Source organism: Melospiza melodia, chromosome 1, assembly GCF_035770615.1.
Source record: "Melospiza melodia melodia isolate bMelMel2 chromosome 1, bMelMel2.pri, whole genome shotgun sequence".
Classification (NCBI taxonomy): domain Eukaryota; kingdom Metazoa; phylum Chordata; class Aves; order Passeriformes; family Passerellidae; genus Melospiza; species Melospiza melodia.
Window position 1 is genome coordinate 68,258,589 of NC_086194.1, and position 71,596 is coordinate 68,330,184.

Below are 71,596 nucleotides of genomic sequence, written 5' to 3' on the forward strand. Positions count from 1 at the left end.
CTTTGCACCATCAAACCACCCCGACTTGGCACTGGTGCCATCTTGGATCTGGGAACCATCCTGCGTAACGTGGATTCTAAGCAGCCACCCGGCCTCTCTGAGCCACAGGCCCCCAAACACAAACAACGGCGCTTTTCCCTGGAAAACAAAACTCGCCTGCCAACTTTTTGATGGCAGATTGCAGGAGCCACTTGGTACTATCAAACCAGCCCAACTTGGCACTGGTGCCACCTCTGGTCTGGGAACCATCCTGCCTATCGTAGCTTTTCAGGAGCCAGCCGGTCACTCCCAGCCATAGACCCCCAGACACAAACCTCGGCCCGTTTCCCTGGAAAACAAAAGTAAGTTACCCCGATTCTGGATGGCAGATTGCAGGAGCCACTTGGTACTATCAAATCAGCCCAACTTGGCACTGGTGCCACCATGGGACTGGTAAACATCCTGCCTATCGTAGCTTTTCAGGAGCCAGCCGGTCACTCCCTGCCATAGGCCCCCGGACACAAACCTCTGCCCGTTTCCCTGGCAAACAAAAGTAAGCTGCCCCGCTTCTGGATGGCAGATTGCAGTACGCACTTGGTACTTACAAACCAGCCCGACTTGGCCCTGGTGCCACCTTGGCTCTGGGAACCATGCTGGGTAACGTAGATTCTACGAGGACAGGCGGCCACTCCCAGCCACAGGCCTCTAAATAAAAACAACGGCGCTTTTCCCTGGAAAACAAAACTCGCCTGCCAACTTCTTGATGGCTGATTGCAGGAGCCACTTGGTACTATCAAACCAGCCCAACTTGGCACTGGTGCCACCATGGGTCTGGTCACCATCCTACCTATCGTAGCTTTTCAGGAGCCAGCCGCTCACTCCCAGCCATCGGCCCCCAGACAAATACCTCGGCACGTTTCCCTGGCAAACAAAAGTAGGCTGCCCCGCTTCTGGATGGCAAATTGCAGGACGCACTTGGTACTACGAAAACAGCCCGACTTGGCACTGATGCCACCTTGGGTCAGGGAACAATCCTGCGTATAGAGCTTTTTAAGGAGCCAGCCGGCCACGTCCAGTCATATACCCCCAAAAAAAAACCACGGAACTTTTCTCCAGCAAACAAAAATCCGCTGCCCCGCGTCTGGATGGCAGATTGCAGGAGCTATTTAGTATTATCAAACCAGCCCGACTTGGCACTGGTGGCACCATGAGTCTGGTAACCATCCTGCCTATCGTAGCTTTTCAGTAGTCAGCCGGTCACTCCCAGCCATAGGCCCCCAGACAAATACCTCGGCCCGTTTCCCTGGGAAACAAAAGTAAGCTGTCCCGCTTCTGGATGGCAGATTGCAGGAGCCACTTGGTACTATCAAACCAGCCCAACTTGTTCCCAGACCCAAGGTGGCACCAGTGCCAAGTGGGGCTGGTTTGATGGTGCAACGTGGCTCCTGCAATCTGCCATCCAAAAGCGGGGCAGCTTACTTTTGTTTGCCAGGGAAACGGGCCGAGGTTTGTGTCTGGGGGTCTATGGCTGGGAGTGACCGGCTGGCTCCTGAAAAGCTACGATAGGCAGGATGGTTCCCAGACAAGAGGTGCCACCAGTGCCAAGTTGGGCTGGTTTGATAGTACCAAGTGGCTCCTGCAATCTGCCATCAAAAAGTTGGCAGGCGAGTTTTGTTTTCCAGGGAAAAGCGCCGTAGTTTTTGTTTGGGGGCCTGTGGCTCAGAGTGGCCGGGTGGCTTCTTAGAATCCACGATACGCAGGATGGTTCCTAGACCCAAGGTGGCACCAGTGCCAAGTCGGGCTGGTTTGACACAACCAAGTGGCTCCTGCAATCTGCCATCCAGAATCGGGGCAGCTTAATTTTGTTTGCCAGGGAAACGGTCCGAGGTTTGTGTCTGGGAGCCTATGGCTGGGAGTGACCGGCTGGCTCCTGAAATGCTACAATAGGCAGGATGGTTCCCAGACCCATAGTGGCACCAGTGCCAAGTTGGGATGATTTGATAGTACCAAGTGGCTCCTGCAATCTGCCATCAAAAAGTTGGCAGGCGAATTTTGTTTTCCAGGGAAAAGCGCCGTTGTTTGTGTTTGGGGGCCTGTGGCTGGGAGTGGCCGGCTGGCTCCTTAGAATCCACGATATGCAGGATTGTTCCCAGACCCAAGGTGGCACCAGTGCCAAGTCGGGCTGGTTTGATGGTGCAAAGTGGCTCCGGCAATCTGCCATCCAGACGCGGGGCAGCGGATTTTTGTTTCCAAGAGAAATGGTCCGTGGTTTGTTTTTGGGGGTTTATGGCTGGGCGTGGCCGGCTGGCTCCTTAAAAAGCTCGATATGCAGGATGGTTCCCTGACACAAGGTGGCACCAGTGCCACGTCGGGCGGTTTTCGTAGTACAAAGTGCGTCCTAAAATTTGCCATCCAGAAGAGGGGCAGTTGAGTTTTGTTTGCCAGAGAAAAGGGCCGTGGTTTGTTTTTGGGGGCATATGGCTGAGAGTGGCCGGCTGGCTCCTGAAAAGCTACGATAGGCAGGATGTTTACCAGACCCATGGTGGCACCAGTGCCAAGTTGGGCTGATTTGATAGTACCAAGTGGCTCCTGCAATCTGCCATCCAGAATCGGAGTAGCTTACTTTTGTTTTCCAGGGAAACGGGCCGAGGTTTGTGTCTGGGGGTCTATGGTTGGGAGTGGCCGGCTGGCTCCTTATAAACCACGATACGCAGCATGGTTCCCAGACAAGAGGTGCCACCAGTGCCAAGTTGGGCTGGTTTGATACTACCAAGTGGCTGCTGCAATCTGCCATCCAGAAGCGGGGCAGCTTACTTTTGTTTGCCAGGGAAACGGACCGTTGTTTGTGTTTGGGGGCCTATGGCTGGGAATGACCGGCTGGCTCCATAAAATCCACGATACGCAGGATGGTTCCCAGACCAGAGGTGGCACCAGTGCCAAGTCGGGCTGGTTTGATAGTACCAAGTGGCTCCTGCAATCTGCCATCAAAATGTTGGCAGGCGAGTTTTGTTTGCCAGAGAAAAGGGCCGTGGTTTGTTTTTGGGGGCATATGGCTGGGAGTGGCCGGCTGGCTCCTGAAAAGCTACGATAGGCAGGATGTTTACCAGACCCATGGTGGCACCAGTGCCAAGTTGGGCTGGTTTGATAGTAACAAGTGGTTCCTGCAATCTGCCATCAAAATGTTGGCAGGCGAGTTTTGTTTTCCAGGGAAAAGCGCCGTTGTTTTTGTTTGGGGGCCTGTGGCTGGGAGTGGCCGGCTGGCTGCTTGGAATCCACGATACGCAGGATGGTTCCCAGACCAGAGGTCGCACCACTGCCAAGTCGGGCTGGTTTGATACTACGTAGTGGATCCTGCAATCTGCCATCCAGAAGCGGGACAGCTTACTTTTTTTTGTCAGGGAAACCGGCTGAGCTTTGTGTCACGGGGCCTATTGCTGGGAGTGACCGTCTAGATCCTGAAAAGCTACGATAGGCAGGATGGTGACCAGACCCATGGTGGCACCAGTGCCAAGTTGGGCTGGTTTGATAGTACCAAGTGGCTCCTGCAATCTGCCATCAAAAAGTTGGCAGGCGAGTTTGTTATCCAGGGAAAAGCGCCGTTGTTTGTGTTTGGGGGCCTGTGGCTGGGAGTGGCCGGCTGGCTCCTTAGAATCCACGATCGGGAGGATGGTTCCCAGACCTGAGGTGGCACCAGTGCCAAGTCGGGCTAGTTTGATGGTGCAAAGTGGCTCCTGCAATCTGCCATCCAGAAGCGGGGCAGCTTACTTTTGTTTGCCAGGGAAACGGGCCGAGGTTTGTGTCTGGGGGCCTATGGCTGGGAGTGACCGGCTGGCTCCTGAAAAGCTACGATAGGCAGGATGGTGACCAGACCCATGGTGGCACCAGTGCCAAGTTGGGCTGGTTTGATAGTACCAAGTGGCTCCTGCAATCTGCCATCAAAAAGTTGGCAGGCGAGTTTTGTTTTCCAGGGAAAACGCCGTTGTTTTTGTTTGGGGGCCTGTGGCTGGGAGTGGCCGGCTGGCTCCTTAGAATCCACGATACGCAGGATGGTTCCCAGACCAGAGGTGGCACCAGTGCCAAGTCGGGCTGGTTTGATAGTACCAAGTGCGTACTGCAATCTGCCATCCAGAAGCGGGGCAGCTTACTTTTGTTTGCCAGGGAAACGGGCCGAGCTTTGTGTCTGGGGGCCTATGGCTGGGAGTGACCGGCTGGCTCCTGAAAAGCTACGATAGGCAGGATGGTGACCAGACCCATGGTGGCACCAGTGCCAAGTTGGGCTGGTTTGATAGTACCAAGTGGCTCCTGCAATCTGCCATCAAAAATTTGGCAGGCGAGTTTTGTTTTCCAGTGAATAGCGACCTTGTTTTTGTTTGGGGGCCTATGGCAGGGAGTGACCGGCTGGCTAATTAGAATCCATGATACGCAGCATCGTTCCCAAACCTGAGGTGGCACCAGTGCCAAGTCGGGCTAGTTTGATGGTGCAAAGTGGCTCCTGCAATCTGCCATCCAGAAGCGGGGCAGCTTACTTTTGTTTGCCAGGGAAACGGGCCGAGGTTTGGGTCTGGGGGCCTATGGCTGGGAGTGACCGGCTGGCTCCTGAAAAGCTACGATAGGCAGGATGGTGACCAGACCCATGGCGGCACCAGTGCCAAGTTGGGCTGGTTTGATAGTACCAAGTGGCTCCTGCAATCTGCCATCAAAAAGTTGGCAGGCGAGTTTTGTTTTCCAGGGAAAAGCGCCGTTGTTTTTGTTTGGGGGCCTGTGGCTGGGAGTGGCCGGCTGGCTCCTTAGAATCCACGATACGCAGGATGGTTCCCAGACCAGAGGTGGCACCAGTGCCAAGTCGGGCTGGTTTGATAGTACCAAGTGCGTACTGCAATCTGCCATCCAGAAGCGGGGCAGCTTACTTTTGTTTGCCAGGGAAACGGGCCGAGGTTTGTGTCTGGGGGCCTATGGCTGGGAGTGACCGGCTGGCTCCTGAAAAGCTACGATAGGCAGGATGGTGACCAGACCCATGGTGGCACCAGTGCCAAGTTGGGCTGGTTTGATAGTACCAAGTGGCTCCGGCAATCTGCCATCAAAATGTTGGCAGGCGAGTTTTGTTTTCCAGCGAATAGCGCCCTTGTTTGTGTTTGGGGGGCCTATGGCAGGGAGTGACCGGCTGGCTAATTAGAATCCACGATACGCAGCATGGTTCCCAGACCTGAGGTGGCACCAGTGCCAAGTCGGGCTAGTTTGATGGTGCAAAGTGGCTCCTGCAATCTGCCATCCAGAAGCGGGGCAGCTTACTTTTGTTTGCCAGGGAAACGGGCCGAGGTTTGTGTCTGGGGGCCTATGGCTGGGAGTGACCGGCTGGCTCCTGAAAAGCTACGATAGGCAGGATGGTGACCAGACCCATGGTGGCACCAGTGCCAAGTTGGGCTGGTTTGATAGTACCAAGTGGCTCCTGCAATCTGCCATCAAAAAGTTGGCAGGCGAGTTTTGTTTTCCAGGGAAAAGCGCCGTTGTTTGTGTTTGGGGGCCTGTGGCTGGGAGTGGCCGGCTGGCTGCTTAGAATCCACGATACGCAGGATGGTTCCCAGACCAGAGGTGGCACCAGTGCCAAGTCGGGCTGGTTTGATACTACCAAGTGGATCCTGCAATCTGCCATCCAGAAGCGGGACAGCTTACTTTTGTTTGCCAGGGAAACGGGCAGAGCTTTGTGTCTGGGGGCCTATGACTGGGAGTGACCGTCTAGGTCCTGAAAAGCTACGATAGGCAGGATGGTGACCAGACCCATGGTGGCACCAGTGCCAAGTTGGGCTGGTTTGATAGTACCAAGTGGCTCCTGCAATCTGCCATCAAAAAGTTGGCAGGCGAGTTTTGTTTTCCAGGGAAAAGCGCCGTTGTTTTTGTTTGGGGGCCTGTGGCTGGGAGTGGCCGGCTGGCTCCTTAGAATCCACGATACGCAGGATGGTTCCCAGACCAGACGTTGCACCAGTGCCAAGTCGGGCTGGTTTGATAGTACCAAGTGCGTACTGCAATCTGCCATCCAGAAGCGGGGCAGCTTACTTTTGTTTGCCAGGGAAACGGGCCGAGGTTTGTGTCTGGGGGCCTATGGCTGGGAGTGACCGGCTGGCTCCTGAAAAGCTACGATAGGCAGGATGGTGACCAGACCCATGGTGGCACCAGTGCCAAGTTGGGCTGGTTTGATAGTACCAAGTGGCTCCGGCAATCTGCCATCAAAATGTTGGCAGGCGAGTTTTGTTTTCTAGCGAATAGCGCCCTTGTTTGTGTTTGGGGGCCTATGGCAGGGAGTGACCGGCTGGCTAATTAGAATCCACGATACGCAGCATGGTTCCCAGACATGAGGTGGCACCAGTGCCAAGTCGGGCTAGTTTGATGGTGCAAAGTGGCTCCTGCAATCTGCCATCCAGAAGCGGGGCAGCTTACTTTTGTTTGCCAGGGAAACGGGCCGAGGTTTGTGTCTGGGGGCCTATGGCTGGGAGTGACCGGCTGGCTCCTGAAAAGCTACGATAGGCAGGATGGTGACCAGACCCATGGTGGCACCAGTGCCAAGTTGGGCTGGTTTGATAGTACCAAGTGGCTCCTGCAATCTGCCATCAAAAATTTGACAGGCGAGTTTTGTTTTCCAGGGAAAAGCGCCGTTGTTTGTGTTTGGGGGCCTGTGGCTGGGAGTGGCCGGCTGGCTCCTTAGAATCCACGATACGCAGGATGGTTCCCAGACCAGAGGTGGCACCAGTGCCAAGTCGGGCTGGTTTGATAGTACCAAGTGCGTACTGCAATCTGCCATCCAGAAGCGGGGCAGCTTACTTTTGTTTGCCAGGGAAACGGGCAGAGCTTTGTGTCTGGGGGCCTATGGCTGGGAGTGACCGTCTAGGTCCTGAAAAGCTACGATAGGCAGGATGGTGACCAGACCCATGGTGGCACCAGTGCCAAGTTGGGCTGGTTTGATAGTACCAAGTGGCTCCTGCAATCTGCCATCAAAATGTTGGCAGGCGAGTTTTGTTTTCCAGGGAAAAGCGCCGTTGTTTGTGTTTGGGTGCCTGTGGCTGCGAGTGGCCAGCTTCTAATTGGAATCCACGATACGCCGGATGGTTCCCAGACCTGAGGTGGCACCAGTGACAAGTCGGGCCAGTTTGATGGTGCAAAGTGGCTCCTGCAATCTGCCATCCAGAAGCGGGGCAGCTTACTTTTGTTTTCCAGGGAAAAGGGCCGAGGTTTTTCTCTGGGGGCCTATGGTTGGGAGTGACCGGCTGGCGCCTGAACAGCTACGATAGGCAGGATGGTTCCAAGACCCATGGTGGCACCAGTGCCATGTTGGGCTGATTTGATAGTACCAAGTGGCTCCTGCAATCTGCCATAAAAATGTTGGCAGGCAAGTTTTGTTTTCCAGGGAAAAGCGCCGTTGTTTGTGTTTGGGGGCCTGTGGCTGGGAGTGGCCAGCTTGCTAATTGGAGTCCACGATACGCAGGATGGTTCCCAGACCAGAGGTGGCACCAGTGCCAAGTCGGGCTGGTTTGATAGTACCAAGTGCGTCCTGCAATCTGCCATCCACAAGCGGCGCCGCTTAGTTTTGTTTGCCACGGAAACGGGCCGAGGTTTGTGTCTGGGGGCCTATGGCTGGGAGTGACCGGCTAGGTCCTGAAAATCTACGATAGGCAGGATGGTGACCAGACCCATGGTGGCACCAGTGCCAAGTTGGGCTGGTTTGATAGTACCAAGTTGCTCCGGCAATCTGCCATCAAAATTTGGCAGGCGAGTTTTGTTTTCCAGGGAAAAGCGCCGCTGTTTGTGTTTGAGGGCCTGTGGCTGGGAGTGTCCGGCTGGCTCCTTAGAATCCACGATACGCAGGATGGTTCCCAGACCTGCGGTGGCACCAGTGCCAAGTCGGGCTAGTTTGATGGTGCAAAGTGGCTCCTGCAATCTGCCATCCAGAAGCGGGGCAGCTTACTTTTTTTTGCCAGGGAAACGGGCCGAGGTTTGTGTCTGGGGTCTATGGCTGGGAGTGACCGGCTGGCTCCTGAAAAGCTACGATAGGCAGGATGGTGACCAGACCCATGGTGGCACCAGTGCCAAGTTGGGCTGGTTTGATAGTACCAAGTGGCTCCGGCAATCTGCCATCAAAAAGTTGGCAGGCGAGTTTTGTTTTCCAGGGAAAAGCGCCGATGTTTGTGTTTGGGGGCCTGTGGCTGGGAGTGGCCGGCTGGCTCCTTAGAATCCACGATACGCAGGATGGTTCCCAGACCTGAGGTAGCACCAGTGCCAAGTCGGGCTGGTTTGATAGTACCAAGTGCGTCCTGCAATCTGCCATCCAGAAGCGGGGCAGATTACTTTTGTTTGCCAGGGAAACGGGCCGAGGTTTGTGTCTGGGGGCCTATGGCTGGGAGTGACCGGCTGGCTCCTGAAAAGCTACGATAGGCAGGATGGTGACCAGACCCATGGTGGCACCAGTGCCAAGTTGGGCTGGTTTGATAGTACCAAGTGGCTCCTGCAATCTGCCATCAAAAGTTGGCAGGCGAGTTTTGTTTTCCAGGGAAAAGCGCCGTTGTTTGTGTCTGCGGGCCTGTGGCTGGAGTGGCCGGCTGGCTCCTTTAAACACACGATACGCCGGATGGTTCCCAGACCCAAGTTGGCACCAGTGCCAAGTTGGGCTGGTTTGATAGTACCAAGTGGTTCCTGCAATCTGCAATCAAAATGTTGGCAGGGGAGTTTTGTTTTCCAGGGAAAAGCGCCGATGTTTTTTTTTGGGGGCCTGTGGCTGGGAGTGGCCGGCTGGCTCCTTAGAATCCAAGATACGCAGGATGGTTCCCAGACCAGAGGTGGCACCAGTACCAAGTCGGGCTGGTTTGATAATAACAAGTGGATCCTGAAATCTGCCATCCAGAAGCGGGGCAGCTTACTTTTGTTTGCCAGGGAAACGGGCCGAGCTTTGTGTCTGGGGGCCTATGGCTGGGAGTGACCGGCTGGCTCCTGAAAAGCTACGATAGGCAGGATGGTGACCAGACCCATGGTGTCAGCAGTGCCAAGTTGGGCTGGTTTGATAGTACCAAGTGGCTCCTGCAATCTGCCATCAAAAAGTTGGCAGGCGAGTTTTGTTTTCCAGGGAAAAGCGCCGTTGTTTGTGTTTGGGGGCCTGTGGCTGGGAGTGGCCGTCTTGCTAATTGGAATCCACGATACGCAGGAGGGTTCCCAGACCTGAGGTGGCACCAGTGACAAGTCGGGCCAGTTTGATGGTGCAAAGTGGCTCCTGCAATCTGCCATCCAGAAGCGGGGCAGCTTACTTTTGTTTGCCAGGGAAACGGGCCGAGGTTTGTGTCTGGGTTCCTATGGCTGGGAGTGACCGGCTGGCTCCTGAAAAGCTACGATAGGCAGGATGGTGACCAGATCCATGGTGGCACCAGTGCCAAGTTGGGCTGATTTGATAGTACCAAGTGGCTCCTGCAATCTGCCATCAAAAATTTGGCAGGCGAGTTTTGTTTTCCAGGGAAAAGCGCTGTTGTTTGTATTTGGGGGCCTGTGGCTGGGAGTGGCCCGCTGGCTCCTTAGAATCCACGATACGCAGGATGGTTCCCAGATACAAGGTGGCACCATTTCCAAGTTGGGCTGGTTTGATAGTACCAAGTGCGTACTGCAATCTGCCATCCAGAAGCGGGGCAGCTTACTTTTGTTTGCCAGGGAAACGGGCCGAGCTTTGTGTCTGGGGGCCTATGGCTGGGAGTGACCGGCTGGCTCCTGAAAAGCTACGATAGGCAGGATGGTGACCAGACCCATGGTGGCACCAGTGCCAAGTTGGGCTGATTTGATAGTACCAAGTGGCTCCTGCAATCTGCCATCAAAAAGTTGGCAGGCGAGTTTTGTTTTCCAGGGAAAAGCGCCGTTGTTTGTGTTTGGGGGCCTGTGGCTGGGAGTGGCCAGCTGGCTCCTTAGAATCCACGATACGCAGGATGGTTCCCAGACCCAAGGTGGCACCAGTGCCAAGTTGGGCTGGTTTGATAGTACCAAGTGTCTCCTGCAATCTGCCATCCAGAAGCAGGGCAGCTTACTTTTGTTTGCCAGAGAAATAGGCCTAGGTTTTTGTTTGGGGGCCTGTGGCTAGGAGTGGCCGGCTGGCTCCTAAGAATCCACGATACGCAGGATGTTTCCCAGACCCAAGGTGGCACCAGTGCCAAGTCGGGCTGGTTTGATAGTACCAAGTGGCTCCTGCAAACTCCATCAAAAAGTTGGCAGGCGTGTTTTGTTTTCCAGGGAACAGCGCCGTTGATTTTGTTTGGGGGCCTGTGGCTCAGAGTGGCCGGGTGGCTCCTTAGAATCCACGATACGCAGGATGGTTCCCAGACCCAAGGTGGCACCAGTGCCAAGTCGGGCTGGTTTGATTACACCAAGTGGCTCCTGCAATCTGCCATCCAGAAGTGAGGCAGCTAAGTTTTGTTTGCGAGAAAAAAGGGCCGTGGTTTTTGTTGGGGGCCTGTGGCTGGGAGTAGCCGGCTGGCTCCTTAAAATCCACGATAGGCAGGATGGTTCCCAGACCCAAGGTGGCACCAGTGCCAAGTCGGGCTGGTTTGATAGTACCAAGTGGCTCCTGCAATCTGCCATCCAGAAGCGGGGCAGCTGAGTTTTGTTTGCCAGAGAAAAAGGCTGTGGTTTGTGTTTGGGGGCCTGTGGCTGGCAGTGGCCGGCTGGCTCCTGAAAATCCACGATACGCAGCATGGTTCCCAGACCCAAGGTGGCACCAGTGCCAAGTGGGGCTCGTTTGACAGTGTCAAGTGCCTCCTGCAATCTCCCATCCAGAAGCGGGGCAGCTGAGTTTTTTTTGCCAGGGAAACGGACCTTTGTTTTTGATTGGGCTCTGTGGCCGAGAGTTGTCGGCTGTCTCCTGACAATCCACAATACGCAGGATGGTTCCCAGACCCAAGGTGGCACCAGTGACAAGTCGGGCCAGTTTGATGGTGCAAAGTGGCTCCTGCAATCTGCCATCCAGAAGCGGGGCAGCTTACTTTTGTTTTCCAGGGAAAAGGGCCGAGGTTTTTCTCTGGGGGCCTATGGTTGGGAGTGACCGGCTGGCGCCTGAACAGCTACGATAGGCAGGATGGTTCCAAGACCCATGGTGGCACCAGTGCCATGTTGGGCTGATTTGATAGTACCAAGTGGCTCCTGCAATCTGCCATAAAAATGTTGGCAGGCAAGTTTTGTTTTCCAGGGAAAAGCGCCGTTGTTTGTGTTTGGGGGCCTGTGGCTGGGAGTGGCCAGCTTGCTAATTGGAGTCCACGATACGCAGGATGGTTCCCAGACCAGAGGTGGCACCAGTGCCAAGTCGGGCTGGTTTGATAGTACCAAGTGCGTCCTGCAATCTGCCATCCACAAGCGGCGCCGCTTAGTTTTGTTTGCCACGGAAACGGGCCGAGGTTTGTGTCTGGGGGCCTATGGCTGGGAGTGACCGGCTAGGTCCTGAAAATCTACGATAGGCAGGATGGTGACCAGACCCATGGTGGCACCAGTGCCAAGTTGGGCTGGTTTGATAGTACCAAGTTGCTCCGGCAATCTGCCATCAAAATTTGGCAGGCGAGTTTTGTTTTCCAGGGAAAAGCGCCGCTGTTTGTGTTTGAGGGCCTGTGGCTGGGAGTGTCCGGCTGGCTCCTTAGAATCCACGATACGCAGGATGGTTCCCAGACCTGCGGTGGCACCAGTGCCAAGTCGGGCTAGTTTGATGGTGCAAAGTGGCTCCTGCAATCTGCCATCCAGAAGCGGGGCAGCTTACTTTTTTTTGCCAGGGAAACGGGCCGAGGTTTGTGTCTGGGGTCTATGGCTGGGAGTGACCGGCTGGCTCCTGAAAAGCTACGATAGGCAGGATGGTGACCAGACCCATGGTGGCACCAGTGCCAAGTTGGGCTGGTTTGATAGTACCAAGTGGCTCCGGCAATCTGCCATCAAAAAGTTGGCAGGCGAGTTTTGTTTTCCAGGGAAAAGCGCCGATGTTTGTGTTTGGGGGCCTGTGGCTGGGAGTGGCCGGCTGGCTCCTTAGAATCCACGATACGCAGGATGGTTCCCAGACCTGAGGTAGCACCAGTGCCAAGTCGGGCTGGTTTGATAGTACCAAGTGCGTCCTGCAATCTGCCATCCAGAAGCGGGGCAGATTACTTTTGTTTGCCAGGGAAACGGGCCGAGGTTTGTGTCTGGGGGCCTATGGCTGGGAGTGACCGGCTGGCTCCTGAAAAGCTACGATAGGCAGGATGGTGACCAGACCCATGGTGGCACCAGTGCCAAGTTGGGCTGGTTTGATAGTACCAAGTGGCTCCTGCAATCTGCCATCAAAAGTTGGCAGGCGAGTTTTGTTTTCCAGGGAAAAGCGCCGTTGTTTGTGTCTGCGGGCCTGTGGCTGGAGTGGCCGGCTGGCTCCTTTAAACACACGATACGCCGGATGGTTCCCAGACCCAAGTTGGCACCAGTGCCAAGTTGGGCTGGTTTGATAGTACCAAGTGGTTCCTGCAATCTGCAATCAAAATGTTGGCAGGGGAGTTTTGTTTTCCAGGGAAAAGCGCCGATGTTTTTTTTTGGGGGCCTGTGGCTGGGAGTGGCCGGCTGGCTCCTTAGAATCCAAGATACGCAGGATGGTTCCCAGACCAGAGGTGGCACCAGTACCAAGTCGGGCTGGTTTGATAATAACAAGTGGATCCTGAAATCTGCCATCCAGAAGCGGGGCAGCTTACTTTTGTTTGCCAGGGAAACGGGCCGAGCTTTGTGTCTGGGGGCCTATGGCTGGGAGTGACCGGCTGGCTCCTGAAAAGCTACGATAGGCAGGATGGTGACCAGACCCATGGTGTCAGCAGTGCCAAGTTGGGCTGGTTTGATAGTACCAAGTGGCTCCTGCAATCTGCCATCAAAAAGTTGGCAGGCGAGTTTTGTTTTCCAGGGAAAAGCGCCGTTGTTTGTGTTTGGGGGCCTGTGGCTGGGAGTGGCCGTCTTGCTAATTGGAATCCACGATACGCAGGAGGGTTCCCAGACCTGAGGTGGCACCAGTGACAAGTCGGGCCAGTTTGATGGTGCAAAGTGGCTCCTGCAATCTGCCATCCAGAAGCGGGGCAGCTTACTTTTGTTTGCCAGGGAAACGGGCCGAGGTTTGTGTCTGGGTTCCTATGGCTGGGAGTGACCGGCTGGCTCCTGAAAAGCTACGATAGGCAGGATGGTGACCAGATCCATGGTGGCACCAGTGCCAAGTTGGGCTGATTTGATAGTACCAAGTGGCTCCTGCAATCTGCCATCAAAAATTTGGCAGGCGAGTTTTGTTTTCCAGGGAAAAGCGCTGTTGTTTGTATTTGGGGGCCTGTGGCTGGGAGTGGCCCGCTGGCTCCTTAGAATCCACGATACGCAGGATGGTTCCCAGATACAAGGTGGCACCATTTCCAAGTTGGGCTGGTTTGATAGTACCAAGTGCGTACTGCAATCTGCCATCCAGAAGCGGGGCAGCTTACTTTTGTTTGCCAGGGAAACGGGCCGAGCTTTGTGTCTGGGGGCCTATGGCTGGGAGTGACCGGCTGGCTCCTGAAAAGCTACGATAGGCAGGATGGTGACCAGACCCATGGTGGCACCAGTGCCAAGTTGGGCTGATTTGATAGTACCAAGTGGCTCCTGCAATCTGCCATCAAAAAGTTGGCAGGCGAGTTTTGTTTTCCAGGGAAAAGCGCCGTTGTTTGTGTTTGGGGGCCTGTGGCTGGGAGTGGCCAGCTGGCTCCTTAGAATCCACGATACGCAGGATGGTTCCCAGACCCAAGGTGGCACCAGTGCCAAGTTGGGCTGGTTTGATAGTACCAAGTGTCTCCTGCAATCTGCCATCCAGAAGCAGGGCAGCTTACTTTTGTTTGCCAGAGAAATAGGCCTAGGTTTTTGTTTGGGGGCCTGTGGCTAGGAGTGGCCGGCTGGCTCCTAAGAATCCACGATACGCAGGATGTTTCCCAGACCCAAGGTGGCACCAGTGCCAAGTCGGGCTGGTTTGATAGTACCAAGTGGCTCCTGCAAACTCCATCAAAAAGTTGGCAGGCGTGTTTTGTTTTCCAGGGAACAGCGCCGTTGATTTTGTTTGGGGGCCTGTGGCTCAGAGTGGCCGGGTGGCTCCTTAGAATCCACGATACGCAGGATGGTTCCCAGACCCAAGGTGGCACCAGTGCCAAGTCGGGCTGGTTTGATTACACCAAGTGGCTCCTGCAATCTGCCATCCAGAAGTGAGGCAGCTAAGTTTTGTTTGCGAGAAAAAAGGGCCGTGGTTTTTGTTGGGGGCCTGTGGCTGGGAGTAGCCGGCTGGCTCCTTAAAATCCACGATAGGCAGGATGGTTCCCAGACCCAAGGTGGCACCAGTGCCAAGTCGGGCTGGTTTGATAGTACCAAGTGGCTCCTGCAATCTGCCATCCAGAAGCGGGGCAGCTGAGTTTTGTTTGCCAGAGAAAAAGGCTGTGGTTTGTGTTTGGGGGCCTGTGGCTGGCAGTGGCCGGCTGGCTCCTGAAAATCCACGATACGCAGCATGGTTCCCAGACCCAAGGTGGCACCAGTGCCAAGTGGGGCTCGTTTGACAGTGTCAAGTGCCTCCTGCAATCTCCCATCCAGAAGCGGGGCAGCTGAGTTTTTTTTGCCAGGGAAACGGACCTTTGTTTTTGATTGGGCTCTGTGGCCGAGAGTTGTCGGCTGTCTCCTGACAATCCACAATACGCAGGATGGTTCCCAGACCCAAGGTGGCACCAGTGCCAAGTCGGGCTGGTTTGATAGTACCAAGTGTCTCCTGCAATCTGCCATCCAGAAGCGGGGCAGCTGAGTTTTGTTTGCCAGAGAAAAGGGCCGTGGGTTGTGTTTGGGGGCATATGGCTGGGAGTGGCCACCTGGCTCCTTAAAATGCACGATACGCCGCATGGTAACCAGGCGCAAGGTGGCACCAGTGCCAAGTCAGGCTGTTTTTGTAGTACCCAGTGGCTCCTGCAATTTGCCATCCAGAAGCGGGGCAGTTGAATTTTGTTTGCTAGAGAAAAGGGCTGTGGTTTGTGTTTGGGGGCCTATGGCTGAGAGTGGCCGGCTGGCCCCTGAAAATCAACGATAGGCAGGATGGTTCCCAGATCCAAGGTGGCACCAGTGCCAAGTAAGGCTGGTTGTATGGTTCAAAGTAACTCCTGCAATCTGCCATCCAGAAGCGGGACAGCTGAGTTTTTTTTGCCAGAGAAAAGGTCCATGGTTTCTTTTTGGGGCATACGGCTGGGAATTGCCGGCTGGCTCCTTAAAATGCACGATACGCAGGATGGTTCCCAGAGCCAAGGTGGCACCACTGCCAAGTCGGGCTCTTTTTGTAGTACCAAGTGCGTCCTGCAATTTGCCATCCAGAAGAGGGGCAGTTGAGTTTTGTTTGCCAGAGAAAAGGGCCGTTGTTTGTGTTTGGGGGCCTGTGGCTGGGAGTGTTCGGCTGGTTCCTGAATATGTACGATACGCAGGATTGTTCCCAGATCCAAGGTGGCAGCAGTGCCATGTTGTGCTGGTGTGATAGTCCCAAGTGGCTCCTGCAATCTGCCATCCAGAAGTGGGGCAGCTGATTTTTGTTTGCCAGAGAAAAGGTCCGTGGTTTGTTTTTGGGGGCATATGGCTGAGAGTGGCCGGCTGGCCCCTGAAAATCCACGATACACAGGATGGTTCCCAGATCCAAGGTGGCACCTGTGCCAAGTCGGGCTGATTTGATAGTACTAAGTAGCTCCTGCAATCTGCCATGCAGAAGCGGGGCAGCTTACTTTTGTTTGCCAGGGAAACGGGCCGAGGTTTGTGTTTGGGGGCCTATGGCTGAGAGTGACCGGCTGGCTCCTGAAAAGCTACAATAGGCAGGATGGTGACCAGACCCATGGTGGCACCAGTGCCAAGTTGGGCTGGTTTGATAGTACCAAGTGGTTCCTGCAATCTGCCATCCAGAAGCAGGGCAGCTGAGTTTTGTTTGCCAGAGAAAAGGGCCTTGGTTTGTGTTTGGGGGCATATGGCTGGGTGTGGCCAGCTGGCTCCTTAAAATGCACGATATGCAACATGGCTCCCAGACCCAAGGTGGCACAAGTGCCAAGTTGGGCTGGTTTGATAGTACCAAGTGGCTCCTGCAATCTTCCATGATCACGTGGAGAAATACTTTCTGGTTTCAGCCTCATGCTCTTTCTTCTCTCCCTCAACTTCTCTATCACCTCTCATCTGGTTCACATGCGCTGTCTTCAAGGTCCACAGGCTACTTTTCACAGAATCTTCTGGCCTGATGAAGTAAGGATGATGAATAGAACAGAGCTGGGATCTATTTTCCAGTTTGGATAAAATGCATTCTGCACACAAATCCAAGGAGAACGGGCTGCCCCGATGCCCAGAAAATCTTTCACTCCTGCTAGTGTTCTACGTCAACCGCAACTTAGTCTGAAAGAAAAGCTTTTTCTCTGAGAGCATCTGAGAGGTTTGCATGAAGCACTGATATCTGACATATGCAATTTTGAATAGGAGAGGAAAAAGAAAATGGCAAGGAGTTTTTAATTTTAGTGGTTTCAATTTTAATTTCCGTGCACTTTTTCAAAACTTGTCAGCTCAAATGCCCATCAACATCTTTTAGTCATCTGTAAGTCAGTATTCATATAAAATGTGCTTCAAATCCAAAGAATTTCAAATTTGCACTCCAAGCTTCTATGCCTAGATTTATGATTTCCTACACATATTAGATGAAAGGAAGGCCTTTTTTACTGTGGGAGTGCTGGAACACTGGAACAGGTTGCCCAGAGAAGTTGTGGGTGTCCCATCCCTGAAAGTATTCAAGGTCACCCTGGACGGGGCTTGGAGCAGCAACAAAGGAGAAGCTTGATGGTAGAGAAACAAAGTTGGACTATAGAAGAAACTCGGATTGAAGTATAGGATCAAGTTTTCTCTCAGCTCTTGGGGTAAATTCAAAGTTGTACAAAATGACATTTATCTGTGCTATTCACTACTGTAACAGAAAGTTTCATGAAAACTGTACAGAAGATAGTAAATTTTAAAAGAGATCAGAATTACAGCATAAAATCCATGGGATAGGTTACAACATGAGACACTCTCTAAGAGAAAATCTCTGTGTTTCAGCACTTCATCGGGGTAAGATTTCATGAAGTGCCAAAGAAGGCGGCAAAATATCATTCGGGACATTATTTACTGGAATTCAGCCTGGCCATTAGTAGGAACTGCCTTTGAACATATCATGTAGATATACCACACACACTTTCCCTTCACTGAAAAATTACTGTTTACAACAAATAAGCAATTGACAATCAAAATTGATTGAAAGCATCTTAAACATGTCAAGTATTTCATTGTAGATGATCTGTGATCCAAATGCTTCTTCCACCTTCGAGAGGGACAGAAGAATTCTTCCATATCATGATGGTTTAAAATTGTATCAACCAATGTTTTCTGCTGAAAAGATATCATCTATTTTTTTCTATTTTTGGAAGAAAATATTCCTAGACATACAACAGGTGAGAACTAAGTAATTTTAAAGAAACAAATGAAATGAAAATATTCTGTAAATAGAATGAAATGAAAAGCTGTGTTTTAAATAGGAGCTAAATATTAAACAGAATTTTTGTACCAGGCATTTGAATTACTGCACCAGCTCTTTTGCCCATCAAGAGAGGCATTTAGCATTTCAGTCTTTTCCAAGGTGTTCATGATCTGCTATGCTGATCTCTGTGTGTGCCTAGGTGTGTGTGGAGGGGGGGGCATATGAAGGGGAGTGTGTATGTTTGCTTTACAATTGTTGTGGCAGATTCATGCCTCAGCTCCACATTTTGTTTTAAAAAGGTCACACCGAGTGGATATGAAGTTTACTATCAACAAGAGATCGATTCCCAAATCATCCATTTGACTCTCCCTTATAAATCATGTGCTTTGTTGCATATTTTATCAAATATACTTTCAAGCCAGATGGAGGAAGGAGGATGTGGGAATCCCTCCACCATCTTGCAACTTTTATGTAAGTAGGTTTTCAAGAAAATCATCATTTCTCTTTTAAATATGTCTGGAACAGGCATGATGGTAGTGTCAACCTGTTGGAGTTTTTGTTGCTGGAAGAAGTTGTACAAAAGGATTGGTTTTTACATTGACCAGTTACTGAATCAAGCGCAGGAATACATTGGAAATTTAGCTGGGGGTTCCTTTTCCCAGCAGACTACTTCTAGAACGAGCTTGTACACTGAAGCTGACTCTTTTGCTCTCTTTTTGTTTCTTTCCTATTTTCTTGGCTTCTTTGCCACTATCTAGACAATTTTGGAACTTTGTTCCCAACTAAAATGGTTTCAATAGTCTGATTGTGATCATACATTTTTACAAGGAATTTTTAAAATCTTTCCTCGAGTCCAGAAAGTCAAGGACTTAGATCTTTTTCTTCCCTTATCAATATTGCCATGAAATTGATAAATAAAGACCAACTCTTTATTTTTGTTTTTAACCCACGTAGATAATTCCCATCCATTAATCCATTTTGTGGACCAATAGCTGCCATTCTGATGGAAGCTGTCACTTCTTAACAATAGGCATTCTGTGACTATGTTGACAGCACTTTGGGTGAAGATCCTAACTGGTCTTAGATATACATAGGGAGAAATTTGCTCAGCCAGTGTCAGTCTTAAGCATGCGTATCAGAAGATCTTTCTAGAGCTGGGAATTTTCCCATGAAAGGGATTCAGTTAGGGAAGAGACACTTGTGCCAGAGTTTTACATTCTTCTTGAACACTGCTTAAGGAACTTAGATGCCATGTCCATTTGGATCTCTGTCTGCACAGAACTTTGTCATGCCAGTGCTTTGAAATGCATCTTGAAGAGAATTCACTAGCACAGAATGAAAGAGAGTGGAAGGGGTTGGTGGGGCTAACCAGGCCCAACCCCCCTGCCTAAACCAGGATACCTAGAGCCTCTTGCCCAGGATTCTATCTGGGTGTACTTTTAATGTCTTCAAAGATCCAGGCTCCACAATCTTTCTGGGCAGTCTGTGCCGTGGTTCAGTCACCCTGACAGTAAAGAAACATTTACTGATGTTCAAAGGCAATCTCCTGTATTTCAGTGTGTGCCCACTGCCTCTTGTCTTTTCCCTCAGCATCACTGAAAAGACACTGATTCCCTCCCCTTTGCACTATTGCTTCCATATGTATGTGTGATGCCATGTAGAGGTATGTCAAAAACCTCCCTGAAGCCCAGGCAGAAAATATTCCCTTCATCTACCAGTCAAGTTGATTCATCAGAGGAGTTTAAAGTGATGTTCAGCATGAAATTCCCCTGAAAAATCATGCTAACTACATTATTTGGTCATCTGTCATGTGCCTGGCAAGGATTTCCAGGAAGAGCTGCTTCATCAACTTCCTGGGGATAAAAAAGAGGCTGGCTGGTTTGTACTATGGCGAGTCCTCTTAATTGCCTTTTTTGAAGATGGGTGTCATTTGCTAACATCCACTCTTTAGCCTCTCTTGTCGTCTACATCTTAGCAAAACGCTTTTCCACTATGTCTGGCTAGGAAAAACTGTGCCAGCACAGAAAACATCTCCCATCGTGTTCTAGAAGTTGCACGGATGTCTGCCAAGTGTTTGGCAGGAAGAAAAGAAAAGTTGTCCAAAACAGCTTCCAATCGAATGTTCCTGTGATTGGAAAAGTCAGGAGAGTGCAAAGTACTGTTTTCTATCAGTTGGCAAGGTGCGCACACAATCCCAGTGTTGTACAGCTTGCTTCTTCACCTTCCCGAAGCTGCCGCTCTCGCCGGCTGCCGGAGCCCAAGAAGCGGCTTCTTCGCGCAAAGACGATTGTGCCGCTCACAGGGCTCTCCTTAGCGCGGCTTCTGCCGAAAGACGCCCGGCAGCGGCTCTTACCTCCGGAGAGCATCCTACCTTCGTCTTTAGCTCCTCTTCTCATCTACACCTCGGCAAAAAGCTTTTCCACTATGTCTGGCTAGGAAAAACTGTGCCAGCACAGAAAACATCTCCCATCGTGTTCTAGAAGTTGCACGGATGTCTGCCAAGTGTTTGGCAGGAAGAAAAGAAAAGTTGTCCAAAACAGCTTCCAATCGAATGTTCCTGTGATTGGAAAAGTCAGGAGAGTGCAAAGGTACTGTTTTCTATCAGTTGGCAAGGTGCGCACACAATCCCAGTGTTGTACAGCTTGCTTCTTCACCTTCCCGAAGCTGCCGCTCTCGCCGGCTGCCGGAGCCCAAGAAGCGGCTTCTTCGCGCAAAGACGATTGTGCCGCTCACAGGGCTCTCCTTAGCGCGGCTTCTGCCGAAAGACGCCCGGCAGCGGCTCTTACCTCCGGAGAGCATCCTACCTTCGTCTTTCGCGTCTTTTGTAGTCTACATCTTAGCAAAACGCTTTTCCACTATGTCTGGCTAGGAAAAACCGTGCCAGCACAGAAAACATCTCCCATCGTTTTCTAGAAGTTGCACGGATGTCTGCCAAGTGTTTGGGAGGAAGAAAAGAAAAGTTGTCCAAAACAGCTTCCAATCGAATGTTCATGTGATTGGAAAAGTCAGGAGTGCAAAGGTACTGTTTTCTATCAGTTGGCAAGGTGCGCACACAATCCCAGTGTTGTACAGCTTGCTTCTTCACCTTCCCGAAGCTGCCACTCTCAGGAGGTAAGAGCCGCTGCCGGGCGTCTTTCGGCAGAAGCCGCGCTAAGGAGAGCACTGTGAGCGGCACAATCGTCTTTGCGCGAAGAAGCCGCTTCTTGGGCTCCGGCAGCCGGCGAGAGCGGCAGCTTCGGGAAGGTGAAGAAGCAAGCTGTACAACACTGGGATTGTGTGCGCACCTTGCCAACTGATAGAAAACAGTACCTTTGCACTCTCCTGACTTTTCCAATCACAGGAACATTTGTTTGGAAGCGTTTTGGACAACTTTTCTTTTCTTCCTGCCAAACACTTGGCAGACATCCGTGCAACTTCTAGAACACGATGGGAGATGTTTTCTGTGCTGGCACAGTTTTTCCTAGCCAGACATAGTGGAAAAGCGTTTTGCTAAGATGTAGACTACAAAAGACGCGAAAGACGAAGGTAGGATGCTCTCCGGAGGTAAGAGCCGCTGCCGGGCGTCTTTCGGCAGAAGCCGCGCTAAGGAGAGCCCTGTGAGCGGCACAATCGTCTTTGCGCGAAGAAGCCGCTTCTTGGGCTCCGGCAGCCGGCGAGAGCGGCAGCTTCGGGAAGGTGAAGAAGCAAGCTGTACAACACTGGGATTGTGTGCGCACCTTGCCAACTGATAGAAAACAGTACCTTTGCACTCTCCTGACTTTTCCAATCACAGGAACATTCGATTGGAAGCTGTTTTGGACAACTTTTCTTTTCTTCCTGCCAAACACTTGGCAGACATCCGTGCAACTTCTAGAACACGATGGGAGATGTTTTCTGTGCTGGCACAGTTTTTCCTAGCCAGACATAGTGGAAAAGCGTTTTGCTAAGATGTAGACTACAAAAGACGCGAAAGACGAAGGTAGGATGCTCTCCGGAGGTAAGAGCCGCTGCCGGGTGTCTTTCGGCAGAAGCCGCGCTAAGGAGAGCCCTGTGAGCGGCACAATCGTCTTTGCGCGAAGAAGCCGCTTCTTCGGCTCCGGCACCCGGCGAGAGCGGCAGCTTCGGGAAGGTGAAGAAGCAAGCTGTACAACACTGGGATTGTGTGCGCACCTTGCCAACTGATAGAAAACAGTACCTTTGCACTCTCCTGACTTTTCCAATCACAGGAACATTCGATTGGAAGCTGTTTTGGACAACTTTTCTTTTCTTCCTGCCAAACACTTGGCAGACATCCGTGCAACTTCTAGAACACGATGGGAGATGTTTTCTGTGCTGGCACAGTTTTTCCTAGCCAGACATAGTGGAAAAGCTTTTTGCCGAGGTGTAGATGAGAAGAGGAGCTAAAGACGAAGGTAGGATGCTCTCCGGAGGTAAGAGCCGCTGCCGGGCGTCTTTCGGCAGAAGCCGCGCTAAGGAGAGCCCTGTGAGAGGCACAATCGTCTTTGCGCGAAGAAGCCGCTTCTTGGGCTCCGGCAGCCGGCGAGAGCGGCAGCTTCGGGAAGGTGAAGAAGCAAGCTGTACAACACTGGGATTGTGTGCGCACCTTGCCAACTGATAGAAAACAGTACCTTTGCACTCTCCTGACTTTTCCAATCACAGGAACATTCGATTGGAAGCTGTTTTGGACAACTTTTCTTTTCTTCCTGCCAAACACTTGGCAGACATCCGTGCAACGTCTAGAACACGATGGGAGATGTTTTCTGTGCTGGCACAGTTTTTCCTAGCCAGACATAGTGGAAAAGCTTTTTGCCGAGGTGTAGATGAGAAGAGGAGCTAAAGACGAAGGTAGGATGCTCTCCGGAGGTAAGAGCCGCTGCCGGGCGTCTTTCGGCAGAAGCCGCGCTAAGGAGAGCACTGTGAGCGGCACAATCGTCTTTGCGCGAAGAAGCCGCTTCTTGGGCTCCGGCAGCAGGCGAGAGCGGCAGCTTCGGGAAGGTGAAGAAGCAAGCTGTACAACACTGGGATTGTGTGCGCACCTTGCCAACTGATAGAAAACAGTACTTTGCACTCTCCTGACTTTTCCAATCACAGGAACATTCGATTGGAAGCTGTTTTGGACAACTTTTCTTTTCTTCCTGCCAAACACTTGGCAGACATCCGTGCAACTTCTAGAACACGATGGGAGATGTTTTCTGTGCTGGCACAGTTTTTCCTAGCCAGACATAGTGGAAAAGCGTTTTGCTAAGATGTAGACGACAAGAGAGGCTAAAGAGTGGATGTTAGCAAATGACACCCATCTTCAAAAAAGGCAATTAAGAGGACTCGCCATAGTACAAACCAGCCAGCCTCTTTTTTATCCCCAGGAAGTTGATGAAGCAGCTCTTCCTGGAAATCCTTGCCAGGCACATGACAGATGACCAAATAATGTAGTTAGCATGATTTTTCAGGGGAATTTCATGCTGAACATCACTTTAAACTCCTCTGATGAATCAACTTGACTGGTAGATGAAGGGAATATTATCTGCCTGGGCTTCAGGGAGGTTTTTGACATACCTCTACATGGCATCACACATACATATGGAAGCAATAGTGCAAAGGGGAGGGAATCAGTGTCTTTTCAGTGATGCTGAGGGAAAAGACAAGAGGCAGTGGGCACACACTGAAATACAGGAGATTGCCTTTGAACATCAGTAAATGTTTCTTTACTGTCAGGGTGACTGAACCACGGCACAGACTGCCCAGAAAGATTGTGGAGCCTGGATCTTTGAAGACATTAAAAGTACACCCAGATAGAATCCTGGGCAAGAGGCTCTAGGTATCCTGGTTTAGGCAGGGGGGTTGGGCCTGGTTAGCCCCACCAACCCCTTCCACTCTCTTTCATTCTGTGCTAGTGAATTCTCTTCAAGATGCATTTCAAAGCGCTGGCATGACAAAGTTCTGTGCAGACAGAGATCCAAATGGACATGGCATCTAAGTTCCTTAAGCAGTGTTCAAGAAGAATGTAAAACTCTGGCACAAGTGTCTCTTCCCTAACTGAATCCCTTTCATGGGAAAATTCCCAGCTCTAGAAAGATCTTCTGATACGCATGCTTAAGACTGACACTGGCTGAGCAAATTTCTCCCTATGTATATCTAAGACCAGTTAGGATCTTCACCCAAAGTGCTGTCAACATAGTCACAGAATGCCTATTGTTAAGAAGTGACAGCTTCCATCAGAATGGCAGCTATTGGTCCACAAAATGGATTAATGGATGGGAATTATCTACGTGGGTTAAAAACAAAAATAAAGAGTTGGTCTTTATTTATCAATTTCATGGCAATATTGATAAGGGAAGAAAAAGATCTAAGTCCTTGACTTTCTGGACTCGAGGAAAGATTTTAAAAATTCCTTGTAAAAATGTATGATCACAATCAGACTATTGAAACCATTTTAGTTGGGAACAAAGTTCCAAAATTGTCTAGATAGTGGCAAAGAAGCCAAGAAAATAGGAAAGAAACAAAAAGAGAGCAAAAGAGTCAGCTTCAGTGTACAAGCTCGTTCTAGAAGTAGTCTGCTGGGAAAAGGAACCCCCAGCTAAATTTCCAATGTATTCCTGCGCTTGATTCAGTAACTGGTCAATGTAAAAACCAATCCTTTTGTACAACTTCTTCCAGCAACAAAAACTCCAACAGGTTGACACTACCATCATGCCTGTTCCAGACATATTTAAAAGAGAAATGATGATTTTCTTGAAAACCTACTTACATAAAAGTTGCAAGATGGTGGAGGGATTCCCACATCCTCCTTCCTCCATCTGGCTTGAAAGTATATTTGATAAAATATGCAACAAAGCACATGATTTATAAGGGAGAGTCAAATGGATGATTTGGGAATCGATCTCTTGTTGATAGTAAACTTCATATCCACTCGGTGTGACCTTTTTAAAACAAAATGTGGAGCTGAGGCATGAATCTGCCACAACAATTGTAAAGCAAACATACACACTCCCCTTCATATGCCCCCCCCTCCACACACACCTAGGCACACACAGAGATCAGCATAGCAGATCATGAACACCTTGGAAAAGACTGAAATGCTAAATGCCTCTCTTGATGGGCAAAAGAGCTGGTGCAGTAATTCAAATGCCTGGTACAAAAATTCTGTTTAATATTTAGCTCCTATTTAAAACACAGCTTTTCATTTCATTCTATTTACAGAATATTTTCATTTCATTTGTTTCTTTAAAATTACTTAGTTCTCACCTGTTGTATGTCTAGGAATATTTTCTTCCAAAAATAGAAAAAAATAGATGATATCTTTTCAGCAGAAAACATTGGTTGATACAATTTTAAACCATCATGATATGGAAGAATTCTTCTGTCCCTCTCGAAGGTGGAAGAAGCATTTGGATCACAGATCATCTACAATGAAATACTTGACATGTTTAAGATGCTTTCAATCAATTTTGATTGTCAATTGCTTATTTGTTGTAAACAGTAATTTTTCAGTGAAGGGAAAGTGTGTGTGGTATATCTACATGATATGTTCAAAGGCAGTTCCTACTAATGGCCAGGCTGAATTCCAGTAAATAATGTCCCGAATGATATTTTGCCGCCTTCTTTGGCACTTCATGAAATCTTACCCCGATGAAGTGCTGAAACACAGAGATTTTCTCTTAGAGAGTGTCTCATGTTGTAACCTATCCCATGGATTTTATGCTGTAATTCTTATCTCTTTTAAAATTTACTATCTTCTGTACAGTTTTCATGAAACTTTCTGTTACAGTAGTGAATAGCACAGATAAATGTCATTTTGTACAACTTTGAATTTACCCCAAGAGCTGAGAGAAAACTTGATCCTATACTTCAATCCGAGTTTCTTCTATAGTCCAACTTTGTTTCTCTACCATCAAGCTTCTCCTTTGTTGCTGCTCCAAGCCCCGTCCAGGGTGACCTTGAATACTTTCAGGGATGGGACACCCACAACTTCTCTGGGCAACCTGTTCCAGTGTTCCAGCACTCCCACAGTAAAAAAGGCCTTCCTTTCATCTAATATGTGTAGGAAATCATAAATCTAGGCATAGAAGCTTGGAGTGCAAATTTGAAATTCTTTGGATTTGAAGCACATTTTATATGAATACTGACTTACAGATGACTAAAAGATGTTGATGGGCATTTGAGCTGACAAGTTTTGAAAAAGTGCACGGAAATTAAAATTGAAACCACTAAAATTAAAAACTCCTTGCCATTTTCTTTTTCCTCTCCTATTCAAAATTGCATATGTCAGATATCAGTGCTTCATGCAAACCTCTCAGATGCTCTCAGAGAAAAAGCTTTTCTTTCAGACTAAGTTGCGGTTGACGTAGAACACTAGCAGGAGTGAAAGATTTTCTGGGCATCGGGGCAGCCCGTTCTCCTTGGATTTGTGTGCAGAATGCATTTTATCCAAACTGGAAAATAGATCCCAGCTCTGTTCTATTCATCATCCTTACTTCATCAGGCCAGAAGATTCTGTGAAAAGTAGCCTGTGGACCTTGAAGACAGCGCATGTGAACCAGATGAGAGGTGATAGAGAAGTTGAGGGAGAGAAGAAAGAGCATGAGGCTGAAACCAGAAAGTATTTCTCCACGTGATCATGGAAGATTGCAGGAGCCACTTGGTACTATCAAACCAGCCCAACTTGGCACTTGTGCCACCTTGGGTCTGGGAGCCATGTTGCATATCGTGCATTTTAAGGAGCCAGCTGGCCACACCCAGCCATATGCCCCCAAACACAAACCAAGGCCCTTTTCTCTGGCAAACAAAACTCAGCTGCCCTGCTTCTGGATGGCAGATTGCAGGAACCACTTGGTACTATCAAACCAGCCCAACTTGGCACTGGTGCCACCATGGGTCTGGTCACCATCCTGCCTATCGTAGCTTTTCAGGAGCCAGCCGGTCACTCTCAGCCATAGGCCCCCAAACACAAACCTCGGACCGTTTCCCTGGCAAACAAAAGTAAGCTGCCCCGCTTCTGGATGGCAGATTGCAGGAGCTACTTAGTACTATCAAATCAGCCCGACTTGGCACAGGTGCCACCTTGGATCTGGGAACCATCCTGTGTATCGTGGATTTTCAGGGGCCAGCCGGCCACTCTCAGCCATATGCCCCCAAAAACAAACCACGGACCTTTTCTCTGGCAAACAAAAATCAGCTGCCCCACTTCTGGATGGCAGATTGCAGGAGCCACTTGGGACTATCACACCAGCACAACATGGCACTGCTGCCACCTTGGATCTGGGAACAATCCTGCGTATCGTACATATTCAGGAACCAGCCGAACACTCCCAGCCACAGGCCCCCAAACACAAACAACGGCCCTTTTCTCTGGCAAACAAAACTCAACTGCCCCTCTTCTGGATGGCAAATTGCAGGACGCACTTGGTACTACAAAAAGAGCCCGACTTGGCAGTGGTGCCACCTTGGCTCTTGGAACCATCCTGCGTATCGAGCATTTTAAGGAGCCAGCCGGCAATTCCCAGCCGTATGCCCCAAAAAGAAACCATGGACCTTTTCTCTGGCAAAAAAAACTCAGCTGTCCCGCTTCTGGATGGCAGATTGCAGGAGTTACTTTGAACCATACAACCAGCCTTACTTGGCACTGGTGCCACCTTGGATCTGGGAACCATCCTGCCTATCGTTGATTTTCAGGGGCCAGCCGGCCACTCTCAGCCATAGGCCCCCAAACACAAACCACAGCCCTTTTCTCTAGCAAACAAAATTCAACTGCCCCGCTTCTGGATGGCAAATTGCAGGAGCCACTGGGTACTACAAAAACAGCCTGACTTGGCACTGGTGCCACCTTGCGCCTGGTTACCATGCGGCGTATCGTGCATTTTAAGGAGCCAGGTGGCCACTCCCAGCCATATGCCCCCAAACACAACCCACGGCCCTTTTCTCTGGCAAACAAAACTCAGCTGCCCCGCTTCTGGATGGCAGATTGCAGGAGACACTTGGTACTATCAAACCAGCCCGACTTGGCACTGGTGCCACCTTGGGTCTGGGAACCATCCTGCGTATTGTGGATTGTCAGGAGACAGCCGACCACTCTCGGCCACAGAGCCCAATCAAAAACAAAGGTCCGTTTCCCTGGCAAAAAAAACTCAGCTGCCCCGCTTCTGGATGGGAGATTGCAGGAGGCACTTGACACTGTCAAACGAGCCCCGCTTGGCACTGGTGCCACCTTGGGTCTGGGAACCATGCTGCGTATCGTGGATTTTCAGGAGCCAGCCGGCCACTGCCAGCCACAGGCCCCCAAACACAAACCACAGCCTTTTTCTCTGGCAAACAAAACTCAGCTGCCCCGCTTCTGGATGGCAGATTGCAGGAGCCACTTGGTACTATCAAACCAGCCCGACTTGGCACTGGTGCCACCTTGGGTCTGGGAACCATCCTGCCTATCGTGGATTTTAAGGAGCCAGCCGGCTACTCCCAGCCACAGGCCCCCAACAAAAACCACGGCCCTTTTTTCTCGCAAACAAAACTTAGCTGCCTCACTTCTGGATGGCAGATTGCAGGAGCCACTTGGTGTAATCAAACCAGCCCGACTTGGCACTGGTGCCACCTTGGGTCTGGGAACCATCCTGCGTATCGTGGATTCTAAGGAGCCAGCCGGCCACTCCCAGCCACAGGCCCCCAAACAAAATCAACGGCGCTGTTCCCTGGAAAACAAAACACGCCTGCCAACTTTTTGATGGAGTTTGCAGGAGCCACTTGGTACTATCAAACCAGCCCGACTTGGCACTGGTGCCACCTTGGGTCTGGGAAACATCCTGCGTATCGTGGATTCTTAGGAGCCAGCCGGCCACTCCTAGCCACAGGCCCCCAAACAAAAACCTAGGCCTATTTCTCTGGCAAACAAAAGTAAGCTGCCCTGCTTCTGGATGGCAGATTGCAGGAGACACTTGGTACTATCAAACCAGCCCAACTTGGCACTGGTGCCACCTTGGGTCTGGGAACCATCCTGCGTATCGTGGATTCTAAGGAGCCAGCTGGCCACTCCCAGCCACAGGCCCCCAAACACAAACAGCGGCGCTTTTCCCTGGAAAACAAAACTCGCCTGCCAACTTTTTGATGGCAGATTGCAGGAGCCACTTGGTACTATCAAATCAGCCCAACTTGGCACTGGTGCCACCATGGGTCTGGTCACCATCCTGCCTATCGTAGCTTTTCAGGAGCCAGCCGGTCACTCCCAGCCATAGGCCCCCAGACAAAAACCTCGGCCCGTTTCCCTGGCAAACAAAAGTAAGCTGCCCCGCTTCTGGATGGCAGATTGCAGTACGCACTTGGTACTATCAAACCAGCCCAACTTGGAAATGGTGCCACCTTGGGTCTGGGAACCATCCTGCGTATCGTGGATTCTAAGGAGCCAGCGGGCCACTCCCAGCCACAGGCCCCCAAATACAAACAACGGCGCTTTTCCCTGGAAAACAAAACTCGCCTGCCAAATTTTTGATGGCAGATTGCAGGAGCCACTTGGTACTATCAAACCAGCCCAACTTGGCACTGGTGCCACCATGGATCTGGTCACCATCCTGCCTATCGTAGCTTTTCAGGTGCCAGCCGGTCACTCCCAGCCATAGGAACCCAGACACAAACCTCGGCCCGTTTCCCTGGCAAACAAAAGTAAGCTGCCCCGCTTCTGGATGGCAGATTGCAGGAGCCACTTTGCACCATCAAACTGGCCCGACTTGTCACTGGTGCCACCTCAGGTCTGGGAACCCTCCTGCGTATCGTGGATTCCAATTAGCAAGACGGCCACTCCCAGCCACAGGCCCCCAAACACAAACAACGGCGCTTTTCCCTGGAAAACAAAACTCGCCTGCCAACTTTTTGATGGCAGATTGCAGGAGCCACTTGGTACTATCAAACCAGCCCAACTTGGCACTGCTGACACCATGGGTCTGGTCACCTTCCTGCCTATCGTAGCTTTTCAGGAGCCAGCCGGTCACTCCCAGCCATAGGCCCCCAGACACAAAGCTCTGCCCGTTTCCCTGGCAAACAAAAGTAAGCTGCCCCGCTTCTGGATGGCAGATTTCAGGATCCACTTGTTATTATCAAACCAGCCCGACTTGGTACTGATGCCACCTCTGGTCTGGGAACCATCCTGCGTATCTTGGATTCTAAGGAGCCAGCCGGCCACTCCCAGCCACAGGCCCCCAAAAAAAACATCGGCGCTTTTCCCTGGAAAACAAAACTCGCCTGCCAACATTTTGATGGCAGATTGCAGGAACCACTAGGTACTATCAAACCAGCCCAACTTGGCACTGGTGCCACCTTGGGTCTGGGAACCATCCGGCGTATCGTGTGTTTAAAGGAGCCAGCCGGCCACTCCAGCCACAGGCCCGCAGACACAAACAACGGCGCTTTTCCCTGGAAAACAAAGCTTGCCTGCTGACTTTTGATGGCAGATTGCAGGAGCCACTTTGTACTTTGAAATCAGCCGAACATGGCTCTGGTGCCACCATGGGTCTGGTCACCATCCTGCCTATCGTAGTATTTCAGGAGCCAGCCGGTCACTCCCAGCCATAGGCCCCCAGACACAAAGCTCGGCCCGTTTCCCTGGCAAACAAAAGTAAGCTACCCCGCTTCTGGATGGCAGATTGCAGGACGCACTTGGTACTATCAAACCAGCCCAACTTATCACTGGTGCCACCTCAGGTCAGGGAACCATCCTGCGTATTGTGGATTCTAAGGAGCCAGCCGGCCACTCCCAGCCACAGGCCCCCAAACACAAACAACGGCGCTTTTCCCTGGAAAACAAAACTCGCCTGCCAACTTTTGATGGCAGATTGCAGGAGCCACTTGGTACTATCAAACCAGCCCAACTTGGCACTGCTGACACCATGGGTCTGGTCACCATCCTGCCTATCGTAGCTTTTCAGGAGCCAGCCGGTCACTCCCTGCCATAGGCCCCCAGACACAAACCTCGGCCCGTTTCCCTGGCAAAAAAAAGTAAGCTGCCCCGCTTCTGGATGGCAGATTGCAGGACGCACTTGGTACTATCAAACCAGCCCGACTTGGCACTGGTGCTACCTCAGGTCTGGGAACCATCCTGCGTATCGTGGATTCTAAGGAGCCAGCCGGCCACTCCCAGCCACAGGCCCCCAAACACAAACATCGGCGCTTTTCCCTGGAAAACAAAACTCGCCTGCCAACTTTTTGATGGCAGATTGCCGGAGCCACTTGGTACTATCAAACCAGCCCAACTTGGCACTGGTGCCACCATGGGTCTGGTCACCATCCTGCCTATCGTAGCTTTTCAGGAGCCAGCCGGTCACTCCCAGCCATAGACCCCAGACAAAAACCTCGGCCCGTTTCCCTGGCAAAAAAAAGTAAGCTGCCCCGCTTCTGGATGGCAGATTGCAGGAGCCACTTTGCACCATCAAACTAGCCCGACTTGGCACTGGTGCCACCTCAGGTCTGGGAACCATCCTGCGTATCGTGGATTCTAAGGAGCCAGCCGGACACTCCCAGCCACAGGCCCTCAAACACAAACAGCGGCGCTTTTCCCTGGAAAACAAAACTCGCCTGCCAAATTTTGATGGCAGATTGCCGGAGCAACTTGGTACTATCAAACCAGCCCAACTTGGCACTGGTGCCACCATGGGTCTGGTCACCATCCTGCCTATCGTAGATTTTCAGGACCTAGCCGGTCACTCCCAGCCATAGGCCCCCAGACACAAACCTCGGCCCGTTTCCGAGGCAAACAAAACTAAGCGGCGCCGCTTGTGGATGGCAGATTGCAGGACGCACTTGGTACTATCAAACCAGCCCGACTTGGCACTGGTGCCACCTCTGGTCTGGGAACCATCCTGCGTATCGTGGATTCCAATTAGCAAGTTGGCCACTCCCAGCCACAGGCCCCCAAACACAAACAACGGCGCTTTTCCCTGGAAAACAAAACTCGCCTGCCAACATTTTGATGGCAGATTGCAGGAGCCACTTGGTACTATCAAATCAGCCGAACATGGCACTGGTGCCACCATGGGTCTTGGAACCATCCTGCCTATCGTAGCTGTTCAGGCGCCAGCCGGTCACTCCCAGCCATAGGCCCCCAGAGAAAAACCTCGGCCCTTTTCCCTGGAAAACAAAAGTAAGCTGCCCTGCTTCTGGATGGCAGATTGCAGGAATAACTTGGTACTATCAAACCAGCCCAACTTGGCACTGGTGCCACCTTGGGTCTGGGAACCATCCGGCGTATCGTGGATTCTAAGGAGCCAGCCGGTCACTCCCAGCCACAGGCCCCCAAACACAAACAACGGCGCTTTTCCCTGGAAAACAAAACTCGCCTGCCAACATTTTGATGGCAGATTGCAGGAGCCACTTGGTACTATCAAATCAGCCCAACTTGGCACTGGCGCCACCATGGGTCTGGTCACCATCCTGCCTATCGTAGCTTTTCAGGAGCCAGCCGGTCACTCCCAGCCATAGGCCCCCAGACACAAAGCTCGGCCCGTTTCCCTGGCAAACAAAAGTAAGCTGCCCCGCTTCTGGATGGCAGATTGCAGGACGCGCTTGGTAGTATCAAACCAGCCCGACTTGTCACTGGTGCCAACTCTGGTCTGGGAACCATCCTGCGTATCGTTGATTCTAATTAGCCAGCCGGCCACTCCCAGCCACAGGCCCCCAAACACAAACAAGGGCGCTTTTCCCTGGAAAACAAAACTCGCCTGCCAAATTTTTGATGGCAGATTGCAGGAGCCACTTGGTACTATCAAATCAGCCCAACTCGGCACTGGTGCCACCATGGGTCTGGTCACCATCCTGCCTATCGTAGCTTTTCAGGAGCCAGCCGGTCACCCCCAGCCACAGGCCCCGAGACAAAAACCTCGGCCCGTTTCCCTGGCAAAAAAAAGTAAGCTACCCCGCTTCTGGATGGCAGATTGCAGGACGCACTTCGTAGTATCAAACCAGCCCAACTTGGCACTGGTGCCACCTTGGGTCTGGGAACCATCCTGCGTATCGTGGATTCTAAGGAGCCAGCCGGCCACTCCCTGCCACAGGCACCCAAACACAAACAACGGCGCTTTTCCCTGGAAAACAATACTCGCCTGCCAACTTTTTGATGGCGGATTGCAGGAGCCACTTGGTACTATCAAACCAGCCCAACTTGGCACTGGTGCCACCATGGATGTGGTCACCATCCTGCCTATCGTAGCTTTTCAGTACCTAGCAGGTCACTCCCAGCCATAGGCGCCCAGACACAAAGCTCGGCCCGTTTCCCTGGCAAACAAAAGTAAGCTGCCCCGCTTCAGGATGGCAGATTGCATGAACCACTTGGTACTATAAAACCAGCCCGACTTGGCACTGGTGCCACCTCTGGTCTGGGAACCATCCTGCGTATCGTGGATTCTAAGGAGCCAGCCGGTCACTCCCAGCCACAGGCCCCCAAACACAAACAACAGCGCTTTTCCCTGGAAAACAAAACTCGCCTGCCAACATTTTGATGGCAGATTGCAGGAGCCACTTGGTACTATCAAACCAGCCCAACTTGGCACTGGTGCCACCATGGGTCTGGTCACCATCCTGCCTATCGTAGCTGTTCAGGCGCCACCCGGTCACTCCCAGCCATAGGCCCCCAGAGAAAAACCTCGGCCCGTTTCCCTGGCAAAGAAAAGTAAGCTACCCCGCTTCTGGAGGGCAGATTGCAGGAGCCACTTTGCACCATCAAACTGGCCCGACTTGTCACTGGTGCCACCTCAAGTCTGGGAACCATCCTGCGTATCGTGGATTCTAAGGAGCCAGCCGGTCACTCCCACCCACAGGCCCCCAGTCACAAACAACGGCGCTTTTCGCTGGAAAACAAAACTCGCCTGCCGACTATTTGATGGCAGATTGCAGGAGCCACTTGGTACTATCAAATCAGCCCAACTTGGCTCTGGTGCCACCATGGGTCTGGTCACCATCCTGCCTATCGTAGCTTTTCAGGAGCCAGCCGGTCACTCCCAGCCATAGGCCCCCAGACACAAACCTCGGCCCGTTTCCCTGGCAAACAAAAGTAAGCTGCCCCGCTTCTGGATGGCAGATTGCAGGAGCCACTTTGCACCATCCAACTAGCCCGACTTGGCACTGGTGCCACCTCAGGTCTGGGAACCATGCTGCGTATCGTGGATTCTAATTAGCCATCCGGCCACTCCCACCCACGGCCCCTAAACACAAACAACGGCGCTTTTCCCTGGAAAACAAAACTCGCCTGCCAATTTTTGATGGCAGATTGCAGGAGCCACTTGGTACTATCAAACCAGCCCAACTTGGCACTGGTGCCACCATGGGTCTGGTCACCATCCTGCCTATCGTAGCTTTTCAGGAGCCAGCCGGTCACTCCCAGCCATAGGCGCCCAGACCCAAAGCTCGGCCCGTTTCCCTGGCAAGCAAAAGTAAGCTGTCCCGCTTCTGGATGGCAGATTGCAGGACGCACTTGGTAGTATCAAACCAGCCCGACTTGGCACTGGCGCCGCCTCACATCTGGGAACCATCCTGCCTATCGTGGATTCTAAGCAACCAGCCGGCCACTCCCAGCCACAGGCCCCCAAACACAAACAACGGCGCTTTTCCCTGGAAAACAAAACTCGCCTGCCAAGTTTTTGATGGCAGATTGCAGGAGCCACTTGGTACTATCAAACCAGCCCAACTTGGCACTGGTGCCACCTTGGGTCTGGTCACCATCCTGCCTATCATAGCTTTTCAGGAGCCAGCCGGTCACTCCCAGCCATAGGCCCCCAGACACAAACCTCGGCCCGTTTCCCTGGCAAACAAAAGCAAGCTGCCCCGCTTCTGGATGGCAGATTGCAGGAGCCACTTTGCACCATCAAACTAGCCCGACTTGGCACTGGTGCCACCTCTGGTCTGGGAACCATCCTGCGTATCATGGATTCTAAGGAGCCAGCCGGCCACTCCCAGCCACAGGCCCCCAAACAAAAACAACGGCGCTTTTCCCTGGATAACAAACTCGCCTGCCAAGTTTTTGATGGCAGATTGCAGGAGCCACTTGGTACTATCAAACCAGCCCAACTTGGCACTGGTGCCACCATGGGTCTGGTCACCATCCTGCCTATCGTAGCTTTTCAGGAGCCAGCCGGTCACTCCCAGCCATAGGCCCCGAGACACAAACCTCGGCCCGTTTCCCTGGCAAACAAAAGTAAGCTACCCCGCTTCTGGATGGCAGATTGCAGGACGCACTTGGTACTATCAAACCAGCCCAACTTGGCACTGGTGCCACCTCAGGTCTGGGAACCATCCTGCGTATCGTGGATTCTAAGGAGCCAGCCGGCCACTCCCAGCCATAGGCCCCCAAACAAAACAACGGCACTTTTCCCTGGAAAACAAAACTTGCCTGCCAAATTTTTGATGGCAGATTGCAGGAGCCACTTGGTACTATCAAACCAGCCCAACTTGGCACTGGTTCCACCATGGGTCTGGTCACCATCCTGCCTATCGTAGCTTTTCAGGAGCCAGCCGGTCACTCCCAGCCGTAGGCCCACAGACACAAAGCTCGGCCCGTTTCCCTGACAAACAATAGTAAGCTACCCCGCTTCTGGATGGCAGATTGCAGGACGCACTTGGTACTATCAAACCAGCCCGACTTGGCACTGGTGCCACCTCTGGTCTGGGAACCATCCTGCGTATGGTAGATTCTAAGCAGCCAGCCGGCCACTCCCAGCCACAGGCCCCCAAACACAAACAACGGCGCTTTTCCCTTGAAAACAAAACTCGTCTGCCAACTTTTTGATGGCAGATTGCCGGAGCCACTTGGTACTATCAAACCAACCCAACTTGGCACTGGTGCCACCATGGGTCTCGTCACCATCCTGCCTATCGTAGCTTTTCAGGAGCCAGCCGGCCACTCCCTGCCACAGGCCCCCAAACACAAACAACGGCGCTTTTCCCTGGAAATCAAAATTCGCCTGCCAACTTTTTGATGGCAGATTGCAGGAGCCACTTGGTACAATCAAATCAGCCCAACTTGCCACTGGTGCCACCATGGGTCTGGTCACCATCCTGCCTATCGTAGCTTTTCAGGAGCCAGCCGGTCACTCCCAGCCATAGGCCCCCAGACACAAACCTCGGCCCGTTTCCCTGGCCAACAAAAGTAAGCTGCCCCGCTTCTGGATGGCAGATTGCAGGAACCACTTGGTACTATCCAACCAGCCCAACTTGGCACTGGTGCCACCTTTGGTCTGGGAACCATGCTGAGTATCGTGGATTCTAAGGAGCCAGCCGGCCACTCCCAGCCACAGGCCCCCAAACACAAACAACGGCGCTTTTCCCTGGAAAACAAAACTCGCCTGCCAACTTCTTGATGGCAGATTGCAGGAGCCACTTGGTACTATCAAACCAGCCCAACTTGGCACTGGTGCCGTCATGGGTCTGGTCACCATCCTGCCTATCGTAGCTTTTCACGAGCCAGCCGGTCACTCCCAGCCATAGGCCCCCAGACACAATCCTCGGACCGTTTCCCTGGCAAACAAAAGTAAGCTGCCCCGCTTCTGGATGGCAGATTGCAGGACGCACTTGGTACTATCAAACCAGCCCAACTTGGCACTGGTGCCACCATGGGTCTGGGAACCATCCTGTGTATCGTGGATTCTAATTAGCCATCCGTCCACTCCAGGTGATAGGGCCCCAGGCACAAACAACGGCGCTTTTCCCTGGATAACAAACTCGCCTGCCAACTTTTTGATGGCAGATTGCAGGAGCCACTTGGTACTATCAAACCAGCCCAACTTGGCACTGGTGCCACCATGGGTCTGGTCACCATCCTGCCTATCGTAGCTTTTCAGGAGCCAGCCGGTCACTCCCAGCCATATGCCCCGAGACACAAACCTCGGCCCGTTTCCCTGGCAAACAAAAGTAAGCTACCCCACTTCTGGATGGCAGATTGCAGGACGCACTTGGTACTATCAAACCAGCCCAACTTGGCACTGGTGCCACGTCAAGTCTAGGAACCATCCTGCGTATCGTGGATTCTAAGGAGCCAGCCGGCCACTCCCAGCCATAGGCCCCCAAACAAAAACAACGGCGCTTTTCCCTGGTAAAGAAAACTTCCCTGCCAACTTTTTGATGGCAGATTGCAGGAGCCACTTGGTACTATCAAACCAGCCCAACTTGGCACTGGTGCCACCATGGGTCTGGGAACCATCCTGCCTATCGTAGCTTTTCAGGAGCCAGCCGGTCACTCCCAGCCATAGGCCCCCAGACACAAAGCTCGGCCCGTTTCCCTGGCAAACAAAAGTAAGCTGCCCCGCTTCTGGATGGCAGATTGCAGGAGCCACTTGGTACTATCAAACCAGCCGGACTTGGCACTGGTGCCACGACAAGTCTGGGAACCATCCTGCGTATCGTGGATTCTAAGGAGCCAGCCGGCCACTCCCAGCCACAGGCCCCCAAACACAAACAACGGCGCTTTTCCCTGGAAAACAAAACTCGCCTGCCAACGTTTTGATGGCAGATTGCAGGAGCCACTTGGTACTATCAAATCAGCCCAACTTGGCACTCGTGCCACCATGGGTCTGGTCACCATCCTGCCTATCGTAACTTTTCAGGAGCCAGCCGGTCACTCCCAGCCACAGGCCCCCAAAAAAAACATCGGCGCTTTTCCCTGGAAAACAAAACTCGCCTGCCAACATTTTGATGGCAGATTGCAGGAACCACTAGGTACTATCAAACCAGCCCAACTTGGCACTGGTGCCACCTTGGGTCTGGGAACCATCCGGCGTATCGTGTGTTTAAAGGAGCCAGCCGGCCACTCCAGCCACAGGCCCGCAGACACAAACAACGGCGCTTTTCCCTGGAAAACAAAGCTTGCCTGCTGACTTTTGATGGCAGATTGCAGGAGCCACTTTGTACTTTGAAATCAGCCGAACATGGCTCTGGTGCCACCATGGGTCTGGTCACCATCCTGCCTATCGTAGCTTTTCAGGAGCCAGCCGGTCACTCCCAGCCATAGGCCCCCAGACACAAAGCTCGGCCCGTTTCCCTGGCAAACAAAAGTAAGCTACCCCGCTTCTGGATGGCAGATTGCAGGACGCACTTGGTACTATCAAACCAGCCCAACTTATCACTGGTGCCACCTCAGGTCAGGGAACCATCCTGCGTATTGTGGATTCTAAGGAGCCAGCCGGCCACTCCCAGCCACAGGCCCCCAAACACAAACAACGGCGCTTTTCCCTGGAAAACAAAACTCGCCTGCCAACTTTTGATGGCAGATTGCAGGAGCCACTTGGTACTATCAAACCAGCCCAACTTGGCACTGCTGACACCATGGGTCTGGTCACCATCCTGCCTATCGTAGCTTTTCAGGAGCCAGCCGGTCACTCCCTGCCATAGGCCCCCAGACACAAACCTCGGCCCGTTTCCCTGGCAAAAAAAAGTAAGCTGCCCCGCTTCTGGATGGCAGATTGCAGGACGCACTTGGTACTATCAAACCAGCCCGACTTGGCACTGGTGCTACCTCAGGTCTGGGAACCATCCTGCGTATCGTGGATTCTAAGGAGCCAGCCGGCCACTCCCAGCCACAGGCCCCCAAACACAAACATCGGCGCTTTTCCCTGGAAAACAAAACTCGCCTGCCAACATTTTGATGGCAGATTGCCGGAGCCACTTGGTACTATCAAACCAGCCCAACTTGGCACTGGTGCCACCATGGGTCTGGTCACCATCCTGCCTATCGTAGCTTTTCAGGAGCCAGCCGGTCACTCCCAGCCATAGACCCCAGACAAAAACCTCGGCCCGTTTCCCTGGCAAAAAAAAGTAAGCTGCCCCGCTTCTGGATGGCAGATTGCAGGAGCCACTTTGCACCATCAAACTAGCCCGACTTGGCACTGGTGCCACCTCAGGTCTGGGAACCATCCTGCGTATCGTGGATTCTAAGGAGCCAGCCGGACACTCCCAGCCACAGGCCCTCAAACACAAACAGCGGCGCTTTTCCCTGGAAAACAAAACTCGCCTGCCAATTTTTGATGGCAGATTGCAGGAGCCACTTGGTACTATCAAACCAGCCCAACTTGGCACTGGTGCCACCATGGGTCTGGTCACCATCCTGCCTATCGTAGCTTTTCAGGAGCCAGCCGGTCACTCCCAGCCATAGGCGCCCAGACCCAAAGCTCGGCCCGTTTCCCTGGCAAGCAAAAGTAAGCTGTCCCGCTTCTGGATGGCAGATTGCAGGACGCACTTGGTAGTATCAAACCAGCCCGACTTGGCACTGGCGCCGCCTCACATCTGGGAACCATCCTGCCTATCGTGGATTCTAAGCAACCAGCCGGCCACTCCCAGCCACAGGCCCCCAAACACAAACAACGGCGCTTTTCCCTGGAAAACAAAACTCGCCTGCCAAGTTTTTGATGGCAGATTGCAGGAGCCACTTGGTACTATCAAACCAGCCCAACTTGGCACTGGTGCCACCTTGGGTCTGGTCACCATCCTGCCTATCATAGCTTTTCAGGAGCCAGCCGGTCACTCCCAGCCATAGGCCCCCAGACACAAACCTCGGCCCGTTTCCCTGGCAAACAAAAGCAAGCTGCCCCGCTTCTGGATGGCAGATTGCAGGAGCCACTTTGCACCATCAAACTAGCCCGACTTGGCACTGGTGCCACCTCTGGTCTGGGAACCATCCTGCGTATCATGGATTCTAAGGAGCCAGCCGGCCACTCCCAGCCACAGGCCCCCAAACAAAAACAACGGCGCTTTTCCCTGGATAACAAACTCGCCTGCCAAGTTTTTGATGGCAGATTGCAGGAGCCACTTGGTACTATCAAACCAGCCCAACTTGGCACTGGTGCCACCATGGGTCTGGTCACCATCCTGCCTATCGTAGCTTTTCAGGAGCCAGCCGGTCACTCCCAGCCATAGGCCCCGAGACACAAACCTCGGCCCGTTTCCCTGGCAAACAAAAGTAAGCTACCCCGCTTCTGGATGGCAGATTGCAGGACGCACTTGGTACTATCAAACCAGCCCAACTTGGCACTGGTGCCACCTCAGGTCTGGGAACCATCCTGCGTATCGTGGATTCTAAGGAGCCAGCCGGCCACTCCCAGCCATAGGCCCCCAAACAAAACAACGGCACTTTTCCCTGGAAAACAAAACTTGCCTGCCAAATTTTTGATGGCAGATTGCAGGAGCCACTTGGTACTATCAAACCAGCCCAACTTGGCACTGGTGCCACCATGGGTCTGGTCACCATCCTGCCTATCGTAGCTTTTCAGGAGCCAGCCGGTCACTCCCAGCCGTAGGCCCACAGACACAAAGCTCGGCCCGTTTCCCTGACAAACAATAGTAAGCTACCCCGCTTCTGGATGGCAGATTGCAGGACGCACTTGGTACTATCAAACCAGCCCGACTTGGCACTGGTGCCACCTCTGGTCTGGGAACCATCCTGCGTATGGTAGATTCTAAGCAGCCAGCCGGCCACTCCCAGCCACAGGCCCCCAAACACAAACAACGGCGCTTTTCCCTTGAAAACAAAACTCGTCTGCCAACTTTTTGATGGCAGATTGCCGGAGCCACTTGGTACTATCAAACCAACCCAACTTGGCACTGGTGCCACCATGGGTCTCGTCACCATCCTGCCTATCGTAGCTTTTCAGGAGCCAGCCGGCCACTCCCTGCCACAGGCCCCCAAACACAAACAACGGCGCTTTTCCCTGGAAATCAAAATTCGCCTGCCAACTTTTTGATGGCAGATTGCAGGAGCCACTTGGTACAATCAAATCAGCCCAACTTGCCACTGGTGCCACCATGGGTCTGGTCACCATCCTGCCTATCGTAGCTTTTCAGGAGCCAGCCGGTCACTCCCAGCCATAGGCCCCCAGACACAAACCTCGGCCCGTTTCCCTGGCCAACAAAAGTAAGCTGCCCCGCTTCTGGATGGCAGATTGCAGGAACCACTTGGTACTATCCAACCAGCCCAACTTGGCACTGGTGCCACCTTTGGTCTGGGAACCATGCTGAGTATCGTGGATTCTAAGGAGCCAGCCGGCCACTCCCAGCCACAGGCCCCCAAACACAAACAACGGCGCTTTTCCCTGGAAAACAAAACTCGCCTGCCAACTTCTTGATGGCAGATTGCAGGAGCCACTTGGTACTATCAAACCAGCCCAACTTGGCACTGGTGCCGTCATGGGTCTGGTCACCATCCTGCCTATCGTAGCTTTTCACGAGCCAGCCGGTCACTCCCAGCCATAGGCCCCCAGACACAATCCTCGGACCGTTTCCCTGGCAAACAAAAGTAAGCTGCCCCGCTTCTGGATGGCAGATTGCAGGACGCACTTGGTACTATCAAACCAGCCCAACTTGGCACTGGTGCCACCATGGGTCTGGGAACCATCCTGTGTATCGTGGATTCTAATTAGCCATCCGTCCACTCCAGGTGATAGGGCCCCAGGCACAAACAACGGCGCTTTTCCCTGGATAACAAACTCGCCTGCCAACTTTTTGATGGCAGATTGCAGGAGCCACTTGGTACTATCAAACCAGCCCAACTTGGCACTGGTGCCACCATGGGTCTGGTCACCATCCTGCCTATCGTAGCTTTTCAGGAGCCAGCCGGTCACTCCCAGCCATATGCCCCGAGACACAAACCTCGGCCCGTTTCCCTGGCAAACAAAAGTAAGCTACCCCACTTCTGGATGGCAGATTGCAGGACGCACTTGGTACTATCAAACCAGCCCAACTTGGCACTGGTGCCACGTCAAGTCTAGGAACCATCCTGCGTATCGTGGATTCTAAGGAGCCAGCCGGCCACTCCCAGCCATAGGCCCCCAAACAAAAACAACGGCGCTTTTCCCTGGTAAAGAAAACTTCCCTGCCAACTTTTTGATGGCAGATTGCAGGAGCCACTTGGTACTATCAAACCAGCCCAACTTGGCACTGGTGCCACCATGGGTCTGGGAACCATCCTGCCTATCGTAGCTTTTCAGGAGCCAGCCGGTCACTCCCAGCCATAGGCCCCCAGACACAAAGCTCGGCCCGTTTCCCTGGCAAACAAAAGTAAGCTGCCCCGCTTCTGGATGGCAGATTGCAGGAGCCACTTGGTACTATCAAACCAGCCGGACTTGGCACTGGTGCCACGACAAGTCTGGGAACCATCCTGCGTATCGTGGATTCTAAGGAGCCAGCCGGCCACTCCCAGCCACAGGCCCCCAAACACAAACAACGGCGCTTTTCCCTGGAAAACAAAACTCGCCTGCCAACGTTTTGATGGCAGATTGCAGGAGCCACTTGGTACTATCAAATCAGCCCAACTTGGCACTCGTGCCACCATGGGTCTGGTCACCATCCTGCCTATCGTAACTTTTCAGGAGCCAGCCGGTCACTCCCAGCCACAGGCCCCCAAAAAAAACATCGGCGCTTTTCCCTGGAAAACAAAACTCGCCTGCCAACATTTTGATGGCAGATTGCAGGAACCACTAGGTACTATCAAACCAGCCCAACTTGGCACTGGTGCCACCTTGGGTCTGGGAACCATCCGGCGTATCGTGTGTTTAAAGGAGCCAGCCGGCCACTCCAGCCACAGGCCCGCAGACACAAACAACGGCGCTTTTCCCTGGAAAACAAAGCTTGCCTGCTGACTTTTGATGGCAGATTGCAGGAGCCACTTTGTACTTTGAAATCAGCCGAACATGGCTCTGGTGCCACCATGGGTCTGGTCACCATCCTGCCTATCGTAGCTTTTCAGGAGCCAGCCGGTCACTCCCAGCCATAGGCCCCCAGACACAAAGCTCGGCCCGTTTCCCTGGCAAACAAAAGTAAGCTACCCCGCTTCTGGATGGCAGATTGCAGGACGCACTTGGTACTATCAAACCAGCCCAACTTATCACTGGTGCCACCTCAGGTCAGGGAACCATCCTGCGTATTGTGGATTCTAAGGAGCCAGCCGGCCACTCCCAGCCACAGGCCCCCAAACACAAACAACGGCGCTTTTCCCTGGAAAACAAAACTCGCCTGCCAACTTTTGATGGCAGATTGCAGGAGCCACTTGGTACTATCAAACCAGCCCAACTTGGCACTGCTGACACCATGGGTCTGGTCACCATCCTGCCTATCGTAGCTTTTCAGGAGCCAGCCGGTCACTCCCTGCCATAGGCCCCCAGACACAAACCTCGGCCCGTTTCCCTGGCAAAAAAAAGTAAGCTGCCCCGCTTCTGGATGGCAGATTGCAGGACGCACTTGGTACTATCAAACCAGCCCGACTTGGCACTGGTGCTACCTCAGGTCTGGGAACCATCCTGCGTATCGTGGATTCTAAGGAGCCAGCCGGCCACTCCCAGCCACAGGCCCCCAAACACAAACATCGGCGCTTTTCCCTGGAAAACAAAACTCGCCTGCCAACTTTTTGATGGCAGATTGCCGGAGCCACTTGGTACTATCAAACCAGCCCAACTTGGCACTGGTGCCACCATGGGTCTGGTCACCATCCTGCCTATCGTAGCTTTTCAGGAGCCAGCCGGTCACTCCCAGCCATAGACCCCAGACAAAAACCTCGGCCCGTTTCCCTGGCAAAAAAAAGTAAGCTGCCCCGCTTCTGGATGGCAGATTGCAGGAGCCACTTTGCACCATCAAACTAGCCCGACTTGGCACTGGTGCCACCTCAGGTCTGGGAACCATCCTGCGTATCGTGGATTCTAAGGAGCCAGCCGGACACTCCCAGCCACAGGCCCTCAAACACAAACAGCGGCGCTTTTCCCTGGAAAACAAAACTCGCCTGCCAATTTTTGATGGCAGATTGCAGGAGCCACTTGGTACTATCAAACCAGCCCAACTTGGCACTGGTGCCACCATGGGTCTGGTCACCATCCTGCCTATCGTAGCTTTTCAGGAGCCAGCCGGTCACTCCCAGCCATAGGCGCCCAGACCCAAAGCTCGGCCCGTTTCCCTGGCAAGCAAAAGTAAGCTGTCCCGCTTCTGGATGGCAGATTGCAGGACGCACTTGGTAGTATCAAACCAGCCCGACTTGGCACTGGCGCCGCCTCACATCTGGGAACCATCCTGCCTATCGTGGATTCTAAGCAACCAGCCGGCCACTCCCAGCCACAGGCCCCCAAACACAAACAACGGCGCTTTTCCCTGGAAAACAAAACTCGCCTGCCAAGTTTTTGATGGCAGATTGCAGGAGCCACTTGGTACTATCAAACCAGCCCAACTTGGCACTGGTGCCACCATGGGTCTGGTCACCATCCTGCCTATCGTAGCTTTTCAGGAGCCAGCCGGTCACTCCCAGCCATAGGCCCCGAGACACAAACCTCGGCCCGTTTCCCTGGCAAACAAAAGTAAGCTACCCCGCTTCTGGATGGCAGATTGCAGGACGCACTTGGTACTATCAAACCAGCCCAACTTGGCACTGGTGCCACCTCAGGTCTGGGAACCATCCTGCGTATCGTGGATTCTAAGGAGCCAGCCGGCCACTCCCAGCCATAGGCCCCCAAACAAAACAACGGCACTTTTCCCTGGAAAACAAAACTTGCCTGCCAAATTTTTGATGGCAGATTGCAGGAGCCACTTGGTACTATCAAACCAGCCCAACTTGGCACTGGTGCCACCATGGGTCTGGTCACCATCCTGCCTATCGTAGCTTTTCAGGAGCCAGCCGGTCACTCCCAGCCGTAGGCCCACAGACACAAAGCTCGGCCCGTTTCCCTGACAAACAATAGTAAGCTACCCCGCTTCTGGATGGCAGATTGCAGGACGCACTTGGTACTATCAAACCAGCCCGACTTGGCACTGGTGCCACCTCTGGTCTGGGAACCATCCTGCGTATGGTAGATTCTAAGCAGCCAGCCGGCCACTCCCAGCCACAGGCCCCCAAACACAAACAACGGCGCTTTTCCCTTGAAAACAAAACTCGTCTGCCAACTTTTTGATGGCAGATTGCCGGAGCCACTTGGTACTATCAAACCAACCCAACTTGGCACTGGTGCCACCATGGGTCTCGTCACCATCCTGCCTATCGTAGCTTTTCAGGAGCCAGCCGGCCACTCCCTGCCACAGGCCCCCAAACACAAACAACGGCGCTTTTCCCTGGAAATCAAAATTCGCCTGCCAACTTTTTGATGGCAGATTGCAGGAGCCACTTGGTACAATCAAATCAGCCCAACTTGCCACTGGTGCCACCATGGGTCTGGTCACCATCCTGCCTATCGTAGCTTTTCAGGAGCCAGCCGGTCACTCCCAGCCATAGGCCCCCAGACACAAACCTCGGCCCGTTTCCCTGGCCAACAAAAGTAAGCTGCCCCGCTTCTGGATGGCAGATTGCAGGAACCACTTGGTACTATCCAACCAGCCCAACTTGGCACTGGTGCCACCTTTGGTCTGGGAACCATGCTGAGTATCGTGGATTCTAAGGAGCCAGCCGGCCACTCCCAGCCACAGGCCCCCAAACACAAACAACGGCGCTTTTCCCTGGAAAACAAAACTCGCCTGCCAACTTCTTGATGGCAGATTGCAGGAGCCACTTGGTACTATCAAACCAGCCCAACTTGGCACTGGTGCCGTCATGGGTCTGGTCACCATCCTGCCTATCGTAGCTTTTCACGAGCCAGCCGGTCACTCCCAGCCATAGGCCCCCAGACACAATCCTCGGACCGTTTCCCTGGCAAACAAAAGTAAGCTGCCCCGCTTCTGGATGGCAGATTGCAGGACGCACTTGGTACTATCAAACCAGCCCAACTTGGCACTGGTGCCACCATGGGTCTGGGAACCATCCTGTGTATCGTGGATTCTAATTAGCCATCCGTCCACTCCAGGTGATAGGGCCCCAGGCACAAACAACGGCGCTTTTCCCTGGATAACAAACTCGCCTGCCAACTTTTTGATGGCAGATTGCAGGAGCCACTTGGTACTATCAAACCAGCCCAACTTGGCACTGGTGCCACCATGGGTCTGGTCACCATCCTGCCTATCGTAGCTTTTCAGGAGCCAGCCGGTCACTCCCAGCCATATGCCCCGAGACACAAACCTCGGCCCGTTTCCCTGGCAAACAAAAGTAAGCTACCCCACTTCTGGATGGCAGATTGCAGGACGCACTTGGTACTATCAAACCAGCCCAACTTGGCACTGGTGCCACGTCAAGTCTAGGAACCATCCTGCGTATCGTGGATTCTAAGGAGCCAGCCGGCCACTCCCAGCCATAGGCCCCCAAACAAAAACAACGGCGCTTTTCCCTGGTAAAGAAAACTTCCCTGCCAACTTTTTGATGGCAGATTGCAGGAGCCACTTGGTACTATCAAACCAGCCCAACTTGGCACTGGTGCCACCATGGGTCTGGGAACCATCCTGCCTATCGTAGCTTTTCAGGAGCCAGCCGGTCACTCCCAGCCATAGGCCCCCAGACACAAAGCTCGGCCCGTTTCCCTGGCAAACAAAAGTAAGCTGCCCCGCTTCTGGATGGCAGATTGCAGGAGCCACTTGGTACTATCAAACCAGCCGGACTTGGCACTGGTGCCACGACAAGTCTGGGAACCATCCTGCGTATCGTGGATTCTAAGGAGCCAGCCGGCCACTCACAGCCACAGGCCCCCAAACACAAACAACGGCGCTTTTCCCTGGAAAACAAAACTCGCCTACCAACGTTTTGATGGCAGATTGCAGGAGCCACTTGGTACTATCAAATCAGCCCAACTTGGCACTCGTGCCACCATGGGTCTGGTCACCATCCTGCCTATCGTAACTTTTCAGGAGCCAGCCGGTCACTCCCAGCCATAGGCCCCCAGACACAAATCTCGGCCCGTTTCCCTGGCAAAGAAAATTAAGCTGCCCCGCTTCTGGATGGCAGATTGCAGGAGCCACTTGGTACTATCAAACCAGCCCAACTTGGCACTGGTGCCACCTCTGGTCTGGGAACCATCCTGCGTATCGTGGATTCTAAGGAGCCAGTCGGCCACTCCCAGCCACAGGCCCCCAAACACAAACAACGGCCCGTTTCCGTGGCAAACAAAAGTAAGCTGCCCCGCTTCTGGATGGCAGATTGCAGGAGCCACTTGGTACTATCAAACCAGCCCGACTTGGCACTGGTGCCACCTCTGGTCTGGGAACCATCCTGCGTATCGTGGTTTCTAAGGAGCCAGCCGGCCACTCCCAACCACAGGCCCCCAAACACAAACAACGGCGCTTTTCCCTGGAAAACAAAACTCGCCTGCCAACTTCTTGATGGCAGATTGCAGGAGCCACTTGGTACTATCAAACCAGCCCAACTTGGCACTGGTGCCACCATGGGTCTGGTCACCATCCTGCCTATCGTAGCTTTTCAGGAGCCAGCCGGTCACTCCCAGCCATAGGCCCCCAGACACAAACCTCGGCCCGTTTCCCTGGCAAACAAAAGTAAGCTGCCCCGCTTCTGGATGGCAGATTGCAGGAGCCACTTGGTACTATCAAACCAGCCCGACTTGGCACTGGTGCCACCTCTGGTCTGGGAACCATCCTGCGTATCGTGGATTCTAAGGAGCCAGCCGGCCACTCCCTGCCACAGGCCCCCAAACACAAACAACGGCGCTTTTCCCTGGAAAACAAAACTCGCCTGCCAACTTTTTGATGGCAGATTGCAGGAGCCACTTGGTACTATCAAACCAGCCCAACTTGGCACTGGTGCCGCCATGGGTCTGGTCACCATCCTGCCTATCGTAGCTTTTCACGAGCCAGCCGGTCACTCCCAGCCATAGGCCCCCAGACAAAAACCTCGGCCCGTTTCCCTGGAAAACAAAAGTAAGCTGCCCCGCTTCTGGATGGCAGATTGTAGGACGCACTTGTTACTATCAAACCCGCCCGACTTGGCACTGGTGCCACCACTGGTCTGGGAACCATCCTGCGTATCGTGGATTCTAAAGAGCCAGCCGGCCACTCCCAGCCACAGGCACCCAAACACAAACAACGGCGCTTTTCCCTGGAAAACAAAACTCGCCTGCCAACTTTTTGATGGCAGATTGCAGGAGCCACTTGGTACTATCAAACCAGCCCAACTTGGCACTGCTGCCACCATGGGTCTGGTCACCATCCTGCCTATCGTAGCTTTTCAGGAGCCAGCCGGTCACTCCCAGCCATAGGCCCCCAGACAAAAACCTCGGCCCGTTTCCCTGGCAAACAAAAGTAAGCTGCCCCGCTTCTGGATGGCAGATTGCAGGATCCACTTGGTACAATCAAAACAGCCGGACTTGGCACTGGTGCCACGACAAGTCTGGGAACCATCCTGCGTATCGTGGATTCTAAGGAGCCAGCCGGCCACTCACAGCCACAGGCCCCCAAACACAAACAACGGCGCTTTTCCCTGGAAAACAAAACTCGCCTACCAACGTTTTGATGGCAGATTGCAGGAGCCACTTGGTACTATCAAATCAGCCCAACTTGGCACTCGTGCCACCATGGGTCTGGTCACCATCCTGCCTATCGTAACTTTTCAGGAGCCAGCCGGTCACTCCCAGCCATAGGCCCCCAGACACAAATCTCGGCCCGTTTCCCTGGCAAAGAAAATTAAGCTGCCCCGCTTCTGGATGGCAGATTGCAGGAGCCACTTGGTACTATCAAACCAGCCCAACTTGGCACTGGTGCCACCTCTGGTCTGGGAACCATCCTGCGTATCGTGGATTCTAAGGAGCCAGTCGGCCACTCCCAGCCACAGGCCCCCAAACACAAACAACGGCCCGTTTCCGTGGCAAACAAAAGTAAGCTGCCCCGCTTCTGGATGGCAGATTGCAGGAGCCACTTGGTACTATCAAACCAGCCCGACTTGGCACTGGTGCCACCTCTGGTCTGGGAACCATCCTGCGTATCGTGGATTCTAAGGAGCCAGCCGGCCACTCCCAACCACAGGCCCCCAAACACAAACAACGGCGCTTTTCCCTGGAAAACAAAACTCGCCTGCCAACTTCTTGATGGCAGATTGCAGGAGCCACTTGGTACTATCAAACCAGCCCAACTTGGCACTGGTGCCACCATGGGTCTGGTCACCATCCTGCCTATCGTAGCTTTTCAGGAGCCAGCCGGTCACTCCCAGCCATAGGCCCCCAGACACAAAGCTCGGCCCGTTTCCCTGGCAAACAAAAGTAAGCTGCCCCGCTTCTGGATGGCAGATTGCAGGAGCCACTTGGTACTATCAAACCAGCCCGACTTGGCACTGGTGCCACCTCTGGTCTGGGAACCATCCTGCGTATCGTGGATTCTAAGGAGCCAGCCGGCCACTCCCTGCCACAGGCCCCCAAACACAAACAACGGCGCTTTTCCCTGGAAAACAAAACTCGCCTGCCAACTTTTTGATGGCAGATTGCAGGAGCCACTTGGTACTATCAAACCAGCCCAACTTGGCACTGGTGCCGCCATGGGTCTGGTCACCATCCTGCCTATCGTAGCTTTTCACGAGCCAGCCGGTCACTCCCAGCCATAGGCCCCCAGACAAAAACCTCGGCCCGTTTCCCTGGAAAACAAAAGTAAGCTGCCCCGCTTCTGGATGGCAGATTGTAGGACGCACTTGTTACTATCAAACCCGCCCGACTTGGCACTGGTGCCACCACTGGTCTGGGAACCATCCTGCGTATCGTGGATTCTAAAGAGCCAGCCGGCCACTCCCACCACAGGCACCCAAACACAAACAACGGCGCTTTTCCCTGGAAAACAAAACTCGCCTGCCAACTTTTTGATGGCAGATTGCAGGAGCCACTTGGTACTATCAAACCAGCCCAACTTGGAACTGCTGCCACCATGGGTCTGGTCACCATCCTGCCTATCGTAGCTTTTCAGGAGCCAGCCGGTCACTCCCAGCCGTAGGCCCCCAGACAAAAACCTCGGCCCGTTTCCCTGGCAAACAAAAGTAAGCTGCCCCGCTTCTGGATGGCAGATTGCAGGATCCACTTGGTACTATCAAACCAGCCGGACTTGGCACTGGTGCCACGACAAGTCTGGGAACCATCCTGCGTATCGTGGATTCTAAGGAGCCAGCCGGCCACTCACAGCCACAGGCCCCCAAACACAAACAACGGCGCTTTTCCCTGGAAAACAAAACTCGCCTACCAACGCTTTGATGGCAGATTGCAGGAGCCACTTGGTACTATCAAATCAGCCACTCTTGTAACTGGTGCCACCATGGGTCTGGTCACCCTCCTGCCTATCGTAACTTTTCAGGAGCCAGCCGGTCACTCCCAGCCATAGGCCCCCAGACACAAAGCTCGGCCCGTTTCCCTGGCAAAAAAAATTAAGCTGCCCCGCTTCTGGATGGCAGATTGCAGGAGCCACTTGGTACTATCAAACCAGCCCGACTTGGCACTGGTGCCACCTCTGGTCTGGGAACCATCCTGCGTATCGTGGATTCTAAGGAGCCAGTCGGCCACTCCCAGCCACAGGCCCCCAAACACAAACAACGGCCCGTTTCCGTGGCAAACAAAAGTAAGCTGCCCCGCTTCTGGATGGCAGATTGCAGGAGCCACTTGGTACTATCAAACCAGCCCGACTTGGCACTGGTGCCACCTCTGGTCTGGGAACCATCCTGCGTATCGTGGTTTCTAAGGAGCCAGCCGGCCCCTCCCAACCACAGGCCCCCAAACACAAACAACGGCGCTTTTCCCTGGAAAACAAAACTCGCCTGCCAACTTCTTGATGGCAGATTGCAGGAGCCACTTGGTACTATCAAACCAGCCCAACTTGGCACTGGTGCCACCATGGGTCTGGTCACCATCCTGCCTATCGTAGCTTTTCAGGAGCCAGCCGGTCACTGCCTGCCATAGGCCCCGAGACACAAACCTCGGCCCGTTTCCCTGGCAAACAAAAGTAAGCTGCCCCGCTTCTGGATGGCAGATTGCAGGAGCCACTTGGTACTATCAAACCAGCCTGACTTGGCACTGGTGCCACCTCTGGTCTGGGAACCATCCTGCGTATCGTGGATTTTATGGAGCCAGCCGGTCAGTCCCAGCCATAGGCCCCCAAACACAAACAACGATCCGTTTCCCTGGCAAACAAAAGTAAGCTGCCCCGCTTCTGGATGGCAGATTGCAGGAACCACTTGGTAGTATCAAACCAGCCCAACTTGGCACTGGTGGCACCTCTTGTCTGGGAACCATGCTGCGTATCGTGGTTTCTAAGGAGCCAGCCGGCCACTCCCAACCATAGACCCCCAGACACAAACCTCGGCCCGTTTCCCTGGAAAACAAAAGTAAGCTACCCCGATTCTGGATGGCAGATTGCAGGAGCCACTTGGTAGTATCAAATCAGCCCAACTTGGCACTGGTGCCACCATGGGTCTGGTAAACATCCTGCCTATCGTAGCTTTTCAGGAGCCAGCCGGCCACTCTCAGCCATATGCCCCCAAAAACAAACCACGGCCCTTTTCTCTGGCAAACAAAACTCAACTGCCCCTCTTCTGGATGGCAAATTTTAGGACGCACTTTGTACTACGAAAACCGCCCGACGTGGCACTGGTGCCACCTTGTGTCAGGGAACCATCCTGCATATCGAGCTTTTTAAGGAGCCAGCCGGCCACGCCCAGCCATAAACCCCCAAAAACAAACCACGGACCATTTCTCTTGGAAACAAAAATCCGCTGCCCCGCGTCTGTATGGCATATTGCACGAGCCACTTTGCACCATCAAACCAGCCCGACTTGGCACTGGTGCCACCTTGGGTCTGGGAACAATCCTGCATATCGTGGATTCTAAGGAGCCAGCCGGCCACTCCCAGCCACAGGCCCCCAAACACAAACAACGGCGCTTTTCCCTGGAAAACAAAATTCGCCTGCCAAATTTTGATGGCAGATTGCAGGAGCCACTTGGTACTATCAAATCATCCCAACTTGGCACTGGTGCCACTCTGGGTCTGGGAACCATCCTGCCTATTGTAGCATTTCAGGAGCCAGCCGGTCACTCCCAGCCATAGGCCCCCAGACACAAACCTCGGACCGTTTCCCTGGCAAACAAAATTAAGCTGCCCCGATTCTGGATGGCAGATTGCAGGAGCCACTTGGTTGTGTCAAACCAGCCCGACTTGGCACTGGTGCCACCTTGGGTCTGGGAACCATCCTGCGTATCGTGGATTCTAAGCAGCCACCCGGCCACTCTGAGCCACAGGCCCCCAAACAAAAACTACGGCGCTTTTCCCTGGAAAACAAAACTCGCCTGCCAACTTTTTGATGGCAGATTGCAGGAGCCACTTGGTACTATCAAACCAGCCCAACTTGGCACTGGTGCCACCTCTTGTCTGGGAACCATGCTGCCTATCGTAGCTTTTCAGGAGCCAGCCGGTCACTCCCAGCCATAGACCCCCAGACACAAACCTCGGCCCGTTTCCCTGGCAAACAAAAGTAAGCTGCCCCGCTTTTGGATGGCAGATTGCAGGAGCCACGTTGCACCTTCAAACCAGCCCCACTTGGCACTGGTGCCACCTTGGGTCTGGGAACAAGTTGGGCTGGTTTGATAGTACCAAGTGGCTCCTGCAATCTGCCATCCAGAAGCGGGACAGCTTACTTTTGTTTCCCAGGGAAACGGGCCGAGGTATTTGTCTGGGGGCCTATGGCTGGGAGTGACCGGCTGACTACTGAAAAGCTACGTTAGGCAGGATGGTTACCAGACTCATGGTGCCACCAGTGCCAAGTCGGGCTGGTTTGATAATACTAAATAGCTCCTGCAATCTGCCATCCAGACGCGGGGCAGCGGATTTTTGTTTGCTGGAGAAAAGTTCCGTGGTTTTTTTTTTGGGGGTATATGACTGGACGTGGCCGGCTGGCTCCTTAAAAAGCTCTATACACAGGATTGTTCCCTGACCCAAGGTGGCATCAGTGCCAAGTCGGGCTGTTTTCGTAGTACCAAGTGCGTCCTGCAATTTGCCATCCAGAAGCGGGGCAGCCTACTTTTGTTTGCCAGGGAAACGTGCCGAGGTATTTGTCTGGGGGCCTATGGCTGGGAGTGAGCGGCTGGCTCCTGAAAAGCTACGATAGGCAGGATGGTGACCAGACCCATGGTGGCACCAGTGCCAAGTTGGGCTGGTTTGATAGTACCAAGTGGCTCCTGCAATCTGCCATCAAGAAGTTGGCAGGCGAGTTTTGTTTTCCAGGGAAAAGCGCCGTTGTTTTTGTTTAGAGGCCTGTGGCTGGGAGTGGCCGCCTGTCCTCGTAGAATCTACGTTACGCAGCATGGTTCCCAGAGCCAAGGTGGCACCAGGGCCAAGTCGGGCTGGTTTGTAAGTACCAAGTGCATCCTGCAATCTGCCATCCAAAAGCGGGGCAGCTTACTTTTGTTTGCCAGGGAAACGGGCCGAGGTTTGTGTCCGGAGGCCTATGGCAGGGAGTGACCGGCTGGCTCCTGAAAAGCTACGATAGGCAGGATGTTTACCAGACCCATGGTGGCACCAGTGCCAAGTTGGGCTGATTTTATAGTACCAAGTGGCTCCTGCAATCTGCCATCCAGAATCGGGGTAACTTACTTTTGTTTTCCAGGGAAACGGGCCGAGGTTTGTGTCTGGGTGTCTATGGCTGGGAGTGACCGGCTGGCTCCTGAAAAGCTACGATAGGCAGGATGGTTCCCAGACCAGAGGTGGCACCAGTGCCAAGTTGGGCTGGTTTGATAGTACCAAGTGGCTCCTGCAATCTGCCATCAAAAAGTTGGCAGGCGAGTTTTGTTTTCCAGGGAAAAGCGCCGTTGTTTGTGTTTGGGGGCCTGTGGCAGGGAGTGGCCGGCTGGCTCCTTAGAATCCACGATATGCAGGATTGTTCCCAGACCCAAGGTGGCACCAGTGCCAAGTCGGGCTGGTTTGATGGTGCAAAGTGGCTCCTGCAATCTGCCATCCAGACGCGGGGCAGCGGATTTTTGTTTCCAAGAGAAATGGTCCGTGGTTTGTTTTTGGGGGTATATGGCTGGGCGTGGCCGGCTGGCTCCTTAAAAAGCTCGATATGCAGGATGGTTCCCTGACACAAGGTGGCGCCAGTGCCACGTCGGGCGGTTTTCGTAGTACAAAGTGCGTCCTAAAATTTGCCATCCAGAAGAGGGGCAGTTGAGTTTTGTTTGCCAGAGAAAAGGGCCGTGGTTTGTTTTTGGGGCATATGGCTGAGAGTGGCCGGCTGGCCCCTGAAAATCCACGATAGGCAGGATGGTTCCCAGACCAGAGGTGTCACCAGTGCCAAGTCGGGCTGGTTTGATAGTACTAAGTAGCTCCTGCAATCTGCCATGCAGAAGCAGGGCAGCTTACTTTTGTTTGCCAGGGAAACGGGCCGAGGTTTGTGTCTGGGGGCCTATGGCTGGGAGTGACCGGCTGGCTCCTGAAAAGCTACGATAGGCAGGATGGTGACCAGACCCATGGTGGCACCAGCTCCAAGTTGGGCTGGTTTGATAGTACCGAGTGGCTCCTGCAATCTGCCATCAAAAAGTTGGCAGGCGAGTTTTGTTTTCCAGGGAAAAGCGCCGTTGTTTGTGTTTGGGTGCCTGTGGCTGGGAGTGGCCAGCTGGCTCCTTAGAACCCACGATACGCAGGATGGTTCCCAGACCTGAGTTGGCACCAGTGCCAAGTTGGGCTGGTTTGATGGTACCAAGTGGCTCCTGCAATCTGCCATCCAGAAGCGGGGCAGCTTACTTTTGTTTGCCAGGGAAACGGGCCGAAATATTTGTCTGGGGGCCTCTGGCTGGGGGTGGCTGGCTGGCTCCTGAAAAGCTACGATAGGCAGGATGGTGACCAGACCCATGGTGGCACCAGTGCCAAGTTGGGCTGGTTTGATAATACCAAGTGTCTCCTGCAATCTGCCATCAAAAGTTTGGCAGGCGAGTTTTGTTTTCCAGGGAAAAGCACCGTTGTGTGTGTTTTGGGGCCTGTGGCTGGGAGTGGCCAGCTGGCTCCTTAGAATCCACGATACGCAGGATGGTTCCCAGACCCAAGGTGGCATCAGTGCCAAGTCGGGCTGGTTTGTTAGTACCAAGTGGTTCCTGCAATCTGCCATCCAGAAGCGGGGCAGCTGAATTTTGTTTGCCAGAGAAAAAGGCTGTTTTTTGTGTTTCGGGGCCTGTGGCTGGCAGTGGCCGGCTGGCTCCTGAAAATCCATGATACGCAGCATGGTTCCCAGACCCAAGGTGGCATCAGTGCCAAGTTGGGCTGGTTTGATAGTACCAAGTGGCTCCTGCAATCTGCCATCCAGAAGCGGTGCAGTTGAGTTTTGTTTGCCAGAGAAAAGGGCCGTGGGTTGTGTTTGGGGGCATATGGCTGGGAGTGGCCGGCTGTCTCATTAAAAAGTTCGATACGCAGGATGGTTCCCAGACCCAAGAGGGCACCAGTGCCAAGTCGGGCTGTTTTTATAGTACCAAGTGCGTCCTGCAATTTGCCATCCAGAAGAGGGGCAGTTGAGTTTTGTTTGCCAGAGAATAGCGCCGTTGTTTGTGTTTGGGGGCTTGTGGCTCGTAGTGGCCGACTGGCGCCTTAGAATCTGTGTTACGCAGCATGGTTCCCAGACCCAAGGTGGCACCAGTGCCAAGTTGGGCTGGTTTGATAGTACCAAGTGGCTCCTGCAATCTGCCATCCAGAAGCGGGGTAGCTTACTTTTGTTTGCCAGGGAAACGGGCCGAGGTTTGTGACTGGGGACCTATGGCTGGGAGTGACCGGCTGGCTCCTGGAAAGCTACAATAGGCAGGATGGTTACCAGACCCATGGTGTCAGCAGTGCCAAGTTGGGCTGGTTTGATAGTACCAAGTGGCTCCTGCAATCTGCCATCAAAAAGTTGGCAGGCGAGTTTTGTTTTCCAGGGAAAAGCGACATTGTTTGTATTTGGGGGCCTGTGGCTGGGAGTGACCGGCTGGCTCCTTTGAACCCACGATACGCAGGATGGTTCCCAGACCCAAGGTGGCACCAGTGCCAAGTTTTGCTGGTTTGATAGTACCAAGTGCGTCCTGCAATCTGCCATCCAGAAGCGGGGCAGCTTAATTTTGTTTGCCAGGGAAACGGGCCGTGGGTTTTGTTTGGGGGCATATAGCTGAGAGTGGCCGGCTGGCTCCTGAAAATCCACGCTAGGCAGCATGGTTCCCAGATGCAATGTGGCACCAGTGCCAAGTCGGGCTGGTTTGATGGTGCAAAGTGGCTCCTGCAATCTGCCATCCAGAAGCGAGGCAGCTGATTTTTGTTTGCCAGAGGAAAATTCCGTGGATTGTTTTTGGGGGCATATTGCTGGGAGTGGCCGGCTGGCTCCTTAAAATGCTCGATACGCATGATGGTTCCCAGGCCCAAGGTGTCACCACTACCAAGTCGGCCTGCGGTTTTAGTATCAAGTTCATCCTGCAATTTGCCATCCAGAAGAGGGGCAGTTGAGTTTTGTTTGCCAGAGAAACGGGCCGAGGTTTCTGTTTGGGGACATATGGCTGAGAGTGGCCGGCTGGCCCCTGAATATCCACGATACAGAGCATGGTTCCCAGATCCAAGGTGGCACCAGTGCCAAGTTGGGCTGGTTTGATAGTACCAAGTGTCTCCTGCAATCTGCCATCCAGAAGCAGGGCAGCTTACTTTTGTTTGCCAGAGAAATAGGCCTAGGTTTTTGTTTGGGGGCCTGTGGCTAGGAGTGGCCGGCTGGCTCCTTAGAATCCACGATACGCAGGATGGTTCCCAGACCCAAGGTGGCACCAGTGCCAAGTTGGGCTGGTTTGATAGTACCAAGTGGCTCCTGCAAACTCCATCAAAAAGTTGGCAGGCGTGTTTTGTTTTCCAGGGAACAGCGCCGTTGATTTTGTTTGGGGGCCTGTGGCTGGGAGTGGCCGGCTGGCTCCTTAGAATCCACGATACGCAGGATGATTCCCAGACCCAAGGTGGCACCAGTGCCAAGTCGGGCTGGTTTGATTACACCAAGTGGCTCCTGCAATCTGCCATCCAGAAGTGAGGCAGCTAAGTTTTGTTTGCGAGAAAAAAGGGCCGTGGTTTTTGTTGGGGGCCTGTGGCTGGGAGTAGCCGGCTGGCTCCTTAAAATCCACGATAGGCAGGATGGTTCCCAGACCCAAGGTGGCACCAGTGCCAAGTCGGGCTGGTTTGATAGTACCAAGTGGCTCCTGCAATCTGCCATCCAGAAGCGGGGCAGCTGAGTTTTGTTTGCCAGAGAAAAAGGCTGTGGTTTGTGTTTGGGGGCCTGTGGCTGGCAGTGGCCGGCTGGCTCCTGAAAATCCACGATACGCAGCATGGTTCCCAGACCCAAGGTGGCACCAGTGCCAAGTGGGGCTCGTTTGACAGTGTCAAGTGCCTCCTGCAATCTCCCATCCAGAAGCGGGGCAGCTGAGTTTTTTTTGCCAGGGAAACGGACCTTTGTTTTTGATTGGGCTCTGTGGCCGAGAGTGGTTGGCTGTCTCCTGACAATCCACAATACGCAGGATGGTTCCCAGACCCAAGGTGGCACCAGTGCCAAGTCGGGCTGGTTTGATAGTACCAAGTGTCTCCTGCAATCTGCCATCCAGAAGCGGGGCAGCTGAGTTTTGTTTGCCAGAGAAAAGGGCCGTGGGTTGTGTTTGGGGGCATATGGCTGGGAGTGGCCACCTGGCTCCTTAAAATGCACGATACGCCGCATGGTAACCAGACGCAAGGTGGCACCAGTGCCAAGTCAGGCTGTTTTTGTAGTGCCCAGTGGCTCCTGCAATTTGCCATCCAGAAGCGGGGAAGTTGAATTTTGTTTGCTAGAGAAAAGGGCTGTGGTTTGTGTTTGGGGGCCTATGGCTGAGAGTGGCCGGCTGGCCCCTGAAAATCAACGATAGGCAGGATGGTGCCCAGATCCAAGGTGGCACCAGTGCCAAGTAAGGCTGGTTGTATGGTTCAAAGTAACTCCTGCAATCTGCCATCCAGAAGCGGGACAGCTGAGTTTTTTTTGCCAGAGAAAAGGTCCATGGTTTCTTTTTGGGGCATACGGCTGGGAATTGCCGGCTGGCTCCTTAAAATGCTCGATACGCAGGATGGTTCCCAGAGCCAAGGTGGCACCACTGCCAAGTCGGGCTCTTTTTGTAGTACCAAGTGCGTCCTGCAATTTGCCATCCAGAAGAGGGGCAGTTGAGTTTTGTTTGCCAGAGAAAAGGGCCGTTGTTTGTGTTTGGGGGCCTGTGGCTGGGAGTGTTCGGCTGGTTCCTGAATATGTACGATACGCAGGATTGTTCCCAGATCCAAGGTGGCAGCAGTGCCATGTTGTGCTGGTGTGATAGTACCAAGTGGCTCCTGCAATCTGCCATCCAGAAGTGGGGCAGCTGATTTTTGTTTGCCAGAGAAAAGGTCCGTGGTTTGTTTTTGGGGGCATATGGCTGAGAGTGGCCGGCTGGCCCCTGAATATCCACGATACAGAGCATGGTTCCCAGATCCAAGGTGGCACCAGTGCCAAGTTGGGCTGGTTTGATAGTACCAAGTGTCTCCTGCAATCTGCCATCCAGAAGCAGGGCAGCTTACTTTTGTTTGCCAGAGAAATAGGCCTAGGTTTTTGTTTGGGGGCCTGTGGCTAGGAGTGGCCGGCTGGCTCCTTAGAATCCACGATACGCAGGATGGTTCCCAGACCCAAGGTGGCACCAGTGCCAAGTCGGGCTGGTTTGATAGTACCAAGTGGCTCCTGCAAACTCCATCAAAAAGTTGGCAGGCGTGTTTTGTTTTCCAGGGAACAGCGCCGTTGATTTTGTTTGGGGGCCTGTGGCTGGGAGTGGCCGGGTGGCTCCTTAGAATCCACGATACGCAGGATGGTTCCCAGACCCAAGGTGGCACCAGTGCCAAGTCGGGCTGGTTTGATTACACCAAGTGGCTCCTGCAATCTGCCATCCAGAAGTGAGGCAGCTAAGTTTTGTTTGCGAGAAAAAAGGGCCGTGGTTTTTGTTGGGGGCCTGTGGCTGGGAGTAGCCGGCTGGCTCCTTAAAATCCACGATAGGCAGGATGGTTCCCAGACCCAAGGTGGCACCAGTGCCAAGTCGGGCTGGTTTGATAGTACCAAGTGGCTCCTGCAATCTGCCATCCAGAAGCGGGGCAGCTGAGTTTTGTTTGCCAGAGAAAAAGGCTGTGGTTTGTGTTTGGGGGCCTGTGGCTGGCAGTGGCCGGCTGGCTCCTGAAAATCCACGATACGCAGCATGGTTCCCAGACCCAAGGTGGCACCAGTGCCAAGTGGGGCTCGTTTGACAGTGTCAAGTGCCTCCTGCAATCTCCCATCCAGAAGCGGGGCAGCTGAGTTTTTTTTGCCAGGGAAACGGACCTTTGTTTTTGATTGGGCTCTGTGGCCGAGAGTGGTTGGCTGTCTCCTGACAATCCACAATACGCAGGATGGTTCCCAGACCCAAGGTGGCACCAGTGCCAAGTCGGGCTGGTTTGATAGTACCAAGTGTCTCCTGCAATCTGCCATCCAGAAGCGGGGCAGCTGAGTTTTGTTTGCCAGAGAAAAGGGCCGTGGGTTGTGTTTGGGGGCATATGGCTGGGAGTGGCCACCTGGCTCCTTAAAATGCACGATACGCCGCATGGTAACCAGACGCAAGGTGGCACCAGTGCCAAGTCAGGCTGTTTTTGTAGTACCCAGTGGCTCCTGCAATTTGCCATCCAGAAGTGGGGCAGTTGAATTTTTTTTGCTAGAGAAAAGGGCTGTGGTTTGTGTTTGGGGGCCTATGGCTGAGAGTGGCCGGCTGGCCCCTGAAAATCAACGATAGGCAGGATGGTTCCCAGATCCAAGGTGGCACCAGTGCCAAGTAAGGCTGGTTGTATGGTTCAAAGTAACTCCTGCAATCTGCCATCCAGAAGCGGGACAGCTGAGTTTTTTTTGCCAGAGAAAAGGTCCATGGTTTCTTTTTGGGGCATACGGCTGGGAATTGCCGGCTGGCTCCTTAAAATGCTCGATACGCAGGATGGTTCCCAGAGCCAAGGTGGCACCACTGCCAAGTCGGGCTCTTTTTGTAGTACCAAGTGCGTCCTGCAATTTGCCATCCAGAAGAGGGGCAGTTGAGTTTTGTTTGCCAGAGAAAAGGGCCGTTGTTTGTGTTTGGGGGCCTGTGGCTGGGAGTGTTCGGCTGGTTCCTGAATATGTACGATACGCAGGATTGTTCCCAGATCCAAGGTGGCAGCAGTGCCATGTTGTGCTGGTGTGATAGTCCCAAGTGGCTCCTGCAATCTGCCATCCAGAAGTGGGGCAGCTGATTTTTGTTTGCCAGAGAAAAGGTCCGTGGTTTGTTTTTGGGGGCATATGGCTGAGAGTGGCCGGCTGGCCCCTGAAAATCCACGATACACAGGATGGTTCCCAGATCCAAGGTGGCACCTGTGCCAAGTCGGGCTGATTTGATAGTACTAAGTAGCTCCTGCAATCTGCCATGCAGAAGCGGGGCAGCTTACTTTTGTTTGCCAGGGAAACGGGCCGAGGTTTGTGTTTGGGGGCCTATGGCTGAGAGTGACCGGCTGGCTCCTGAAGAGCTACAATAGGCAGGATGGTGACCAGACCCATGGTGGCACCAGTGCCAAGTTGGGCTGGTTTGATAGTACCAAGTGGTTCCTGCAATCTGCCATCCAGAAGAGGGGCAGTTGAGTTTTGTTTGCCAGAGAAAAGGGCCTTGGTTTGTGTTTGGGGGCATATGGCTGGGTGTGGCCAGCTGGCTCCTTAAAATGCACGATATGCAACATGGCTCCCAGACCCAAGGTGGCACAAGTGCCAAGTTGGGCTGGTTTGATAGTACCAAGTGGCTCCTGCAATCTTCCATGATCACGTGGAGAAATACTTTCTGGTTTCAGCCTCATGCTCTTTCTTCTCTCCCTCAACTTCTCTATCACCTCTCATCTGGTTCACATGCGCTTTCTTCAAGGTCCACAGGCTACTTTTCACAGAATCTTCTGGCCTGATGAAGTAAGGATGATGAATAGAACAGAGCTGGGATCTATTTTCCAGTTTGGATAAAATGCATTCTGCACACAAATCCAAGGAGAACGGGCTGCCCCGATGCCCAGAAAATCTTTCACTCCTGCTAGTGTTCTACGTCAACCGCAACTTAGTCTGAAAGAAAAGCTTTTTCTCTGAGAGCATCTGAGAGGTTTGCATGAAGCACTGATATCTGACATATGCAATTTTGAATAGGAGAGGAAAAAGAAAATGGCAAGGAGTTTTTAATTTTAGTGGTTTCAATTTTAATTTCCGTGCACTTTTTCAAAACTTGTCAGCTCAAATGCCCATCAACATCTTTTAGTCATCTGTAAGTCAGTATTCATATAAAATGTGCTTCAAATCCAAAGAATTTCAAATTTGCACTCCAAGCTTCTATGCCTAGATTTATGATTTCCTACACATATTAGATGAAAGGAAGGCCTTTTTTACTGTGGGAGTGCTGGAACACTGGAACAGGTTGCCCAGAGAAGTTGTGGGTGTCCCATCCCTGAAAGTATTCAAGGTCACCTTGGACGGGGCTTGGAGCAGCAACAAAGGAGAAGCTTGATGGTAGAGAAACAAAGTTGGACTATAGAAGAAACTCGGATTGAAGTATAGGATCAAGTTTTCTCTCAGCTCTTGGGGTAAATTCAAAGTTGTACAAAATGACATTTATCTGTGCTATTCACTACTGTAACAGAAAGTTTCATGAAAACTGTACAGAAGATAGTAAATTTTAAAAGAGATAAGAATTACAGCATAAAATCCATGGGATAGGTTACAACATGAGACACTCTCTAAGAGAAAATCTCTGTGTTTCAGCACTTCATCGGGGTAAGATTTCATGAAGTGCCAAAGAAGGCGGCAAAATATCATTCGGGACATTATTTACTGGGATTCAGCCTGGCCATTAGTAGGAACTGCCTTTGAACATATCATGTAGATATACCACACACACTTTCCCTTCACTGAAAAATTACTGTTTACAACAAATAAGCAATTGACGATCAAAATTGATTGAAAGCATCTTAAACATGTCAAGTATTTCATTGTAGATGATCTGTGATCCAAATGCTTCTTCCACCTTCGAGAGGGACAGAAGAATTCTTCCATATCATGATGGTTTAAAATTGTATCAACCAATGTTTTCTGCTGAAAAGATATCATCTATTTTTTTCTATTTTTGGAAGAAAATATTCCTAGACATACAACAGGTGAGAACTAAGTAATTTTAAAGAAACAAATGAAATGAAAATATTCTGTAAATAGAATGAAATGAAAAGCTGTGTTTTAAATAGGAGCTAAATATTAAACAGAATTTTTGTACCAGGCATTTGAATTACTGCACCAGCTCTTTTGCCCATCAAGAGAGGCATTTAGCATTTCAGTCTTTTCCAAGGTGTTCATGATCTGCTATGCTGATCTCTGTGTGTGCCTAGGTGTGTGTGGAGGGGGGGGCATATGAAGGGGAGTGTGTATGTTTGCTTTACAATTGTTGTGGCAGATTCATGCCTCAGCTCCACATTTTGTTTTAAAAAGGTCACACCGAGTGGATATGAAGTTTACTATCAACAAGAGATCGATTCCCAAATCATCCATTTGACTCTCCCTTATAAATCATGTGCTTTGTTGCATATTTTATCAAATATACTTTCAAGCCAGATGGAGGAAGGAGGATGTGGGAATCCCTCCACCATCTTGCAACTTTTATGTAAGTAGGTTTTCAAGAAAATCATCATTTCTCTTTTAAATATGTCTGGAACAGGCATGATGGTAGTGTCAACCTGTTGGAGTTTTTGTTGCTGGAAGAAGTTGTACAAAAGGATTGGTTTTTACATTGACCAGTTACTGAATCAAGCACAGGAATACATTGGAAATTTAGCTGGGGGTTCCTTTTCCCAGCAGACTACTTCTAGAACGAGCTTGTACACTGAAGCTGACTCTTTTGCTCTCTTTTTGTTTCTTTCCTATTTTCTTGGCTTCTTTGCCACTATCTAGACAATTTTGGAACTTTGTTCCCAACTAAAATGGTTTCAATAGTCTGATTGTGATCATACATTTTTACAAGGAATTTTTAAAATCTTTCCTCGAGTCCAGAAAGTCAAGGACTTAGATCTTTTTCTTCCCTTATCAATATTGCCATGAAATTGATAAATAAAGACCAACTCTTTATTTTTGTTTTTAACCCACGTAGATAATTCCCATCCATTAATCCATTTTGTGGACCAATAGCTGCCATTCTGATGGAAGCTGTCACTTCTTAACAATAGGCATTCTGTGACTATGTTGACAGCACTTTGGGTGAAGATCCTAACTGGTCTTAGATATACATAGGGAGAAATTTGCTCAGCCAGTGTCAGTCTTAAGCATGCGTATCAGAAGATCTTTCTAGAGCTGGGAATTTTCCCATGAAAGGGATTCAGTTAGGGAAGAGATACTTGTGCCAGAGTTTTACATTCTTCTTGAACACTGCTTAAGGAACTTAGATGCCATGTCCATTTGGATCTCTGTCTGCACAGAACTTTGTCATGCCAGTGCTTTGAAATGCATCTTGAAGAGAATTCACTAGCACAGAATGAAAGAGAGTGGAAGGGGTTGGTGGGGCTAACCAGGCCCAACCCCCCTGCCTAAACCAGGATACCTAGAGCCTCTTGCCCAGGATTCTATCTGGGTGTACTTTTAATGTCTTCAAAGATCCAGGCTCCACAATCTTTCTGGGCAGTCTGTGCCGTGGTTCAGTCACCCTGACAGTAAAGAAACATTTACTGATGTTCAAAGGCAATCTCCTGTATTTCAGTGTGTGCCCACTGCCTCTTGTCTTTTCCCTCAGCATCACTGAAAAGACACTGATTCCCTCCCCTTTGCACTATTGCTTCCATATGTATGTGTGATGCCATGTAGAGGTATGTCAAAAACCTCCCTGAAGCCCAGGCAGATAATATTCCCTTCATCTACCAGTCAAGTTGATTCATCAGAGGAGTTTAAAGTGATGTTCAGCATGAAATTCCCCTGAAAAATCATGCTAACTACATTATTTGGTCATCTGTCATGTGCCTGGCAAGGATTTCCAGGAAGAGCTGCTTCATCAACTTCCTGGGGATAAAAAAGAGGCTGGCTGGTTTGTACTATGGCGAGTCCTCTTAATTGCCTTTTTTGAAGATGGGTGTCATTTGCTAACATCCACTCTTTAGCCTCTCTTGTCGTCTACATCTTAGCAAAACGCTTTTCCACTATGTCTGGCTAGGAAAAACTGTGCCAGCACAGAAAACATCTCCCATCGTGTTCTAGAAGTTGCACGGATGTCTGCCAAGTGTTTGGCAGGAAGAAAAGAAAAGTTGTCCAAAACAGCTTCCAATCGAATGTTCCTGTGATTGGAAAAGTCAGGAGAGTGCAAAGGTACTGTTTTCTATCAGTTGGCAAGGTGCGCACACAATCCCAGTGTTGTACAGCTTGCTTCTTCACCTTCCCGAAGCTGCCGCTCTCGCCGGCTGCCGGAGCCCAAGAAGCGGCTTCTTCGCGCAAAGACGATTGTGCCGCTCACAGTGCTCTCCTTAGCGCAGCTTCTGCCGAAAGACGCCCGGCAGCGGCTCTTACCTCCGGAGAGCATCCTACCTTCGTCTTTCGCGTCTTTTGTAGTCTACATCTTAGCAAAACGCTTTTCCACTATGTCTGGCTAGGAAAAACTGTGCCAGCACAGAAAACATCTCCCATCGTGTTCTAGAAGTTGCACGGATGTCTGCCAAGTGTTTGGCAGGAAGAAAAGAAAAGTTGTCCAAAACAGCTTCCAATCGAATGTTCCTGTGATTGGAAAAGTCAGGAGAGTGCAAAGGTACTGTTTTCTATCAGTTGGCAAGGTGCGCACACAATCCCAGTGTTGTACAGCTTGCTTCTTCACCTTCCCGAAGCTGCCGCTCTCGCCGGCTGCCGGAGCCCAAGAAGCGGCTTCTTCGCGCAAAGACGATTGTGCCGCTCACAGTGCTCTCCTTAGCGCGGCTTCTGCCGAAAGACGCCCGGCAGCGGCTCTTACCTCCGGAGAGCATCCTACCTTCGTCTTTCGCGTCTTTTGTAGTCTACATCTTAGCAAAACGCTTTTCCACTATGTCTGGCTAGGAAAAACTGTGCCAGCACAGAAAACATCTCCCATCGTGTTCTAGAAGTTGCACGGATGTCTGCCAAGTGTTTGGCAGGAAGAAAAGAAAAGTTGTCCAAAACAGCTTCCAATCGAATGTTCCTGTGATTGGAAAAGTCAGGAGAGTGCAAAGGTACTGTTTTCTATCAGTTGGCAAGGTGCGCACACAATCCCAGTGTTGTACAGCTTGCTTCTTCACCTTCCCGAAGCTGCCGCTCTCGCCGGCTGCCGGAGCCCAAGAAGCGGCTTCTTCGCGCAAAGACGATTGTGCCGCTCACAGTGCTCTCCTTAGCGCGGCTTCTGCCGAAAGACGCCCGGCAGCGGCTCTTACCTCCGGAGAGCATCCTACCTTCGTCTTTCGCGTCTTTTGTAGTCTACATCTTAGCAAAACGCTTTTCCACTATGTCTGGCTAGGAAAACCCGTGCCAGCACAGAAAACATCTCCCATCGTTTTCTAGAAGTTGCACGGATGTCTGCCAAGTGTTTGGGAGGAAGAAAAGAAAAGTTGTCCAAAACAGCTTCCAATCGAATGTTCCTGTGATTGGAAAAGTCAGGAGAGTGCAAAGGTACTGTTTTCTATCAGTTGGCAAGGTGCGCACACAATCCCAGTGTTGTACAGCTTGCTTCTTCACCTTCCCGAAGCTGCCACTCTCAGGAGGTAAGAGCCGCTGCCGGGCGTCTTTCGGCAGAAGCTGCGCTAAGGAGAGCACTGTGAGCGGCACAATCGTCTTTGCGCGAAGAAGCCGCCTCTTGGGCTCCGGCAGCCGGCGAGAGCGGCAGCTTCGGGAAGGTGAAGAAGCAAGCTGTACAACACTGGGATTGTGTGCGCACCTTGCCAACTGATAGAAAACAGTACCTTTGCACTCTCCTGACTTTTCCAATCACAGGAACATTCGATTGGAAGCTGTTTTGGACAACTTTTCTTTTCTTCCTGCCAAACACTTGGCAGACATCCGTGCAACTTCTAGAACACGATGGGAGATGTTTTCTGTGCTGGCACAGTTTTTCCTAGCCAGACATAGTGGAAAAGCGTTTTGCTAAGATGTAGACTACAAAAGACGCGAAAGACGAAGGTAGGATGCTCTCCGGAGGTAAGAGCCGCTGCCGGGCGTCTTTCGGCAGAAGCCGCGCTAAGGAGAGCACTGTGAGCGGCACAATCGTCTTTGCGCGAAGAAGCCGCTTCTTGGGCTCCGGCAGCCGGCGAGAGCGGCAGCTTCGGGAAGGTGAAGAAGCAAGCTGTACAACACTGGGATTGTGTGCGCACCTTGCCAACTGATAGAAAACAGTACCTTTGCACTCTCCTGACTTTTCCAATCACAGGAACATTCGATTGGAAGCTGTTTTGGACAACTTTTCTTTTCTTCCTGCCAAACACTTGGCAGACATCCGTGCAACTTCTAGAACACGATGGGAGATGTTTTCTGTGCTGGCACAGTTTTTCCTAGCCAGACATAGTGGAAAAGCGTTTTGCTAAGATGTAGACTACAAAAGACGCGAAAGACGAAGGTAGGATGCTCTCCGGAGGTAAGAGCCGCTGCCGGGCGTCTTTCGGCAGAAGCCGCGCTAAGGAGAGCACTGTGAGCGGCACAATCGTCTTTGCGCGAAGAAGCCGCCTCTTGGGCTCCGGCAGCCGGCGAGAGCGGCAGCTTCGGGAAGGTGAAGAAGCAAGCTGTACAACACTGGGATTGTGTGCGCACCTTGCCAACTGATAGAAAACAGTACCTTTGAACTCTCCTGACTTTTCCAATCACAGGAACATTCGATTGGAAGCTGTTTTGGACAACTTTTCTTTTCTTCCTGCCAAACACTTGGCAGACATCCGTGCAACTTCTAGAACACGATGGGAGATGTTTTCTGTGCTGGCACAGTTTTTCCTAGCCAGACATAGTGGAAAAGCGTTTTGCTAAGATGTAGACTACAAAAGACGCGAAAGACGAAGGTAGGATGCTCTCCGGAGGTAAGAGCCGCTGCCGGGCGTCTTTCGGCAGAAGCCGCGCTAAGGAGAGCCCTGTGAGCGGCACAATCGTCTTTGCGCGAAGAAGCCGCCTCTTGGGCTCCGGCAGCCGGCGAGAGCGGCAGCTTCGGGAAGGTGAAGAAGCAAGCTGTACAACACTGGGATTGTGTGCGCACCTTGCCAACTGATAGAAAACAGTACCTTTGCACTCTCCTGACTTTTCCAATCACAGGAACATTCGATTGGAAGCTGTTTTGGACAACTTTTCTTTTCTTCCTGCCAAACACTTGGCAGACATCCGTGCAACTTCTAGAACACGATGGGAGATGTTTTCTGTGCTGGCACAGTTTTTCCTAGCCAGACATAGTGGAAAAGCGTTTTGCTAAGATGTAGACTACAAAAGACGCGAAAGACGAAGGTAGGATGCTCTCCGGAGGTAAGAGCCGCTGCCGGGCGTCTTTCGGCAGAAGCCGCGCTAAGGAGAGCACTGTGAGCGGCACAATCGTCTTTGCGCGAAGAAGCCGCTTCTTGGGCTCCGGCAGCCGGCGAGAGCGGCAGCTTCGGGAAGGTGAAGAAGCAAGCTGTACAACACTGGGATTGTGTGCGCACCTTGCCAACTGATAGAAAACAGTACCTTTGCACTCTCCTGACTTTTCCAATCACAGGAACATTCGATTGGAAGCTGTTTTGGACAACTTTTCTTTTCTTCCTGCCAAACACTTGGCAGACATCCGTGCAACTTCTAGAACACGATGGGAGATGTTTTCTGTGCTGGCACAGTTTTTCCTAGCCAGACATAGTGGAAAAGCGTTTTGCTAAGATGTAGACTACAAAAGACGCGAAAGACGAAGGTAGGATGCTCTCCGGAGGTAAGAGCCGCTGCCGGGCGTCTTTCGGCAGAAGCCGCGCTAAGGAGAGCACTGTGAGCGGCACAATCGTCTTTGCGCGAAGAAGCCGCTTCTTGGGCTCCGGCAGCCGGCGAGAGCGGCAGCTTCGGGAAGGTGAAGAAGCAAGCTGTACAACACTGGGATTGTGTGCGCACCTTGCCAACTGATAGAAAACAGTACCTTTGCACTCTCCTGACTTTTCCAATCACAGGAACATTCGATTGGAAGCTGTTTTGGACAACTTTTCTTTTCTTCCTGCCAAACACTTGGCAGACATCCGTGCAACTTCTAGAACACGATGGGAGATGTTTTCTGTGCTGGCACAGTTTTTCCTAGCCAGACATAGTGGAAAAGCGTTTTGCTAAGATGTAGACTACAAAAGACGCGAAAGACGAAGGTAGGATGCTCTCCGGAGGTAAGAGCCGCTGCCGGGCGTCTTTCGGCAGAAGCCGCGCTAAGGAGAGCACTGTGAGCGGCACAATCGTCTTTGCGCGAAGAAGCCGCTTCTTGGGCTCCGGCAGCCGGCGAGAGCGGCAGCTTCGGGAAGGTGAAGAAGCAAGCTGTACAACACTGGGATTGTGTGCGCACCTTGCCAACTGATAGAAAACAGTACCTTTGCACTCTCCTGACTTTTCCAATCACAGGAACATTCGATTGGAAGCTGTTTTGGACAACTTTTCTTTTCTTCCTGCCAAACACTTGGCAGACATCCGTGCAACTTCTAGAACACGATGGGAGATGTTTTCTGTGCTGGCACAGTTTTTCCTAGCCAGACATAGTGGAAAAGCGTTTTGCTAAGATGTAGACTACAAAAGACGCGAAAGACGAAGGTAGGATGCTCTCCGGAGGTAAGAGCCGCTGCCGGGCGTCTTTCGGCAGAAGCCGCGCTAAGGAGAGCACTGTGAGCGGCACAATCGTCTTTGCGCGAAGAAGCCGCTTCTTGGGCTCCGGCAGCCGGCGAGAGCGGCAGCTTCGGGAAGGTGAAGAAGCAAGCTGTACAACACTGGGATTGTGTGCGCACCTTGCCAACTGATAGAAAATAGTATCTTTGCACTCTCCTGACTTTTCCAATCACAGGAACATTCGATTGGAAGCTGTTTTGGACAACTTTTCTTTTCTTCCTGCCAAACACTTGGCAGACATCCGTGCAACTTCTAGAACACGATGCGAGATGTTTTCTGTGCTGGCACAGTTTTTCCTAGCCAGACATAGTGGAAAAGCGTTTTGCTAAGATGTAGACTACAAAAGACGCGAAAGACGAAGGTAGGATGCTCTCCGGAGGTAAGAGCCGCTGCCGGGCGTCTTTCGGCAGAAGCCGCGCTAAGGAGAGCACTGTGAGCGGCACAATCGTCTTTGCGCGAAGAAGCCGCTTCTTGGGCTCCGGCAGCCGGCGAGAGCGGCAGCTTCGGGAAGGTGAAGAAGCAAGCTGTACAACACTGGGATTGTGTGCGCACCTTGCCAACTGATAGAAAACAGTACCTTTGCACTCTCCTGACTTTTCCAATCACAGGAACATTCGATTGGAAGCTGTTTTGGACAACTTTTCTTTTCTTCCTGCCAAACACTTGGCAGACATCCGTGCAACTTCTAGAACACGATGGGAGATGTTTTCTGTGCTGGCACAGTTTTTCCTAGCCAGACATAGTGGAAAAGCGTTTTGCTAAGATGTAGACTACAAAAGACGCGAAAGACGAAGGTAGGATGCTCTCCGGAGGTAAGAGCCGCTGCCGGGCGTCTTTCGGCAGAAGCCGCGCTAAGGAGAGCACTGTGAGCGGCACAATCGTCTTTGCGCGAAGAAGCCGCTTCTTGGGCTCCGGCAGCCGGCGAGAGCGGCAGCTTCGGGAAGGTGAAGAAGCAAGCTGTACAACACTGGGATTGTGTGCGCACCTTGCCAACTGATAGAAAACAGTACCTTTGCACTCTCCTGACGTTTCCAATCACAGGAACATTCGATTGGAAGCTGTTTTGGACAACTTTTCTTTTCTTCCTGCCAAACACTTGGCAGACATCCGTGCAACTTCTAGAACACGATGGGAGATGTTTTCTGTGCTGGCACAGTTTTTCCTAGCCAGACATAGTGGAAAAGCTTTTTGCCGAGGTGTAGATGAGAAGAGGAGCTAAAGACGAAGGTAGGATGCTCTCCGGAGGTAAGAGCCGCTGCCGGGCGTCTTTCGGCAGAAGCCGCGCTAAGGAGAGCCCTGTGAGCGGCACAATCGTCTTTGCGCGAAGAAGCCGCTTCTTGGGCTCCGGCAGCCGGCGAGAGCGGCAGCTTCGGGAAGGTGAAGAAGCAAGCTGTACAACACTGGGATTGTGTGCGCACCTTGCCAACTGATAGAAAACAGTACCTTTGCACTCTCCTGACTTTTCCAATCACAGGAACATTCGATTGGAAGCTGTTTTGGACAACTTTTCTTTTCTTCCTGCCAAACACTTGGCAGACATCCGTGCAACTTCTAGAACACGATGGGAGATGTTTTCTGTGCTGGCACAGTTTTTCCTAGCCAGACATAGTGGAAAAGCGTTTTGCTAAGATGTAGACGACAAGAGAGGCTAAAGAGTGGATGTTAGCAAATGACACCCATCTTCAAAAAAGGCAATTAAGAGGACTCGCCATAGTACAAACCAGCCAGCCTCTTTTTTATCCCCAGGAAGTTGATGAAGCAGCTCTTCCTGGAAATCCTTGCCAGGCACATGACAGATGACCAAATAATGTAGTTAGCATGATTTTTCAGGGGAATTTCATGCTGAACATCACTTTAAACTCCTCTGATGAATCAACTTGACTGGTAGATGAAGGGAATATTATCTGCCTGGGCTTCAGGGAGGTTTTTGACATACCTCTACATGGCATCACACATACATATGGAAGCAATAGTGCAAAGGGGAGGGAATCAGTGTCTTTTCAGTGATGCTGAGGGAAAAGACAAGAGGCAGTGGGCACACACTGAAATACAGGAGATTGCCTTTGAACATCAGTAAATGTTTCTTTACTGTCAGGGTGACTGAACCACGGCACAGACTGCCCAGAAAGATTGTGGAGCCTGGATCTTTGAAGACATTAAAAGTACACCCAGATAGAATCCTGGGCAAGAGGCTCTAGGTATCCTGGTTTAGGCAGGGGGGTTGGGCCTGGTTAGCCCCACCAACCCCTTCCACTCTCTTTCATTCTGTGCTAGTGAATTCTCTTCAAGATGCATTTCAAAGCACTGGCATGACAAAGTTCTGTGCAGACAGAGATCCAAATGGACATGGCATCTAAGTTCCTTAAGCAGTGTTCAAGAAGAATGTAAAACTCTGGCACAAGTGTCTCTTCCCTAACTGAATCCCTTTCATGGGAAAATTCCCAGCTCTAGAAAGATCTTCTGATACGCATGCTTAAGACTGACACTGGCTGAGCAAATTTCTCCCTATGTATATCTAAGACCAGTTAGGATCTTCACCCAAAGTGCTGTCAACATAGTCACAGAATGCCTATTGTTAAGAAGTGACAGCTTCCATCAGAATGGCAGCTATTGGTCCACAAAATGGATTAATGGATGGGAATTATCTACGTGGGTTAAAAACAAAAATAAAGAGTTGGTCTTTATTTATCAATTTCATGGCAATATTGATAAGGGAAGAAAAAGATCTAAGTCCTTGACTTTCTGGACTCGAGGAAAGATTTTAAAAATTCCTTGTAAAAATGTATGATCACAATCAGACTATTGAAACCATTTTAGTTGGGAACAAAGTTCCAAAATTGTCTAGATAGTGGCAAAGAAGCCAAGAAAATAGGAAAGAAACAAAAAGAGAGCAAAAGAGTCAGCTTCAGTGTACAAGCTCGTTCTAGAAGTAGTCTGCTGGGAAAAGGAACCCCCAGCTAAATTTCCAATGTATTCCTGCGCTTGATTCAGTAACTGGTCAATGTAAAAACCAATCCTTTTGTACAACTTCTTCCAGCAACAAAAACTCCAACAGGTTGACACTACCATCATGCCTGTTCCAGACATATTTAAAAGAGAAATGATTATTTTCTTGAAAACCTACTTACATAAAAGTTGCAAGATGGTGGAGGGATTCCCACATCCTCCTTCCTCCATCTGGCTTGAAAGTATATTTGATAAAATATGCAACAAAGCACATGATTTATAAGGGAGAGTCAAATGGATGATTTGGGAATCGATCTCTTGTTGATAGTAAACTTCATATCCACTCGGTGTGACCTTTTTAAAACAAAATGTGGAGCTGAGGCATGAATCTGCCACAACAATTGTAAAGCAAACATACACACTCCCCTTCATATGCCCCCCCCTCCACACACACCTAGGCACACACAGAGATCAGCATAGCAGATCATGAACACCTTGGAAAAGACTGAAATGCTAAATGCCTC